Source organism: Nicotiana tabacum, chromosome 13 (genome assembly GCF_000715075.1).
Source record: "Nicotiana tabacum cultivar K326 chromosome 13, ASM71507v2, whole genome shotgun sequence".
Lineage (NCBI taxonomy): Eukaryota > Viridiplantae > Streptophyta > Magnoliopsida > Solanales > Solanaceae > Nicotiana > Nicotiana tabacum.
In genome coordinates, this window is record NC_134092.1 from 76,062,577 (window position 1) to 76,134,665 (window position 72,089).

At 37.8% G+C, this 72,089-nt stretch overlaps 3 protein-coding genes across 4 annotated transcripts; 2 read left to right on the plus strand and 1 right to left on the minus strand.

Annotated features, from left to right (window-relative positions):
• The first annotated feature begins 9,927 nt into the window (after positions 1-9,927).
• Positions 9,928-22,875, plus strand: LOC107828053 (clathrin heavy chain 1-like). 2 transcript variants are annotated; one of them, XM_075228045.1, is made up of 30 exons: positions 9,947-10,318; positions 10,506-10,710; positions 12,009-12,097; positions 12,203-12,281; positions 12,443-12,570; positions 13,174-13,272; positions 13,363-13,471; positions 13,596-13,675; positions 13,776-14,003; positions 14,117-14,182; positions 14,554-14,670; positions 14,798-14,995; positions 15,099-15,215; positions 15,354-15,413; positions 15,727-15,813; positions 15,990-16,073; positions 16,147-16,281; positions 16,356-16,418; positions 16,497-16,601; positions 17,624-17,736; positions 17,844-18,096; positions 18,179-18,315; positions 18,423-18,701; positions 18,791-19,793; positions 19,929-20,414; positions 20,525-20,695; positions 20,782-20,967; positions 21,514-21,636; positions 22,155-22,265; positions 22,413-22,875. In XM_075228045.1, the coding sequence occupies exons 1-30, from the start codon at positions 10,274-10,276 to the stop codon at positions 22,557-22,559; spliced, it is 5,103 nt and encodes a 1,700-aa protein (XP_075084146.1). In that variant the 5' UTR covers positions 9,947-10,273; the 3' UTR covers positions 22,560-22,875. The 2 variants fall into 2 exon arrangements, with proteins under 2 accessions (XP_075084147.1, XP_075084146.1); XM_075228046.1 differs by lacking the exon at positions 12,443-12,570 and having other exon boundaries at positions 9,928-10,318.
• Positions 22,876-28,592: 5,717 nt separating this feature from the next.
• Positions 28,593-29,845, minus strand: LOC107828052 (uncharacterized). The gene is made up of 2 exons (XM_016655298.1): positions 29,642-29,845; positions 28,593-28,976 (listed from the first exon to the last, which is right to left on the minus strand). Exons 1-2 carry the CDS (start codon positions 29,843-29,845, stop codon positions 28,593-28,595), a joined length of 588 nt encoding a protein of 195 aa, XP_016510784.1.
• A 24,997-nt stretch (positions 29,846-54,842) lies between these two features.
• LOC107811060 (uncharacterized) lies at positions 54,843-55,280 on the plus strand. Its single transcript, XM_016635914.1, has one exon. It carries the CDS (start codon positions 54,843-54,845, stop codon positions 55,278-55,280), a length of 438 nt encoding a protein of 145 aa, XP_016491400.1.
• Positions 55,281-72,089: the final 16,809 nt, after the last annotated feature.

Sequence of the window (72,089 nt, forward strand, 5' to 3'; positions counted from 1 at the left end):
AACACTATGGACAGTCTATGAAACGCATAAGTGTATTATATGATATGTGAACACTAAGGACGGTCTAATGAGATGCATTAGTAATACAGACAATAGGTGCCACTTTCATTGTCCTCGTTTGTACATGTTGTTTCAATTACATTATATTATGTGTTCCACGTATAGATCATATGGCTCGGTTGACCCTAAAAGAAGTTTAGAATGATGCAAGTATAATAAGGCTTGATATTTGAACCTACGCGATGTTTTGTAGTCTTTTGATGTACTTTAAATGCCTCTTATTTGAGTTACCATATTTTTAAATGTTGTTCTGTCTGCCTTTCATACGAGTACTATTCCACATGTACTCACGTCCCTTTTTCCGGGGGCGCTGCATCTTTTAATGGATGCAGGTGGTTCCATAGCAGGCGGCATTGATCAGTGATAGCGGTACTCTCTCCTCCCAGCAGACTTGGTGAGCCCCACTCCACTTCGGGGTCATGTATCTTTTGTTTCTCATGTACTTTGTGGTTGAGGTATAGCCGGGGCCTTATGCCGGCATTATCCTAGTACTCTTCTGTATTTATAGAGGCTCCGTAGACATAGTATGGGTTGTATATTGGTGCTGGGGAATTCAAACTAGTTGTGTTGTATTTGAATTACCCATTCCACTTCAGACTATGAAAAATATGTTTGAAATTTGAGACTTTAAAATAAAGTAGCAAATGGTAAGGATTGGTATTGCAAACATGATCACTTTATTGTTTGATTAATGAAAATATGTATTATCTTTATTCATGGATGAGTTTGGGTAGAAGGAAATCCAACAGGCTTGCTCGGCCGGGTTCACTCGCTTGAGCGCCGGTCGCGCTCCCCGAGTTTGGGACGTGACAGCCAGCTACCACCCCACCTGCACAGCCAGCTAGAGGTGGAGTTCGGACTGGTAGAGGTCTCCCTAGAGGGGGAGGCCAGGCCAGATATTACGCCCTTCCTGCTATGAGAGGAAGTTGCATCAGATTCTGTTATCACATGTACTATTCTGGTCTGTCATAGAGATGCATCAGTCTTATTTGATCCAGGATCCACTTATTCCTATGTTTCATCTTATTTTTCTTCGTATTTGGGTATATCCCGTGATTCTCTGAGTTCACTTATTTATGTATCTACACCTGTGGGTGATTCCATTGTTGTTGACCATGTGTATCGGTCGTGTTTGATTGTTCTTAGTGGTTTTAAGACCAGAGCCAATTTATTGTTGCTCAGTATGGTGGATTTCGATGTTATTTTGGGCATGAACTGGTTGTCGCCCTATCACGCTATCCTTGATTGTCATTCCAAGATGGTGACGTTGGCTATGCCAGGTCTACTACGACTAGAGTGGAGAGGTACCTTGGATCATGTTCCTAGCAGGGTTGTTTCATTTCTTAAAGCTTAGCGAATGGTTGAGAAAGGGTATGATGCGTATCTGGCCTATGTGAGAGATGTTAGTGTTGATACTCCTACCATCGAGTCAGTTCCGGTAGTGAGGGATTTTGCAGACGTATTTCCAGTAGATCTCTCGGGCATGCCGCCCTATAGAGATATTGACTTTGGCATTGATTTGTTACCGGGCATTCAGCCTATTTCTATTCCACCTTATCGTATGGCCCCAGCAGAGTTGAAAGAGTTAAAGGAACAGTTGCAAGAGTTGCTCGATAAGGGCTTCATTCGGCTCAGTGTGTCGCCATGGGGTGCTCCCGTCTTGTTTGTGAAGAAGAAGGATGGTTCTATGCAGATTTGTATTGATTATCGCCAGTTGAACAAGGTTACAGTGAAGAACAGGTATCCACTACCACGTATTGATGACCTATTTGACCAGTTTCAGGGTGCCAGAGTGTTCTATAAGATCGACTTGCATTCAGGCTATCATCAGTTGAAGATTCAGGAGCCACATATCCCGAAGACTGCTTTCAGGACTCGGTATGGTCATTACGAGTTCCGTGTGATGTCTTTTGGGCTGACCAACACTCCAGCAATATTCATGCACTTGATGAATAGTGTATTTCAGCCCTATTTTGACTCATTTATCATTGTGTTTATTGACGACATTTTGGTGTACTCCCGGAGTCGGGAGGATCACGAGCAGCACCTGGGGACTGTGCTTTAGACCTTGAGAGAGAAGAAGTTATATGCAAAATTTTCAAAGTGTGAATTCTGGCTAGATTCAGTGGCATTTTTGGGTCATATAGTATCGAGTAAGGGGATCAAGGTAGATCCGAAGAAGATTGAAGCTGTGTAGAGTTGGACCAGACTATCCTCAGCTACGGAGATCCGAAGTTTTTTTGGCTTGCGGGGTATTACTGTCGATTTGTGGAGGGTTTCTCGTCTATTGCATCACCTATGACCAGATTGACCCAGAAGGGTGCTCCCCAGTGTTAGTGTTTCCTACTAGATCGGGGTCCTATACGGTGTATTGTGATGCGTCGCGCATTGGTCTCGGCGCGGTGTTGATACTGGACGGTAGGGTGATTGCCTACGCGTCTAGACATCTGAAGGTTCATGAGAAGAATTATCCTATCCACGATCTCGAGTTAGCAGGTATTGTTCACGCCTTGAAGATTTGGCCGCACTATTCCTTGTGAGGTTTTCACCGGTCACCGGAGTCTACAACATCTGTTTAAACAGAAGAATATTAATTTGTTGCAGCGGAGATGGTTGGAGTTGCTTAAGGATTATGACATTACCATTCTCTATTATCCCGGGAAGGCCAATGTAGTGGCCGATACCTTGAGTTGCAAGGCAGAGAGTTTGGGCAGTTTAGCATACCTACCAGTAGCGGAGAGGCCTTTAGCCTTGGATGTTCAGGCCTTGGCCAACCAGTTTGTCAGATTGGATATTTTTGAGCCGAGTAGAGTTTTGGCTTGTGTGGTTTCTCAGTCTTATCTTTATGATCACATCAGGGAGCGTCAGTATGATTACCCCCATCTACTTGTCCTTAAGGACACGGTTCAGCACGGTGATGCCAAAGGAAGTCACTATTGGAGATGACGGTGTATTACTGATGCAGGGCAGGCTATGTGTACCTAATGTAGATGGTTTGCATGAGTTGATCCTCCAGGAGGCTCACAGTTAGCGATACTCCATTCATCCAGGTGTCACGAAGATGTATCAGGATTTGAGGCAGCACTATTGGTGGAGGCAGATGAAGAAGGACATAGTGGAATATGTAGCTCGTTGCCTAAATTGCTTCAGAAGTTAAAGATTCCATGGAAATGGGAGCGGATCACTATGGATTTCGTTGTTTGTCTCCCACGGACTCAGAGGAAGTTAGATGCAGTTTGGGTGATTGTAGATAGATTGACCAAGTCAACTCATTTCATTCTTGTGGTTACTACTTACTCTTCGGAATAACTGGCTCAGGTTTACATCCGCGAGATTGTCAGGCTTCATGGCGTATCGGTATCTATCATCTCTGACTGGGGTACACAGTTTACATCACGATTCTAGAGAGTCGTACAGTGTGAGTTGGGTACTCGTGTGGAGTTGAGTACAAAATTTCACCCTCAGACGGACAGACAGTCTGAGCGCACTATTTAGATATTGGAGGATATGCTTCGTGCATGTGTGATTGATTTTGGAGGCGCTTGGGATCAGTTCTTGCCACTTGTAGAGTTTGCCTACAACAACAGTTATCAGTCGAACATTCAGATGGCGTCGTATGAGGCTTTGTATGGTAGACGGTGCTGGTCTCCAATAGGTTGGTTCGCGTCGGGCGAGGCCAGGCTATTGGGTACAGACTTGGTTTAGGATGCCTTGGAGAAGGTTAAATTAATTCAGGATCGACTTCGTACAGCCCAGTCCAGGCAGAAGAGTTATGCAAATCGGAAGGTTCGCGACGTTGCATTCATGGTTGGGGAGCGGATATTGCTTCGGATTTCACCCATGAAGGGTGTTATGAGGTTCGGGAAAAAGGGCAAGTTGAGCCCTAGGTATATCGAGCCTTTTGAGATCCTTGAGAGGGTTGGAGAGGTGGCTTACAGACTTGCACTACCACCTAGTCTCTCTGCAGTTCACCAGTGTTCCATGTTTCCATGCTCCGAAAGTATCACGTCGATCCGTCTCATGTGTTAGACTTCAGCTCAGTCCAGTTGGACAAGGATCTATCTTATGTTGAGGAGCCAATGGCCATTTTGGACAGGCAGGTTCGAAAGTTGAGGTCAATGAACATCACATCAGTGAAGGTGCAGTGGAGGGGTCATACGGTCGAGGAGGCAACTTGGGAGACCGAGCATGATATGCGCAGCTGTTATCCTCATCTTTTCACCACTTCAGGTATGTCTCTATACTCGTTTGGGGACGAACGTTTGTTTAAGAGGGGGAGGATGTAACGACCCGGCCGGTTGTTTTGAGAGAATTAGCCCCGAACCCCTATTTATTGCTTCATCTACTTCATTTTGTAGTTATGTTACTTTTCAGGAGAATTTATTTTTGGTTTCAGAGTGAAATAAGACACATAGTTCCTAAAATGGAAGTTTAAGTTGTAGGAATTGACTGTAGTGCGAACTGTGTGAAGACGACTCTGGAATGGAGTTTTGATGGTTCCTATAGCTCCGTAGGGTGTTTTGGTCTTAAGAGCGTGTTCGGATGCTGAATTGGAGGTCCGTAGGTCATTTTAGCGCTAATTGGCGAAAGTTAGAAATGGGATGATTTTTGACAAGTTTGACCGGGAGTGGACTTTTTGATATCGGGGTCGGATTCCGATTCCGGAAGTTGGAATAGGTCTGTAATGTCAACTCTAGTATGGGATGATTTTTGGTAATTCTAGTATGGGTGAACTCGTGGTTGAATGTGTGTTCGTATTTTGTGACTTTTACCCAATTCCGAGACGTGGGCCTAGGTCGACTTTTTGGGGCAATTTTTCGATTTCTTGCTAAAGTCGTAGATTTATGATTTAAATTAGTTTCTTGTAATTGTATTCATGTTATGAAATTGCTTTTGGCTAGATTTGGGCCATTCGGAGTCGGAAAGTCGAGGGAAAGGCATTCTTACCTATTGATTGAGCGATATTTGAGGTAAGTGACTTGTCTAACCTTGTGTGGGGGAAATTCCCTTAGGTTTTGGAGCTGTTGTAACCATGTGATACGTGAGCGCCGTGTGCGCGAGGTGACGAGTGCGTACACGGGCTGATTATGGAAAATTTGGTTCTTGCTGATTTGTCATCTTTTAAAATACATTAACAGAGTTGTTTTCTTTTAAAATACATTAACTGGGTTGCCTTAACGTATGTAGTGATCATGTTTAGCCTAGTATCGCATGCCTACGTGCCTTAATTCTTACTTGCAATTTGTGCAACATGCTTAGTTGAATTACCTGCTTTACTTGATTTGAATTAAATCTTTAAATGTAAGATTCTTGCTAAAAATTTGTGTTTTCCTTCGGTTACCTACTGCATATTTACTTTGGGACTACGAGGTGGTTCCTCGAGAAATCCTCCTGTACTGCATATTTACTTTGGGACTACGAGGCGTTTACTCGGGAGATTCCCTGTACTGCATATTTACTTTGGGACTACGAGACGTTTATTCGGGAGATCCCCTTGTACTGCATATTTACTTTGTGACTACGAGACGGTTCCTCGGGAGATTCTCTGTACTGCATCTTTACATTTGGGACTACGAAGCGGTACCTCGGGAATGCCCCTGCTGTGTACCTCTATTTATTGTGCTGATATTTTCTGAAACTTCTTATTGTTTAAATTCTCAGTCATTTCAAAATATTATTATATCTTGTGCCTTACTTTTCTTTTAAACCAGTAGGGCCCTGACATGACGTTGTCACTATTCTACCGAGATTAGGCTTTGTACTTACTGGGTACCGTTGTGGCGTACTTATACTACACTCTGCACATCTTTTTGGGCAGATCCAGGTTCCTCCCACCAGACCAGATACCAGTGAGCCGGACCGTACGTGGAGACTTCTAGTTATATTTTTCAGCGTCTGCAGACCTCGGAGTCCCCCTCTATCCTTACTATGTTGTTTTTCTTATTTTTCTTTAGACTCTGATGTATAGAGACACTTAGTAATTGCTCTTAGAAGCTTGTGACTTATTTCTACCGGGTTTTGGGAGATGTATTGATTTTGAATCGCAATTTGAATTTTTTTACATGTTTAGATTTGAGCTTCAGTTTTATTATTCAGTTATTCCGTAAATTGTTAGGCTTACCTAGTCTTAGAGACTAGGTGCCATCACGACATCCTACGGAAGGGAAAATGGGGTCGTGACAGGATTATTCTTGAGTTTAAGTTCAATTGTTATGTGCCAAGGACTCAAATTTTCATAGCCAGTACTCCCCGTTAGTTACTTTAGTATTTCTTTTATTTCGATAATTGTAGTTTAAACCAAAACCATACTTGATTTCATTTGGTTAGAGTTAGTGGGTGACAATTCTTTTACTTTCTCAATAGCCCTTGTATTGTTCCTTGTGGGATTCAATCCCCATTCATAGTTGGATAAATTATATTGCATATGATAGTGGACACTTTTTATTTAATAGAAGTGAATTTGGATGTTATCAGACACCGGATGCGAGTCTCCATTTCATCCATAATGCTCCAACACAATATTTGGCATCATTGTCTATATCCCCATTTCCTTGAATTATTGACCCAAAATACTTGAAGCTTCCTCTCTTCGGGATGATTTGTGTACTAATTCTCACTTCCGCATCCATCTCATGTGATGCATCACTAAACTTGCACTCCATGGACTCTGTTTTGGTCCTGCTCAACCTGAAACCTTTAGACTCTAGGCTCTGTCTTCAAATATCTAGTATATCGTTAACTCCGCCACGTGTCTCGTCAATCAATACTATATTATCTGCAAATAACATACACCATGGTACCTCCCCTTGAATGTGCTGCATCAACTCATATATCACCAAGACAAATAAAAATGGGCTACGAATTAATCCCTGATGCAATCTCATCTCGACTAGTAAGTGTTCCGAGTCTCTTTCTACTATCCTCTCTCGGGTCTTGGCTCCATCGTATATGTCCTTAATCACTCTAATGTATGCCACACCTAGACTCCAAACATTTCCATAAAACCTCCATTGAAAAGTTATTATTTAGTATTCTGATTTAGACATAATAGCTTAAATATGAAATATATATTCAAATTTAAATATCTTAATCTTAACAAAAATTAAACGGCGCCAAGTCACATGGTCTATGGAAGTATTATATCCATAATATAAAAAGTATTATATAATACTACAAAATAATACATTTTAAAATGATACTAAGAAAAAATAATTAACAAAGTGTTTATAGTCTGTTTGGCCAAGCTTTTTCTTTTGGGCCAAAAATGCTTTTTCTTTTGGGCCAAAAATACTTTTTTGGCCAAAAGAGCTTTTGGCAAAAAATTAAGGTGTTTGGCCAAGTTTTTAGAAGGAAAAGAGTGCTTTTGAGGAGAAGCAGAAACATATTTTGAGAAGCAGAAAAATGCAACTTCTACCCAAAAATACTTTTCTCAGAAGCACTTTTGAGAAAAATATACACTTAGAAGCAGTTTTCAAAAGCTTGACCAAACACGAATTACTGCTCAAACGTGCTTTTTAAATTAATTAGCCAAACACAAATCGATTCTCACCAAAAGTACTCTTTTGAAAAGCACTTTTAAAAAAAGCACTTATCAAAATAAGTAAATTTTAGAAGCTTAGCCAAACTGGCTATTAGTGTTGAAATTGGAACCTTAATCTGCAAGATTGTTCATTTTAATTTTTCGATCACTGCTATATATGCCTACTACTAATTTGGGGGACTACTATTTATACTACATACTAGTAGCAGTTAGCCCGTGCTAAGCACGGGCCCAATAATTTGAAGCTTAAATATTTAAACTCTCAGAGCTTGTTTGGAAGTATTTATGTAATTGAATTTGAGTGTAGTTTAATGTAATTATACAATTTAACATATTTGTCTGTACATTTAATTACTTAGTCCACATAAAATTATGCATAATTAAAATGAGGTAACTACACTTTGCAATTATCAAAGGCGATAAAGAATTAATGGTAAAAATATAGTATAATTACCATATGATATTTCAAAACTTATTTTTTTCTTTTTAATATATTTTAAAAAAAAAATTCTTTTCCTCCTCAGATTTGTCTCTGAGAGCGTACTTCTTGCTCTTAATTCTAGTCCCGGTGCTCCTTTTACCTTTTTTTCTGCCTACTGCATACTTTCTCATTTTTTAAACCCTTTTTATTGTTTTATCTATAGCCTTCTTGCTGCTAGTGCAATTGCTTGTACTCCTTCTTCCCCTTTTTCCCTTCTTATTGCATATTTTCCTGCTTTTATTTTTCTTACTGCATACATATATTATAGTAATTTGCGATTTATTGTATATTTTTCTTCTTTATTCCTATTTATGACGTCATTATTAATAAATATTGTGCTTTATTATAAATTTAAAATGCTCGTTTTATATGTCTTCTAGATAGACTAATAAATAATGTTCATTTGTCTGATTGCTTGATCATGTAGGATTTTAATAATAAACTAAAAAATACGATATTGACAGACAATATATATGCAATGTAAGAGATAACTCAATAGAATTGATGCAAATAAATTTAATAGGGATTTTTTTAATGAGAAAAACTTTTTAAACAAAAATAAATTATCAACAAAAATAACTACAATTTCACAAGTTACATTAGCTTTAATTAAACTATAAATCTTTTTGTGTAAATTATTGTGAAAGAAAATATTATTTTAGTTTCCAAGAAAGAACCAACAAAGAAGTACACTTTTGAGATAATTAAAGTAAAAAATTCGCATTTAGATATTAAAATTTAAAAAGTATTGTTTTTTTTGAGTAAATAATACTAAATATCACATATTAGTTACTCTGATATAGGGGTGTTCATGGTTCGGTTTGAGTCGGTTTTTCCTTAAAAAGAAACCAAACCAAGTAAGTCGGTTTTTCAAATATTGAAACCAAACCAAACCAATTAAGTCGGTTTTTTATCGATTCGGTTTTCGGTTTTTTCGGTTATTTGTCGATTTTTTCTTAAATATGAGATATATACTACCAAACGCATATTCCGGTGAGTACATTTTCAATGTAACGCTATCAAACTAATTGCTCTTTGAGAAATCTATCATTTACCAAAATATATTTTGATTATAATTGACTCAAATAGTGATGAATAACTTAATTACTCAATTAAAACTCGACTATTTTTAACTCGAAATAAATTCTTGTACTTAATAAAAGAAAACTACCAATCAAACTAGAAGGAAAATAATTAGATTATTATAATAGCAAAGAACTAGACTAAAAATACAAATGACTAATATGTACCATAAAATTTTAGAAACTTTATATAAAAATATACATATATATAGGTGTAATAATAAATTTAAATAGCTACTTTTATAGTTGGTTCGGTTTTTTTTTTATTAAAACCAAAACCAAACCAAATTTGATCGGTTTTTAAAATTTAAAACCAAACCAAACCAAACCTAAAAATATCGGTTTTTTTGGTCGGTTTGGTTTGGTTTTCGGTTTGGGTCGATTTTTCGGATTTTTATGCACCCCTACTCTGATCAATCAACACTGAAACAATATAAATCAAATAAAGAAATGAGAAAGATAAATGGTACTTCTAGGTGCATCACTCAACTATTAGGAAGAAAGTTGGGTGGGGTGGGACGTTGAGGCTCACGTGAGGGATTGGAGTGTAGAAGCGTGGCGATGTTTGATGAAATAAGCCTAGGGGCAATTTAGTCAAATCACTTAAAAGATTAGGTTTAAATTACGGTAAAATAAAGCAATTATATTGCTATATTTTAACTGAAATTACTAAAACGCCCTTTATGTGCCAAGCATGTTGACCGTCGGCTGTTATCCTCTCTTATATATAATAGTAGAAGTAACACCTAACGTCTTTTCATCAATTTCAGATATTTTATTTTATTTTATTTTTCATAGATGCACAGACAGGGACATACTCTAGTTAGAATTCAACAATTTATTTCTCGGCAACCCAAGATTCCACCTTCCCCATCGTTGAACATTATTTTAGACACGCCACTCCTTTAACTATAATACAGAAGCCCAGTGCTTCACCAACGCATTTTCGATTTGAAGAACCCTCTACCCCTCTGTATTCTCTCTCTCTCGCTCTCTCGATCTCCTTCTCCCTTGTACGTTTCGTCTCGGAGGGTTCCCGGGTTTCTTTTTTTAAAATCTCCTCTCCCTTGTACCTAATCGGCCCATTCCTTAGTCTCGCAGATCTCCATCATGGCGGCTGCTAATGCTCCGATCACTATGAAAGAGGCCCTTACAGTAATCAATTCTAATTTCTCTTCCTCGCATTTTTTAATAATTGTATCGTTCTATCTACTCTTTTAGTCTCTGGTATTTAGTTAATTATCAGATCTGGATCTGCGACCTAAATTATGACATTATGTTGAATTTGCTAAGTGTAAAATTTTGGATTGAAATTTGGTTATTATATGACTTGGTGTTGCAGTTGTCAAGTATAGGGGTGAACCCGCAGTTCATCACATTCACAAATGTTACCATGGAATCAGACAAGTATATATGTGTTCGAGAGACGGCACCACAAAATAGTGTGGTGATTGTTGATATGAATATGCCAATGCAGCCTTTGCGCCGCCCTATTACTGCTGACTCTGCTCTTATGAATCCCAATTCCAGAATTTTGGCTCTAAAAGGTATAATTGTATCTTTGCTGAGGAAACTTTTAGATTACTTACTGAATGTTCGTTCTATCATTGGCTAGAGTAATTGATTTGCTTGCAGTTGGGATGCTTGAATTGCTGATGCTATACGAATTAACCGACGGCAGTTTGTTTGGTTATTCATACTAAAAAACTTTTTATTATCAATGTGAAAGAAATTTGAAGCTTCAGTAAAAAAGTCAAACAATATAATTTAACGTGTATATATGAAGTTTTATCTGCAAAATGTCTTTGATTCTTAACATCAGTGTTATCAAAGGCGAAAAGTGCAAAAAAACTCTAAGGACTGTTCAGGCATTAAGCGCAAATCGCAAATACAGCGTGAACTTTAATGAAGAACGGCGCAAATGGAGAAAAACTACAAATATGTATGTGTAGTCCAAGACTAATATCTATAAGCATGAATACCAAATATATGGATAATGAAATTGAAAAAATTTACGATAAAGTAAAATATCAATTGTTTAACGTCGCCTCTTCAGTATTACGCTCATTGGCAAGGAAAAGTATGCCTTAGAGTCTTGATGACAACACTGAAGCGCCCGCTAAGCGAGGGGACGCGCTCAACATGTTTTGAGCCTCGCTTCAGGGCTTAAGCGTGCCTTTGATAACACGGCTTAACATCTAGAGGAAACAATGCGATTATGGAATATGTTTAGGTCTCTGATGACTACTGCATTCAGAGGCAGATGTAGAGTTGACGGTATGGATTCAGCTGACCCAGTAGCTTTGGCCCGAATCCTTAATATGTACACATTATTAATTTAGAACCCATAACTCAAAAGGGCAAGAATCCAATACTCATAAACTTCAAATCGTGTATCCGCCTCTGACTGCATTTAAGTCGAGACAAAGTCAATATGATAGTGGCTATTGCAGTTGTTAGCTTAAGTAGAACATCGAGATCTTTGAATTGAATGTTCATAAAATCTTCATCCAAGACATATATATCTTGTCTAATGGCGCTCTGGGTACGTTGACTTCTAAATGAGGACCAATCCGCTGTAGTTTGGACAAATCACTTTTACCACGTTACTTTGTTTACCTCCATTGCTTAAAGGGTTGGTGGATTTTTTTGTTGTTTTCTTCAAAGAATTTTTTAATTCAATGGCGAAGCATTGAATTACTGGGGATCTTGTTTTCCTTCATCCATATACGTCTTATAAGTGGCAAAGAGGAAATTATAAGCTGATGGGACAGCTCTTCCACTTTGGATTTCGTTAAAATACGTTTCTTGATGAAGCAATTCTGTCTTCTTTCTCCTCTTGAAGCTCAAGTACCAGGAACTACTCAAGATCACTTACAAATTTTTAATATTGAGGCAAAGCAGAAAATGAAGTCACATCAGATGCCCGAGCAGGTAATAAATATCCCCATGAATTCTTTTTTTATTATTTAATATTAGTTTGTTGCATTCTTTGGGGATTTTGATTGTGATATAACTCTCATTGCGTGTTATGTTTAGGTTGTTTTCTGGAAGTGGATTACCCCGAAGATTATAGGAATTGTCACACAAACCTCAGTCTATCATTGGCCAATTGAAGGTGAGACAGTTCCCCTTTCCACTGATAATGTTTACCAATTTTTGTTCCACTTGTTTGAGTGGATAAAGGTCTAATTTTGTGTTCATTACTTTTTATGGCCATTCTTTTGGAATGATGGTTGGTGTTCTCTGTCTTTAAGATGTCCGTATTGTCTTTATCAGGTGATACTGAGCCTGTAAAGATGTTTGATAGAACAGCCAACCTAGCCAATAACCAAATAATCAATTATCGTTGTGATCCTTCAGAGAAATGGTTGGTTTTGATTGGTATTGCCCCAGGTTCACCGGAGGTGTGTAATGTTGTTAACCTGCACTGATAATGATAGTTTTGATGTTTTATTTTGATAGCAGACTTTGTTTTTATCATCTAACCCCTTCCCAAAGTATAATCAACGAGGGAAAAGCCAGGAAAGGTCATATGAGGCTTTAATGTTGTGTTACTTTTTCTCAATCATTTCATTATGTAATGTTTCTGCGTTGCTCCGTCTACCCTAATTCTTTTTTGTTTTATAACTTGCTGATTGTATGTCATTCTCAATCTCTATTACGGTATTGTATGAAAAGGAAACTTGCATGTTAGTGCCTTGGCCATAGTACTGGTATTACACAGTACTTTTGTTGCCTGAATGTTGGATGCTTTCAGCTGCAGCGCAACCTGGCCAAAGGTGGCCCATCTGTTATATGCACTAGACTATGTTGATGAATGGCTGCAAATTATGATATTAACAAGGTTTATTCCACACCAATTTAAAGCTCAAACAACTGGCTTTTTAAACTTTCATTGAAATGTGTTCTAGGTGTAGACATTACTGTTTTGATGATTTCTCCAATTCAGTGTTCAAAGGAGATGCTCTTTCGTCATTTGACTTTACCATTTTCCTCCATATCATTAGAGGCCCCAACTGGTCAAAGGAAATATGCAACTATTTTCAGTTGATCAGCAACGGAGTCAATCCCTCGAGGCACACGCTGCATCATTTGCATCATTCAGAGTGAGAAAAGCTCCTCCATACAATTTGCTAATTCTTTTCCTGGCATTGCTTCCTTGTTTTCCTGTTGTGACCGCTGTGTGCTTTAATCAGGTACCTGAAAGTGATAGGGATTCCATACTCATTTCTTTTGCCACGAGAAGCTTGAATGCTGGACAGGTTGTATCAAAGTTGCATGTCATTGAGCTAGGAGCCCAGCCAGGTTAATATGACGTGTCCTATTTTCCTTTCCCCACTTTCTTAACCTTGACAGTTATTACTAACATTGTGGTGAGAATTGCCTGATATAACTTCCTCCTTTTTTTTAATGTGATAAATATTTGCAGGGAAACCCTCATTTACAAAAAAACAGGCGGATCTTTTCTTCCCTCCAGATTTTGCTGATGATTTCCCAGTTGCCATGCAGGTAACAGTTGCCTTCCCTTTCTGGGGTCTGTCGCTTTGTCTTGTGTTTTTGTATTTTAAATTCAGTTTTTTTGTGACACAATTATCCGTTTCTTTCGCAGATATCTCATAAGTATAGTTTAATTTTTGTCATCACAAAGCTTGGGCTTCTTTTTGTCTATGACCTGGAAACAGCTACTGCAGTTTACAGAAATAGGATTAGCCCAGACCCTATTTTCCTGACAGCTGAAGCTTCGTCAGTTGGTGGGTTTTATGCCGTCAACAGGCGAGGCCAAGTGTTGCTAGCCACAGTAAATGAAACAACTATTATACCTTTTATCAGTGGCCAAGTATGTTTATTTTCTTTGCATTCTGCGACCACACATTTTGTTACAATTTTGTTTCTGGAAGTGTAAATTGAGGATGAATCCTGTAAGCTGTCAAATTCGTACACATGTTGCAGTTGAACAATCTGGAGCTTGCTGTCAATCTTGCTAAAAGAGGAAACCTTCCAGGTGCTGAGAATTTGGTAAGTGGATATATTATTCTCGATATATCATTGTTCTGAAATGATTTTTGCGATGGGAGGGCATTCTGCCCTTTTCTTTAGGTGTAGGGGATCTCTTTCCTGTAGAACTCTCTAACACTGTTAACTAGTTCATTCTACAGCTTGGTTTTTGTTCTTGAAACTCTTCCTTCTCTAAATTGAGAAGTACTAAAATAGATTGTCATTGCGATCATCTGCTAGGACTAGATTTGACGAGGCTAATCCCTTTTTGTTGTCAGCAGTCAGCTTGACAATCTTGTCAGAAGCTGTTGACTCTGATGGAATCAACATGGGGGAATTATGTTGCTGTCTGTTTCTTACAATGGTCTTATATCTATTTATTTCTGTCTCAGGTCGTCCAGCGGTTTCAAGAGTTGTTTGCTCAAACCAAGTACAAAGAGGCTGCTGAGCTTGCTGCTGAATCACCTCAGGGCATACTCCGGACGCCTGATACTATTGCCAAATTTCAGGTAATGATTTTGTTCCCTCAATTTTTATTGCTCATCAAGGTCTAGTTTCAAGAATAAACTGATTGTTCCTCATCTTATTGTGCAAATTATGCACATTGTATTTATGTGTCTTTTCGTCTTGTTGCAGAGTGTTCCTGTTCAACCAGGGCAAACACCTCCTCTTTTGCAGTACTTTGGGACACTTTTGACAAAAGGGAAGCTCAATGCTTTTGAGTCATTAGAACTGTCACGCCTTGTTGTCAACCAAAATAAGAAGAACCTTTTGGAGAACTGGTTAGCTGAGGATAAGTTGGAGTGCAGTGAGGATCTTGGCGACCTTGTGAAGGTTAAACTTTGAATTCAACAAGAATTCAACATAACTAGTGTTTTTCTGTTCACCACTTCAATCGATTAAGGTGCTGACAGCAGCTGCAAACTTTTTTATGTAGACTGTTGATAATGACCTTGCCTTGAAGATATACATCAAAGCAAGAGCAACTCCAAAAGTTGTCGCTGCTTTTGCTGAGCGCAGGGAGTTTGACAAGATTCTGATATATTCCAAACAGGTTAGTGAAGCATTTTTGCTGATGTCATCACGTAAAGTTTTTATTTGGCCTGAGCTGCCATGTATGTTTTACACAGTCCAAGCGTTTCTATGAAGTGTATTTGAGGTTGGTAATTAGAAAAGTTGTTTGTTGATATAGGTTGGATATACACCTGACTATCTGTTCCTCCTGCAAACAATTCTTCGATCTGATCCTCAGGTATGTAGAGAGTGGTTTATCAAAATTAATAAATTGTCAATTTCCCATCTTTCTCTGCAAGCTTCATGCGATTACATAGTTTTCCCATCATTTGGAAGTCAATAGTTTTGAATCTTAGACACTTTCGGATTTCACCTGCCCATAATTTATGGAGAAAACAATTGCTTTGATTGTTTTCATCTTTAGACATCTCTTTGATATTCTGCTCTCATGTTGGTAAAAATGCTTCTTTCTTGAAGCAAAAATCAACACAACTTCTCCAGATGGTGCTTTGTTGGTGGATTAATTTGAATAATTGTGGCTGTATATGCAGGGAGCTGTTAACTTTGCACTCATGATGTCCCAAATGGAGGGAGGTTGTCCAGTTGATTATAATACAATCACTGACCTTTTTCTCCAGGTTAATTGGTTTCTTAATGATGTCAAAATGCTTGTTTACTGTTATGCTGACACAGTTCATTCCAATCTTCTCCCTGTTATGGGCTTTTAAACTAGGTGTTTTAGAATTTTTTTACCATTTTCTACTGGGTGCAACATATAGCTGATGAGGATTCTCTTTTTTTTTCTTGTCATCAGAGGAACTTGATCCGCGAAGCAACAGCATTTTTGTTGGATGTTCTGAAACCTAACCTTCCAGAACATGGTTTTTTGCAGACTAAGGTTTCTTTTCTCTTCTGTAGGACATCTTGCTGTTTTTGCATTTTGTTTAGATTTTAATGTCTCCACTGCACAGGTATTGGAAATCAATCTTGTGACTTTCCCCAATGTAGCAGATGCTATATTAGCAAATGGAATGTTCAGTCACTATGATCGACCTCGAATTGCTCAACTTTGTGAAAAAGCTGGTCTTTATGTGCGGGCTCTGCAGGTTGAATGGTTTTCCGCATTTGCCTTTACTTTCATCTGACTGCAAGTTGGTTAATTGGTGTATTATTTCTGCAGCACTATTCTGAGCTCCCCGATATCAAGCGTGTCATTGTGAACACACATGCGATTGAGCCTCAGGTTGTTATGCTCTATAGATTACATTGACTTGTTCTTTGGAGAGTGTGGACTTTTACTTAACTATATTGTTTGTCTCAGGCTCTGGTTGAGTTCTTTGGGACTCTTTCGCGTGAATGGGCTCTTGAGTGCATGAAAGACCTCCTAGTGATCAATATCAAAGGCAACCTCCAAATAATTGTTCAGGTGCTCATTTTGGTTTGTTATATGTTTTTGCACCGAAGTCTGTGTGCTGGAATTAAATTAGAGATTCCTGAATCATGCGATCAGAGCTTGTTTTTACATTATATGAAATTGTTATTTTCTGGGCTGTGTAACATACCCGTAGACATCGAAATTTTAACGGATCAAGCAAAATCCTAAATTCAAGATACTACGAGAAGACTCCTGCAATTCTAGGAGTCTATTAGGGTTGCTTGGAGGCTACTCTCAAAAACTCTAACTTTGGAGGCTACTCTACCCTAACCCTAGGTTGCTCCTATAAAAAGGGTTACGTATTCCCTTTGAAAGCATCTTGTAAATTGAGGTCATCTCAGAAAATCCCATAAATTCTCAGGATATTCACAAAGGGGTCAAGGCATAAAATAATGTCGTGATCTATAGATGTTCTTCTTGATAATCAAATACTTCAAGAAGAACATCCACACAATGATCGACTATCATGGAGATCAAATAATTCATAGAGGTCCGCATTATCCTACGTTCAAGAATATGCTGATCCAGCCCTCGAACCCTAGGTTCGCATATACTCTACTCTAACCCTAGGTTGCTCCTATAAAAAAGGGTTATGTATTCCCTTTGAAAGCATCTCGCAAATTGAGGTCATCTAAGAAAATCCCATAAATTCTCGGGATATTCACAAAGGGGTCGAGGCATAAAATAATATCGTGATCTATAGATGTTCTTCTTGATAATCAAATACTTCAAGAAGAACATCCACACAATGATCGACTTTCACGGAGATCAAATAATTCATAGAGGTCCGCATTATCCTACGTTCGAGAATATGCTGATGCAGCCCTCGAATCACGAATAACAATCCGGAGGAAGAATCAAGGGATAAACAGAGTTGTAACTCGCAATATTTATCAATAAAATCCTTTTTTTTTCTTTATAGTTGTTTGTGATTGCAGTTTTATTTTTCTGCCCTAATTTGTTACAAACCATACCCATAGCAACATATCTGATTGTGCCATGTGGTATTGCAGGTTGCAAAAGAGTATTGTGAGCAGTTGGGTGTTGATGCCTGCATAAAGCTTTTTGAGCAATTCAAGTCTTATGATGGGTTGTACTTCTTCTTGGGATCATATTTGAGTTCCAGGTACGTATTCTTGGAGAGGACATCTTGACATTTTGCTAACTTTTATCAATCACTTGTTTTGATATTTTGGCTGGCTTGGTCAACCACTCATTTTTTATTTCCTGCAGTGAGGATCCTGATATTCACTTCAAATATATTGAGGCAGCTGCCAGGACCGGACAAATCAAGGAGGTTGAGCGCGTCACAAGAGAATCAAACTTCTATGACCCTGAAAAGACGAAGAACTTCTTGATGGAAGCCAAACTTCCCGATGCTCGGCCTCTTATTAATGTTTGTGACCGCTTTGGTTTTGTTCCTGATCTCACACACTACCTCTATACCAACAATATGCTACGGTACATTGAAGGTTATGTCCAAAAGGTCAGTATGATTTCTGTGTACGACTTGATTTATTGAAGTTTTTGCAAATATGACTTACGAACTTTTATCTGCCGTTGTATAGGTCAACCCAGGAAACGCTCCTTTAGTTGTGGGACAGTTATTGGATGATGAGTGTCCTGAGGATTTTATTAAAGGCTTGATCCTTTCCGTTCGTTCTCTGCTTCCTGTTGAGCCACTTGTGGATGAATGTGAAAAGAGGTTCTTTTTTTTTTAAATTTTTTTTTTATTTTTTATATCTGGTACAGTTATTTTAAAGTTGGTCTCGGTAAACTACAGCATGTTAAGCTTTTGCTCTTGGTTGTCAGGAACCGCCTCCGACTGCTTACTCAGTTTTTGGAACATCTTGTGAGTGAAGGAAGCCAAGATGTGCATGTACACAATGCTCTGGGTAAGATCATCATAGATAGCAACAATAACCCGGAGCACTTCCTGACGACCAATCCATATTATGATTCACATGTTGTGGGTAAATATTGTGAGAAGCGCGATCCTACCCTAGCTGTTGTTGCATATCGGAGAGGGAACTGTGATGATGAACTTATCAATGTAACAAACAAGAACTCTTTGTTCAAACTGCAAGCCAGGTTTGTTATTCGTGTAGTTAGTTGTTCTGTAACTGCTGATTTGTCAGATGTCTAGAGGAGAACAAACCAAATTGTCCTAATCTTTTTAGGTATGTCGTTGAGAGGATGGATGCTGACCTTTGGGAGAAGGTTCTTAACCCTGAAAACGAGTTCAGAAGGCAGCTTATTGATCAAGTTGTCTCCACTGCTCTGTCTGAGAGCAAAAGCCCAGAACAAGTTTCTGCTGCTGTTAAAGCTTTCATGACTGCCGATCTTCCGCATGAACTGATTGAGCTTCTTGAAAAGATTGTGCTCCAGAACTCTGCATTCAGTGGGAACTTTAATCTGCAAAACTTGCTTATCTTGACAGCCATTAAAGCTGATCCTTCAAGAGTTATGGACTATATCAACAGGCTTGATAATTTTGATGGACCTGCAGTAGGGGAGGTAGCTGTAGAAGCCCAACTTTATGAAGAAGCATTTGCAATCTTCAAGAAGTTCAATTTGAATGTCCAGGCTGCCAATGTTCTGCTAGATAATATCCGCGATATAAATCGGGCTGTGGAGTTTGCCTTCCGAGTTGAAGAAGATGCTGTTTGGAGCCAAGTGGCTAAAGCTCAACTGAGAGAAGGATTAATCAGTGATGCTATTGAGTCGTTTATTCGTGCAGATGATACCACCCAATTTTTGGATGTCATTCGTGCTGCAGAGGATGCGGATGTTTACCATGATTTGGTGAAGTATCTGCTGATGGTAAGGCAGAAGTCAAAAGAGCCTAAGGTTGACAGTGAACTAATCTATGCATATGCTAAAATAGATCGATTGAGCGACATTGAAGAGTTCATTCTCATGCCAAATGTTGCTAATCTACCGAATGTTGGTGACCGGTTGTATGATGAAGCCTTATATGAGGCTGCAAAGATCATATTTGCTTTTATTTCTAACTGGGCCAAGTTGGCTAGTACACTTGTGAAGCTAAATCAGTTCCAAGGTGCTGTTGATGCAGCACGTAAAGCAAATAGTGCAAAAACGTGGAAAGAAGTCTGCTTTGCTTGTGTTGACGCTGAAGAGTTCCGCTTAGCTCAGATTTGTGGGCTTAACATTATCGTACAGGTAACTTAGCATTGTGTTTCATAAGTTACTGACCAGGGATCCTTGTTTATATTTCTGTGTCAACATTCTTATTTAAATTGCATTGAGATTACCTGGAATACTGTTGAAAGGTTGTATCTGCTTTTGCTTTGGCAGGTGGATGATCTGGAGGAAGTGAGTGAATATTACCAAAACAGAGGATGTTTCAATGAATTGATCTCCCTTATGGAGAGTGGGCTGGGTTTGGAGCGTGCCCATATGGGTATTTTCACAGAACTTGGCGTCCTTTATGCCAGATACCGTTACGAGAAGCTCATGGAACACATTAAGTTATTTTCCACCCGTCTCAACATTCCCAAGCTTATCCGTGCCTGTGATGAGCATCAACACTGGAAAGAACTTACATATTTGTATATCCAATATGATGAATTTGACAATGCTGCCACTACTGTCATGAATCATTCTCCGGATGCTTGGGATCATATGCAGTTCAAAGATATTGTTGTCAAAGTTGCTAATGTGGAGCTTTATTACAAGGCCGTCCATTTCTATTTGCAAGAGCATCCTGATCTTATCAATGATCTTTTAAATGTTCTTGCACTTAGGGTGGACCACACCCGTGTAGTCGACATAATGAGAAAGGTCTCGCTTTCCTAGAAGCCTTATTTACTTACAAGGATTGTTGGATTAGATTGTTTGATGTTAACCCCTCCTTTTCTCCTTATATCTTTTTCTGTTGTGATGGATAACAGGCTGGTCATCTTCGCCTAGTGAAGCCTTACATGATTGCTGTTCAAAGTAACAATGTTTCTGCTGTCAACGAGGCCCTTAATGAGATTTATGTTGAAGAAGAAGACTATGATAGATTACGTGAATCAGTTGATTTGCATGATAACTTTGACCAGATTGGCCTTGCGCAGAAGGTAAAGGATAGTTTCACCAAGTTGCCTTCCATTGTATCTATCAGATATCTGATAATAATTCCACTTCTCTTTGGCTGAGTGAGCAGATAGAGAAACATGAGCTTCTTGAGATGAGGCGGGTTGCTGCTTATATCTATAAAAGGGCTGGTCGATGGAAGCAATCCAGTGCTTTGTCGAAGAAAGATAATCTTTACAAAGATGCAATGGAGACTGCCTCACAATCCGGGGATCGTGAACTTGCTGAAGATTTGCTTGTTTATTTCATTGAACAGGTAACTGTGGTAAAAATCATCCATACCCCCCCCCTACCCACAACCACCACCATACACACACACACAGACAAAAACAAACCAACAGAAAAGGGTTAGTGAGAATACAGAAAATGGAAAAAGTTAATAGTATTGCTGGCGAAGATGATCTTGACGTATTTGGGGTTTCAATTGTATATAGTGTTGGAGGACACCCAAGAACTCCAACCAATTCGTCAAAAAGAAAATTTCTTAGAACATGAAAGAATCAGCTCATGGTAAGGAAAAGGTAGTGGAGATAAATTTGGGAGTGCCAGATGCATAATGTATTTATTGCTTGGGAAAGATTCAGGAGAATTGGTCATATTTTACTTGGAAGTGTTATTTCTGGTCTGGAAAAGTCTACGTAACTTGGAGAGCATTTATTTTTGCATTGGTTAATGCATGTCTAACTTGTAATAACTGATATCTGAAAATTGTGAGTTTTGGCTATTTGTTTATCTTTAAATATTATACAAAATTGATGGAAAGTGGGTTCAAGCTTCAAATTCTTGTTATATGCTCTTGCAGGGGAAGAAAGAATGCTTTGCATCGTGCCTGTTTGTTTGTTATGATTTGATTAGCCCGGATGTTGCCCTTGAGCTTGCGTGGATGAATAATATGATCGACTTTGCATTCCCGTACCTGTTACAGGTTACACACTGACTCTCTGTCCTAAGCCTGTGTGTATGTGTGTGGCTTGCTTATCTTCTTTCAAGGAGAAAATTCTTATCCATTCATTGTCCTTCTGGACATTTAGCCCTTTAACTCTGATGGATGTGTATGCTAGTGCATCCTTGCAGCCTATCCTTGCCAGGGTTACAAGGATGTCTGGTTCATTCTAGAAAAACCAATCTGTACTTACCAAAAAAATAGAAAAGGGGGGGTTTGTGTTTCCCTTGGGTCTGTTTCACATGATATTCTTATGCATCTCTTCTGGAGCTCTATTCCTGATTATTTCCTGTTTATAGTCGTTCACTATGATGTGGGCAAATATCAGAAATATAAAGATGCCTCGCATGCCATATCATTATTATGTCCTAGCTTATATCATTTGTGGTAATCGTTTTGCTGTCTGCTTCAGTTTACTGATTTTCTATTGCTTGTTGATATCTAGTGTAACCTGCAACTAGTTTCTGATTTGGAGCTCTCTCTCTCTGTCTCTTTTGCAGTTTATTCGCGAATACACTGGCAAGGTTGATGAGCTAATAAAAGATAAAATTGAGGCTCAAAATGAAGCAAAAGCCAAAGAGAATGAAGAGAAGGACGTTATGAAGCAGCAGGTATTCATTGTGTAATCTATATAGCAAGCAATTGCTAGTTTACTGCTTTATGGTCTGGAACATAACCAACATTGCTAAAGCTTTTGATAAGGTCAACATCATGTTGTAAATAAGCCATTGCTAACCTTATTCTCATTTTGGTTGCAGAATATGTATGCACAGCTGCTGCCCCTGGCTTTGCCTGCTCCACCGGGTATGGGAGGAGGCTTTGCTCCACCACCACCACCTCCAATGGGTGGAATGGGAATGCCTCCCATGCCTCCATTTGGTATGCCACCCATGGGTCCCTACTAATATAATGGTGTTTCACATACTGATGTGAATAAACACTACAAGAGAGAAGTAGACAATTCAGGCCCTTTTTTGTTGGAGTTAGGGCTGTTTCCCTTAATTCTTTCAGTTTGCAGTTGTTGATTGCTGAGGGGCACAAATGGAGGCTAGATAAATTGACCATTCTGTTGTGTCATAGGGTGCTAATAACTCCTTGTATTGTTCTTTTAGTAGAGGCATTTTTTGCAGTTAGGCAGAAAATTGAGGATGTTTCATATTATTCCGAACCAACAAGAAGATGCAATATATTGTATTTTGTACTAGTTTCTGGGCATTCAAAGTTTTGTTCTATATTTCCAGGTTCGTCATCTTTTGGATAGTCTTGTTTGAACGCTTTATATATAGTCAACTTCATGGGTATACCTTTTAGCTGTTAATGAGCCCATTTTTTTTTATTAGTTGTTAATAGGGGTGGCAAACGGACGGGTCAGGTCGGATATGGGTGAGGCGGATAATATGGATATCCATATTATCCATGACTTCTTGAATATAATCACTTTTGGGAGAATTTCTAGTCTACCAAACTTAAGGAATCTCAATTTGAGTTTTTACAAGGGAAAATTACCCAAACTGTCACTCTATAAACTTTCCCAACCAAAAATAGCTCATAACAAAATATCTACTAAAAAAGGCCCAAATGTCATTTTGGGCCCAAATAGTTTCAATTAATATCAGTTTTTTTGTATCCATTATTTTTGTAATACAGACACCGTTCTCTTCTCTAAGTTTTCACTCTCTCTCTCTCTCTCTCTCTCTCTCTATATATATATATATATATATATATATATATATATATATATATATATATATATATATATGCGATTTTTTGCTAAATTGAACTAAAATTGCTGAAATTGACGACAAAATAAGATACATTTGCGGTTATTTTCGTCTGCTTCCAAGTAATTTGGAATAGAAAATCTCTTGTTTTGTATATTTTTTTGGATTGCACGTATTTTTGGAGAAGCGATGTTGCTTTTTTTAGGCTTTTTGTGACTAAATTGTTTAGTTAGAGTTCATCGTATGTATCTGTTATAGATGATTTTGTTAGTTTTGGTTGAGTTTTGTATCAATTTCTTCACAAAATTTTGTAACCGTTTGTTCGTATAATTTTTTTTTAATTTTTTTTTCATTGAACCTAGTTTCAATTGTGAAACAGAGCAATATGACAAGACAAACTCGTTTGATGAGTTCATCACCTTATTCAAAGTCGGTTTCAATTGAGAAATCGAGCAACATGAGAAGAGAAACTAGGTCGATGAGTTTATCTCCTCATTCAACCCCAGTTTTAGTTAAGAAATCGATTGATAAACGAAATATGGGAAGACAAAATCGTTCCGACAATGTTAAAGTGTTAGAATCTCGAAAGGATGTTGTTGGACAATCTGAGAAAAAGAAGAGCAAAAGAGTTAGAATGGATGATGTTGAACGTAAGAGAAAACGTGCCGTTGGAGGACAAAGTGAATTTGTGTGTCCAACTAAAAAAAAGTAAGGTTCAAAAGACAGAAAAAGTTATAAGGTACATACAATTTCAGTTATATTTTTTCTATTGTTGAATCTTCTAGCCTTTTCCTGTTACTCATTGGACATCATACACTAATGTGGACATCATATCATTTTTACAGTCAAAGTTGACTAATGTCCAGCTTTGGATGTTTAGGGAAAACTGTTTTGGCTATTTTCTTGATTTACCTCGAGTTGCTATCCAGGCACAACTGATTCGTTCTTTAATGCTTAGAGAGTTGGTTCAAGATAAGTGTGATCAATTTTATGTGAAATTGAATGACGAATGTGTTTTACGTTTTGGTCTTCGGGAATTTAGTGTTGTAAGTGGTTTAAACTGTTGTGGCAATAAACATGTTGAGGGTAACTTCAGTTGACCCAATAGGTTGGTGGATACTTATTTTTCTGGTTTTGAAGCGGTGTCAAAGAAGTCGCTTATTGATTGTTTTGAGAAGAAGAAATGGCAGTCTGATGAAGACGCAATTAAGATTGCAATAATTTATTTTATAAACACATTTATAATGTCCACTCAGGCTCAGAAGACATTTATAAGTAAACGTGATTTTTATCTTGTCGAGAGTGGTGAGTATGTGTCCTTTCCCTGGGGTAAGATTGCGTTTCGAGCTTTAATGAAGTCGGTGAGGGACAAGTTGAGGAGAAAGTCTGAGTTTTATAGGATTGGTGGATTTTCTCTTGCACTACAGGTCTGGTTCCATGAATGTTGCACTATAGTTGATAAAAAGTTTGTTGTTCGTGTTGGAGATCATATACCACGCATATTGAATTGGGAAATGACAGACATGCCAACACGTGAGGACTTCTCTACTGGTTTCTTCAACAACATAGGGAATAAGGTGCCAGCTTTTATGTATTGATGGGTTATACATATATGATACACTGTAATTCATTGTAATACATCAAATATACAATTTTTATACGTCTTTGATACATCTAGGACTGAAGCACTTTTTGTTACATTTGCGGTTTTAAAATATTTCTCCTACAACTGAAGAGCTAAAGAGATTTATTTTGCCTGTTGAAGTTAACGATGAGTATCAGAAATATTTGACATCACGTAACAGGGGAAAACTTCCTATTGATGATAGCGATGGTTTTGTCACGCCACCCCCGAAACAGATTAATGAGCCTGTCCCACCAAAAAAGGCGTCGGGTGTCCAATCTGTTGATTATGACCGTGAGTTGCAGAAGTTGAAAGATGAAATTAAACAGGTTTGTATTGGTTTTTTATATATTTTTTTGAAAGTTTTGTTAAAAATGTATATACAAAGTCTATTATTTTTCTTATTTGTTTCCTTTTGTAGCTCCATAAGCAATTAAAGTCCTTCATGGAATATGTTTCTAATAAATTCAAGGAAGTCTTTGAGTTGATAAATTCCAAGGTATGTGTTTCTTTTCCATTGTGCATTTTCTTTTATTTTTTAGTTAACTTACTGTATCCTTTTTTTAAAAATAGTTTGGTGCAAGCGAAGACAAATATGGTGCACATCCAAAGAAAGACACCAGTGCTCGTCAAGACAATAATAATTTTGTGAGCAATATGGAGTTTGGTGGCAATGAGGATGCTGACATGGATGGTTGTAAGGTGTGTTTAGTTGTGCATTCTGCACTTTTCCCTTTTTTTTTTTTTGTTATTTTTGATAATTCGATTCTTTTTAAAAAAAATAGGTCGGTGGAAGTGAGGCAAAGATGTTCCACATTCTCAAGGAGATACCAGTGCGCATCATCGTAACAATATTGTGCTCGATGCAACATATCAGTTAGGTGTCAATATCATGGAAGAACCTTCTGATGTGAAAGTTAACATGTTTGTTGCTAAAATAACTTTCACACCAGATGTAGCGCATGCTGACGCTATTGGTGAGACTGCAGATGAGGCGGCAGGGGAGTTGGAGGCAGAATCAGAGAAAGAAAAGGTTCCCGAATCTCAGACTGGCGTTGTTTGTGTGACTGCAAGTGTTGATGAGGCGGCAGGGGAGATGCAGGAACAATCTGAGAAAGAGGTTCCTGAATCTCAGATTGTTCTGTACCAACCTGAATTATTTCCTGAAGTTTCGCCGCAAATGGAAAAAAGAAAGAGATGTCCTGCAAAGGCCGTGCAGTCTCCGTTCATTACTGTATTTGATTCGGAATCCAGTACTGGTGTTGTTGCAGCGAAAGAAAAAAAATAAATTTATGCTGTTAAGCATCCTTTTCAAAGCAAAATTGGAACTGGCCTTAACAACTCTTTGTTGAATGTATTTGTGCGTGGGTCAAAGAAGGGAAGTCCAGAAAGAAGTATGTTTCCAACTTCTGAGTTTTGTGTAGTTTTATATTTTAATATATTGTCATTTGTAGCATTATTTTATATTAAATCACTGTATCTCTTTTGTGTATATCTGTTACCAGGAATGTAATTTACCAGAACCATGTTAGTGAACTCAATCCTGCTTATGATCTTGGTGTATATCATGTTGAAGACAAAAAATGGTTTTACACTTTGGCATATAATGGTCAGCCTTTGGATGATTCGGTATGTAAGAAGCTACTTTTACAGTTTATTTTTAAAATTTATTTCCAGTGTACACGTGATCAGTGTTAGAACAAATTATTAATTGCTATCTTGCCTCGCACAAGAGAAGTAGTGAGCATTCATTTTCCTTTGTTTTATGTGAATTTAGTTTGAAAAAGCGTAGCTGCTTAAAGCTTACGAGCCTTCAGTGATTAATTATTTGTTATGTTTTGTTTCAGCACATTGATGTTTTGTTCTATTATTTGAGAAAGAAGGGGACAAAGACCTATATGTAACATTCATCACCACAGATTGGTACTTCGACGAGAAAATTAATGAGTTGTGACAGGTGTTTATTGATACAAATGGAGATAGTGAAGTGTGCAATCTGAAACATGTCATTGCAGAGTATATTTAGGGGTATGTCTTGGATGCCAATGTTCCATGGCACACTGTCGAGCACGACTTAATGCCAATTAATATTGCGGAACAATGGCATTGGATAATGGCTGTGATGTCCTTCAAGGATAGGTGCATATATGTGTATGACTCTATGCACGGTGGAGCTGCTCATCAAGCCAAAGTTCATAACACAATGCACAAGTATTCTGTGTTGCTGCCTCATTTTTTCGTGCATACATATTTCTATTTAAACAAAAAAGATATCAATTGACGCACTAGTGTCTACAAATCAAAGGACTTGATTACCCCTTTTGATGTAAAATTGGTTGAAGGACTGCCTCAACAAGTCGAAGCGTATGAATTTCTTTCAACACAATCTGTTTTGTTTTTAGATTCTGCAGTTTGATAATTGTTGTTATGTCTATTTTTGTAGTGATTGCCGAGTATTTCATTGAGGGCAAGACGCCTCCTAAAATATTCAATGCCTATGCACACCAGCACAGATTTGGTGCTCTCTTGTGGGATTATGCTAGAAAGAAGATGGAATTGAACACGCAAAGTGATGATGAGATTATTGGTCGACAGAATAAGTCGCAGAAGCGGAAGAAGTAGTTACCTTTGTCATTGTTGTAGGATGAACTCAATAATTTTATTTTGTATTGTGTTCTATTATGTTGTCATTATTGTAAGACCATTCAGATTTGTTTGTGTTTGAATTTTATGAATACTTTTAAGATTTGTACGGCAAATGAGATGTCTGTTCTGTTATAAAGGTTTAATGAGTTTTAGTGAAATATTGGAGTGTTGCAGTTTAGTTTATTTTGGTATTTTCTCCTTGATTTTGTGTTGTGAATTCAAGATATGAAAAATATATGGTAGTTTGTGATACACTGTCTCTTCCAGATACACGCATGATACACAGATGATACAGATATGATACACATATGATACACACATGATACATAGATGATACAGTCATTTTGGATTTCTGCACAGTTAGTTTCTTCACAATAAGTTCTGCTGTTTGTTTGGTTTCAAAATATGTATTGGTGAAGCCACACTCTTATTTGCAAATTTCTAAAACTATTTGCACAGTTTTCTAGCTGCTACGACTGTTTTCTATTAGTTAGCTTTGTTATTACACAAATACAGACATGAGTAAGAGCCGATACACAGAGATACATAGGTGATACACAAGAGAAACATAGATGATACAAATATGATGCATAGCTGATACAACTTCTTTTTTAATCAAACAGATGTATAATTTACTAATACACAGAGATACATATGTGATACACAAGAGATACAAATATGATATATAGTTGATACAACCTTTTTTTAATCAACAGATGTATAATTTAAAAAATACACTTGCAACACGATTTTAAATGATAGATCAAATATTTATTTATTTCTAAAATTCAAATGACATTATGCATTGATACAGTTCTTGATATATTGGATTCTTCTAAATCTCTATGATATTTAGTAAAGTAAAATAACAAGTATTCTAAGTTTGACATATTTCATCCTCTCTTTGGATTATTTCTACAAGTTTTTCTGTTGTGATCTTGTTCTCCCTACTGTCCATATGAAATCGACCTTTCTCGTTCCCTTTCAGATATTGGCTTGCACCTCCCCTTCCTTGGCCTTCCTATTGATTTAGTCATGTCTGATGGCAAGACTTTTTCATCTAGAACTTCTACAGGAATTTTCCATGTGCTTTCATCAGGAACCGGATAAATTAGAATTTCATAGGTCTTCAATAGGTACTTTCTGGTGTAGTACACCGAGTAATAATCAATGTGATCAATGTATTTGTATTTTAATACTGTCCAAGCATGTGCACATGGTAGCTCATCCAACTGAAACCTTCTACAGCTGCAAGTTCGATCTTTAAGGAATACCATCCTCTGCTTACCCTTGTCAAGTACTGCATATAAGTAACTCGTCGAAGGGGTCACCTATAAAATTTATCAACTATCATTAGTGGTGACAAAGCAGATGCCCTCAAAACACATTTACTGGAGAGCCCACAAGATTCAAAATAGCTTAATATCATGTCAAACCACCCAATATTTCAGCAGTGGGGTAGGCATAGATGCTACATTAAATTGAAAGCCTTATATACATGCTGGTAGTCGCCTAAAAGTTGAACAATTTGCTTACATAATGACTAATTTCTTGCATGCCCCAGAAGAAACAAATAATAGAGGTAGACCAACCAGCTTTGAAAAGAAACAAAAAACCTGAAGCCTCGGGTAATAGAGATAAGACCCTCCATTACTTGACCACTATAATATTGCTTTTGTGCAAACAATAAATATTAGAAAACGTTAGCTTTAATAAATTTGGTCTCCCTGTGCCGTGCAGGTGGACACTAGTTTAACAGAATCACATAAAAGGTTCAAGATATAACAGATCCATGAATTCGGCATGGTTACATATTATATGAACAAATATCTACAGATTCTAGTCATACCTTCATCCGATGTGACAATTCGAGATTGTCCATCAGCATTGTATCATATTTTTTTCCAAGATCAGTAAATGACTCTATTTTATTCTTTTGGTTTGTAACGTTTCATCGTCCGATCAATTGCCTTATGTACTCCAGCAAAGGCAGTACTGGAAGTTCCCTAGCAGCCTTGAGCGCTGCATTGATCGACTCCGCAATGTTTGAAGTTATTGTCAATGTTCTATTGATAGTGGAATGTGCTCTAGACCATCTTTCATACCCAACGTTGATTAAGTAATCTTTGACCCTCTTATCAATTCTCTCTACCTCTGCCGTATAGTAATCAAACTTCTCAACTGTGTATGCTTTGGCCATAGAAAAGAATATGTCTTTGAGCTACAAATGGTTCTTCTTGTAATTGTTTTTTACATTATTCCATAGATGCCATATGCAGACACAGTGAGGTACTTGTGGATACAATGTTGCCGCTGCATTTCATAGATTCCTCTGTATGTCAATTTAAGAAATGTTCCATCTATAACAACAACCGGTTTGCAATACTGCCATCCTTTTATAGACAGATATAGTGCAACGAAAGCATACATGAACAAGTCTTCCTCTATTTTTTTCAAACTTACCACCAACATAGGATTTGTAAGAACCAGCATATAAAAGTAGCTTGGCAGCTTTTCATATGATTCGCTCGGGTTCCCTCTCAGTAGTTGAACTGCATATTCCTTCGATCTCCATGCTTGCATATATGTCATTTGAAGACCATACTGCTTTTTCATGTCTCCAATTATGTCATTAGGAGTGTATATTATTTTTGGGTCTTTATACTTATCTATCAGAAGACTGTTGATGAGTTTTGCAGTAGCTTGACGTTGTGCGTAAGATCTGTCTTTCAGCGGGCATGAGTGCAGTTTCCAAAAATTTCTGACCTTGAAAATTTTTGCTATTTTCAGGCTCGAAGACTTAAAACACCAATCACAGTTGTTATTGATGCACACTAGGCAGTACCTACGAAAAGGATATAAACTTTTCCATCAATAAACAGAGCGACATGAAATACAATGATATCTAGTGATACACACTGCCATTAACAATACTAGATGAAAAAATACAATGACTATACAGTACTACACGGTGACAACCACAACTTAAAAACTGTACAACCACAGACTTACAAGCAGCAACTTATTTTCTGCATAATTATGCTTCTAACATCAACTACGATATACATTGAAATACATAATTATATAGTAAATATTTTGATACCTGCTTTCACTTGATCTATGCACCTTAAACTGGAATTTTTCCTTTACTACCAAGTGCTTCATGACTTTGACTATCGTAGCCTTATCTTTATAAATTTGACCTTCTATACATCTATGTTATGAGGGTCAATTATTATTGTATTTTCATCAGATTCTGTATCCTATCAGTCTTCTCCATCCCCAAACTCAATCATATTAATTGTATCGCCATTGTATCTCTCCTGTATAACTGAGCTTTGTGCACACTCTGAGGAAATCACAATAGAATTTGAATTGTAGTAGATCATATCCATATCCTTTTCACTCGATGTTATACAAAGGGGATACATTGTAAATTCCGAGCTTCTTTCCAGCTCAAGATATACACATACACCCATATTATTGTGTATCACTATTGGTGGAGAACCGTTTTGGACAGTGTATTTGATTTCAATAACATTCAATGAAGTATCTATCATAAGTTGTTTCGAAATCACGTCTACAAAATCTTCAAAACTTATATTTGGAGTAACTATTACAACATCGGCATTGTAATCTACAATACTGTTGTCCACATTCCATCGGCCACCATACTGAATAAAAATCGATAAATTTGCCATTGAAGTAGCTGAAATTAGGTCAAAACTCACTAATTCCTTGATCAATTTTGATTGTAGTTCTTAGTTCCTTCATAAAAGCTGTATTTATAGAGAAATTGCGAAAGGAAATTGTTGCACTCACGACCCAAATCGATGGGTCGCGACGGGCACCCGATACCTTACTCAACCGAGTACCAACGTAACGTATATGTCGTATCATACTATCATAGGTAAATGAGCCGGAAAGGCTGTCGTGAGATAACTAGAATAAAACATGAGGGAAATACTCTACATAGGACGACCCAATGTGATGTACCGACTTATACATATGACATACGGGCCTATAAGGCCGACATGATCATTTGTATACTCACACCATAGGCCGACAAGGCCATACAAGTATCCATATACATGACATCTGTCTACAAGCCTCTGAGAGTACATAAATGTCATAAAGGTCAGGACAGGGCCCAACCATACCAATCAATACATGTCCAAATCATACTGGCCAAATAGGCAACTCCGGAGCAAATGGAGTGCACCAACACTTTCTACTGAGTTGATAGCCTACTTGGAGGATTCTCAACTTGTCTATCGGCACCTGCGGGCATAAAACACAGCGTCCCCAGGCAAAAGGGACGTCAGTACAAATAAAGTACTGAGTATGTAAGGCATGAAAATCAGTACATAAAAGACATAAAAGAAACGTGGAGTAAAGAATTCCACTTGTAAGTCTAAACAACTTTGTGAATCCTGAAACATTTATAATGTCATGCACGTGCGTATAAATGTGATGTCATGCATATGTATATGCGTACATAACATCATCAAGCCTCTGAGAGTATCCCATCATATCATCTCGGCCACTGTGGGCAAAATCATAAACGTATACTAGCTGATCAGGTGGTGGTGCGTATATAACGCCGTAACCTTTTCCCATATCCCATATACATATAATATACGCGTATATAACGCCATCTGGTCATGAGTCAATGTACATGTATAAATGAATGAAATGCATAAGAAATACGTTAATAAGATTTCTCGGAATATCATAAGATCAATATGCCTTCGGATAAACTTTATCAACTACGTATTTTTATGAGACCCATGAACAGAAGATGTAATAATAAGACACAAGGGGAATCAATAACATAGACACCCCGAGTACTTCTAAGAATAGAGTCATTTATGAAAGTTGTGCGTTTGCTCGTTTCGTTTGTATCGTATGAATTATGCCAAAAAGAAAGAAGGGGTAGCCTTAACATACGTGAGTCGATTCTCTTGACAATCCCTCTAACACACGTCAATCACGACAAAACACGTAACGGCGAGATCGAAATAGGGAAAAATTCGTATGATATTCTTGAGAAAGATTGTACCGTGCACCCTTAAAAGTTTATCTCATGATGCTGTAGCACTAAAAAGGTTCATATGAATTCTCTTTTGAGATTACATCCATTACTTAGCAACATGCATCTCCTTCTTAATGATATAGGAATGTCTCTTTAAATTGTGGGTTGTGGGCCCCATTATTGTGATGACTTAGCCAACAATTGTCCTAAATATGCCACCTAGTCTTTATGAATCAAGGGTCATTGCTTAGTCTTAGCAATTACACCCCTTGCTGCCACGTTGGGGGTATTGTTTCCTCCAAACTTATCCACCAATTTCCAATTACATGGTTAATCTCCCATTAAACAAATAATTAACTAATTACTCATTTAATTAAGATTTATGTCAAATTACTTAAAATACTACTCACTTTTAACACACTTTATACACTTTACTATCATGGTCATGTAGTACCTTATATGGCACTAGTCCATAAATAAGGGGTATTATAGCTTGGACCGTATTTTATCTCAAAATGTCAAACTTCGACGAATTTTCTTCGATTCGCTTACTCTCTCACCTTCACGAATTTACTTATCATTTATTTGAAATAGCATAATACTTATAACCTCAAAATAATCTTGTCCTTGAACTGATGTCAATTATCTTACGACAAATCCAACGTACAATACTACAGGGTGTAACATCGTCGCAATACTGCGGAGTGTAATATCGACGTAATACTGCGGGGTGTAACATCATTCCCCCTTTTGGAAAATTCGTCCTCGAATGTTGAGTGATGCACTTATCGATCTTATAACCGGATAGCTTTACGAATGGTTTTAATACTGTCCTTGCCATCTACGCAACTATTCTGTGAATAAATCCAAAATCCAGAGCATTCCCACCTTTAGGCCTCTTTCTCACACCACGGCCTGTGGTCAGAATTCTTCCAATCTAGTAACTGTTGCTACCTCCTGTCATGCAGCCTGTACGACTTTTTCCTTGTATGTACGCATGTGCGACTCTTCCCTCCAGCTCGTAGCCAATCTCTAGGCCTCATTTTGTGAACATATACAGAACTTGACAAGATGTCCCTCTGGGCATCTATAGGTATACTGAAGTTCTTCACTCGGTATTTTGTCGAGCTTACGAATATTGCTATATTTTATTTCATAGACCCGATTATCTATTCGTATGGCTTTACTGCATCTAGGTAGGTCATACTACCCAACTCTAGGTTACTCTCTTGCTTCTTATCATATATGTATAAATCTAAGTCCTTCACTGCTTCCTTATTATTGTTCATCTAAAGAATGACATCCTTATCTCCTCTCATACGTTGGAACTTTATCCATCTATTGTTGATTCATCTTAATATTGATCCATAATCTACCACTGATAACTTGACCTCTTATGTAACACTGTCGCTAGAGCTCACGTCTCATCGGGAAACATCTGAAGTGATTTGCCTAATCCACCTAGGGGTGATACTATACTTCAATAACCGTTTTTATAGTATTCCAACGTGATTCATCTTATGGGGTGTTTTTTCTTCAAATCAGTACTCAATCGAAGGCCCAAATGTCATCCTTTATCTATCACAATTACACCCTTATTCTACTGCCAGGGCAGCATTCCATCTCTTCTAAATGCTATTAGTCTTAGACTCCTTTGAGTTCATTCAGGCTATACTGAGCTTTCTATAACTTAGAGAAACCATTAGCTCTCTTGTTTTCCTGGGCTTAACCCCGAGGACTTATCCATTCTCGTCACCTCTCACTCGCCTTTCCTTATCCTTACTAATGTCTTCCTAAAACCTTGTCGCTCTACCATACTTTAGCTTGCGATCTACACATATCTATTTACACTACTCGTAACCTTCCTTCAACTTGCTTGCACCATAGATTTCCTTATGTCATTCTGGAACATCAAGCGAGACATCATATCATCACTAACTCTTCTTTACTCTCTTAACTAGACCTCTCAATACCTAGAAACCATAGGCTGGAAGATATGCCACTAATGACACCGCTATCATTCCTAAATACTGAATCCCAGTGCTTCTAGCCCTCTATCTGAAGTATATATTTTTCACAACCTTCCGCACCTGAGTATCTCGTACGTTGTTCACCTTTACCTTACTTACTTTAAAATCTCGCATAACATCTTCTATCTCTTTCATGACCTCCCTTACACATAGGTATAATTCACATCCACAACTTGAAGCTCTATTATAATACTTGGACCTCTGGTGCATACACAATCCGGTAGGAGCTTCATACTGACTTCTTATGAGACTGGTACTCTTCTAACTGGCTTTATTGTAGAGCCATTATAGAATATGGTTGTTGTACTATCTCTCTTGTACCTCTGATATTAAGAGTGATTCTGCAATGTTCTCAATCATGATTTCTATAATTTTCTGGGTCCAATAATTAGACTCCTGATTTACTTGGTTGATGTAACTCTTTAGTTTCCTCTTCCCTCTGATCAACCTTTATGTAGGCTTAAGCTATCTTCCGATCTGCGGCTCATGGTATTAGTTATTACTTTAGCCTTTCATGGACACTATGGAATATTCATGATATAATCTTCTAACAATTCAATCCTTTGTCTATGACCTGGACTCAATTCTTTCTTTTAACTTATACCGGAGTCTTCTACGACTGTATGATTGTCAACATATATGCTTCATGGATAATACTCCAAAATACTAAGTGCGTTCACAACATAACTAACTCTGGATCATTGCTCAAATAATTCCTTTCGTTCCTTCTCATCTTTCTTTAAATGTAAGCAATTACTTTTCCTGGTCGTTCTACCACTTGCTGCATGGATACTTGGCTCATCTTAGTTCCCACACATATTGGAATTCCATACAACCCACATGATCTTGAATATCACCTTTTGATTTATTTTTCTTCTTCCCGTTCATTAGCCACGATAGGTGCCACTTTCTTATGGAGTGCATACAATGTTGTTGTGAGACTGTTGTTATAAGACCATTTCCTCTTTAGGTCATTGTGCTTAGGTTGAAGCCTTCTTCCTTATTTCCTCAGCTAGTCTTTCGTTATAGTACTTAGGTAGGACCCTCTAACTCTTGTAAAGCTGCGGGCTTATCATATCGTATACTCGATTTTTTTTTGATGTTCTTCCTCGCCTATAATTGTTCGTAGTTACTTACCTCCATGCCCTTGTGCTTTTAGGGTTGCTTCTGAGCTGATATTTTGATTGTCTTCCCAATGGCACTCTCTTTTATTTCCGTAACACTCATATGGTACATTTAACTACCCCAACTCCTATCTGAATATTTCTCAAGGGTCACAATGTCATATCTACGAGACTGAATTCCCTATGTTGGGGTTCACTACGTTTATCTTGCATGATATGTTGAATTATTTGTAACCTCCTGTCTAGCCATAACTAGACTCTTCCTAAATCAACTACTAACTGCTCGCTGGTCCATTCTAATATCTATATTCCGCGTAATCTCTATTAGGTTATTTTCTTTGTCTTAACTTACCTTTCGCACTATCTCCTTATGCATCAAAGGTTCATTCACACTAATTTATCAATAACATCCTGGGAAAAACCCTTACTGCCTCTCCAGGCATTGTACTTGCATAATGTGCTGGAGTCGTAACATATCTGTAGGATTTGAATAAGTGCAATCTCATCCCTTTCTCATTTTTATCGCATTCTTCCTTTACCATTCCATAGTTACTAGAACCACTTAACTCTGACTTAATGCCACATCACTCCATATTCCCCCTTTTGGGGAGTACTGAGATTTAGTGCTATGACGATCTACCTATAAATGTTTTACCTCTTCATCTTTGGCATCTTTCTACATCATCGATGACCCTTACTCGCCTTGCGGTAATCCTTCTGTACCAAAGATAATGAAATTCCTTACTCATGAGGGTGATACCTAGTGTAACTGGCACCCATAGTCCCTTAAGCTTAACTTTGCCTACATTGCTTTCTTTAGGGAAGTGTCTTCCTGAATGACCTTTAAAGGTTATTCTTCTGTCGTCCATTTTATTATCACCGGAACGCAATCTTTGAAATTCTCATGATGCCGACTATTATAAAATCACTCAGTCCCTAATTCATGTTTAGTTTATCTTGTTCACCAGCCTATACTGATTTCTATTATTCTGGGGTCTAACTTTTCCTTCTGGTAGTCGTACTAGAATCACGAACTTATTTCTCAAAATGAGGATATGACTTTATGGCCTATACTCTTTTGTTGTCTCAAGGCCTGTCACCTCTCGTCTTTTCCTTCCCTTGACTATAGACTTTGTAATACTGTCATTTTTTTGATCTACCGTTGTTATCCATGCATCACATCTTATCATAATGCTTCATTAACTCTCTTCTTATTTCCCTGCTAACATTGCTGGCTATCACTTTATTCTGAAAACTTCAACAAGACATTCTTTTGCTTTTAGCTCCCCTTGCGCCATCCCCTGGCTCTTCGGATTGCCTAACATTCTCGCTCTACTAGGGACGGGAGCCACACTAAGGTAATATTTATCCTTTCCAGGCTTCCAGTGCCTATCTTTGTAATAATTTTTTTTTTAACATTCTAGTATTCATATCTAGCTGTACTATTCTAGAGTGCACCATCTAGGTGTCTCACTAGGAGATCCATTACCACGTTTGCACTATCCTTCGGAAATGTCAACTAACACTAACAATCCATCCACCATTTTGGGTTACTCTAACCCCAGCCGGATCCTGATATCCCGTCCTTCTCTTAAGCCATATCTGTTAGCTCCCATAGGGCATAACTGAGATCGGTGTGGCCAATTGTACATACATCTGTTACTGTTGAAGGTAACCCAAAATGCTTATATTTCTCTGCCTGAATTGTAATACTGATAATCTTCATTAACTGGGTACCTCGTACCCATCTTTACCTTGCTTCTTTTGCTTGTTGAAACTGTATCTATCTTCAGATTCTCTTATTGCTTTTCACCATATGGGTGGATAAATATTCCTTCCTTAAGGCTCCTTATCAAGAAGCTTACACGTCTTAGTACACATATGTTCTGTTGAAAACCTCACATTTATCCATCATAAGAATGATGCAAAATTGAGTTCCTCTAACTCAACTCTTCCACCACCATATGAAATCTCTTACCAACTGTCCTTTGGATGTAAGTATTGTCTTATTACGAATAAAATAGAAATTAGGAGTTTGAATTCTTACAAGTGAGCTCTCCCACACGATCTAGAGTAAGAAGAAAGAGTGACAGTCCTAAATGCCCTGTAGCCTCCTGCTTATAAGTGTGGTGCACAACACACCTATAAACAAGACTCTACTAGACACGGCTTGTAGACTCCCTAGGACGGAACTGCTCTGATACCACTTTTATCACGACCCAAACCGATGGGCTGCGACGGGCACCCGGTACCTTACTCAATCGAGTACCAACGTAATGCATCTGTCGTATCATACTATCATAGGTAAATGAGCCGGAAAGGCTGTCGTGAGATAACTAGAATAAAACATGAGGGAAATACTCGACATAGGACGACCCAACGTGATATACCGACTTATACATATGATATACGGGCCTATAAGGCTGACATGATCATTTGTATACTCGCACCAAAGGCCGACAAGGCCATATAAGTATCCATATACATGACATCTGTCTACAAGCCTCTAAGAGTACATAAATGTCATAAAGGTCGGGACAGGGCCCCGCCATACCAATCATTACATGTCTAAATCATACTGGCCAAATAGGCAACTCCGGAGCAAATGGAGTGCACCAACACTTTCTACTGAGTTGATAGCCTACTTGGAGGATTCTTAACTTGTCTATCGGCACCTGCGGGCATGAAACGCAGCGTCCCCAGGCAAAAGGGACGTCAGTACAAATAAAGTACTGAGTATGTAAGGCATGAAAATCAGTACATTAAAGACATAAAAGAAACGTGGAGTAAAGAATTCCACTTGTAAGTCTAAACAACTTTGTGAATCCTGAAACATTTATAATGTCATGCACGTGCGTATAAATGTGATGTCATGCATATGTATATGCGTACATAACATCATCAAGCCTCTGAGAGTATCCCATCATATCATCTCGGCCACTGTGGGCAAAATCATAAACGTATACTAGCTGATCAGGTGGTGTTGCGTATATAACGCCGTAACCTTTTCCCATATCCCATATACATATAATATACGCGTATATAATGCCATCTGGTCATGAGTCAATGTACATGTATAAATGAATGAAATGCATAAGAAATACGTTAATAAGATTTCTCGGAATGTCATAAGATCAATATGCCTTCGGATAAACTTTATCAACTATGTATTTTTCTGAGACCCATGAACAGAAGATGTAATAATAAGACACATGGGGAATCAAGAACATAGACACCTCGAGTACTTCTATGAATAAAGTCATTTATGAAAGTTGTGTGTTTGCTCGTTTCGTTTGTATCGTATGAATCATGCTAAAAAGAAAGAAGGGATAGCCTTAACATACCTTAGCCGATTCTCTTCACAATCCCTCTAACACACGTCAATCGTGACGAAACACGTAATGGCGATATCGAAATAGGAAAAAATTTGTATGATATTCTTGAGAAAGATTGTACCGTGCTCCCTTAAATATTCATCTCACGCTGCTGTAGCAATAAAAAGGTTAATATGAATTCTCTTTTGAGACTACATCCGTTACTTAGCAACATACATCTCCTTCTTAATGATATAGTATGGTCTCTTAAAATTATGGGTTGTGGGCCCCACTATTGTGATGACTTAGCCAACAATTGTCCTAAATATGCCACCTAGTCTTATGAACCAAGGGTCATTGCTTAGTTTTAGTAATTGCACCCCTTGCTGTCACACTGGGATGTTGTTTCCTCCAAACTTATCCACCAATTTTCAATTATATGGTTAATCTCTCATTAAACAAATAATTAACTAATTACTCACTTAATTAAGAATTATCTCAAATTACTTAAAATACTACTCACTTTTAAAACACTTTATACACCTTACTATAATGGTCATGTAGTACCTTGTATGACACTAGTCCATAAATACATGGTATTATAGCTTGGACCGTATTTTATCTCAAATTATCAAACTTTGACGAAACTCATTTTCTTCGATTCGCCTACCCTCTCACTTTCACGAATTTACTTATCACTTGTTTGAAATAGTATAATACTTATAACTTCTAAATAATCTTTTCCTTGAACTGATGTCAATTATCTTATGACAAATTCAACGTACAATACTATAGGGTGTAACATCGTTGTAATACTGCAGAGTGTAATATCGACGTAATACTGCGAGGTGTAACAATTGCTTTTACAGTCAAATTGATCAATTTTTGAGTGAAATTTGGAGCTCATTTTGAGAATTGTTTGGGAGAGAATGCCGTGATTTACAGAATGTATGTCTCTCTGAAATTAATACGCTTGAAAAATAGGGAAGAAAGGAAGATCTTTAGCGTGATTCTCGGATGGAAGAATCCCTCCTTGCGTGTATCTCTAATTTTCGGTTACTTTTTGTAAGTGTCTAATTTTGTGCTAGAGGTTGGTAAGTTTGAGTTTAAATTGGCTATTTCAGTACTTTTTCCTTTTTATAAATGTAAAAGTTAAACTCATTAATTATCTATTTTCTAAGTGTATAATATGGTTCTTATCCATATTTGACCCGTTTTTAAAAAGTGGATAATATGGATGGATAAATATTTTTTAATCTATTTTGTCACCACTAGATGTTAATGAGCCCATTTTTTATTTTTCTATTATCTTTGAATCTACCTCTTCCCTTGACTCCTTTTTATGCTCATAAGGATCAATTCTCATTTCACCACCCGAACACAAGGTAGAGAAGTATTTGGAATGAGGTCTAACACGCTCAAATACCTGAACTTCAATATTTTTGACATCCTCAATACCAATCACACTATAGTCAACTAAATTTGTACCATCAATATCCTTGGCTGACTTTAGTATTACTTCTTCAATATCGGCATCCTCAAATTCTAGTTGGATAGATTGTTGGTGTTCTACTCTGACTTCCTCAATTAGCACCTTAATTTCTGCATCGAATTCACGCTCTTTTTGGTTACTATCCATAATATTGGCTTGTTGAGCATTAAACGCTTCAACCAGTTGTCTCACTTGAGCCTCCAAGTTGAGAATAGTTGTGTTTTGCCTTTCTATCTGCAGTTGTTTCTAATCATTTTTTTTCACAAGGCACCTTAGCATATCCTTGATCTCTTTCAGGCTATCATCCCTGGGTTCTTCATTTTTTTTTACAAGGCACCTTAGCATATCCTTGATCTCTTTCAGGCCATCATCTATGAGTTCTTTGTTCCTATTAACTTCACAAGGAAAAGTAGAACTATCATACTAAGGGGTTGGGAGAGGATAAGAAATATAAACACAACCATAAAAGTGACTATCTTAACCACCACACACATCACACATATTCTACAAATAAGATTGAGTTGGTGCACATAATTCACTCTCGGGAACATTTCGATAATTTTTCCACGAGTGATTTCCTTCACAATATGTATGAGGATCAAAAATAGAATCACCAACACCTAAACTACCATAATTCCAAGATGTCATGCTTCTCAAATCAACAAATAGAATAAAATAAAATAAAAAAACAAAATAAAACAAAATAAAAGTTCAAACTTGAAATCTAGCAATATATATAGCTACAACTACACTGTTAAGTCCTCGGCAACACACCAAAATTTGATCACACCCAATTATGTCTCCTAAGAGGTCTAGTGGTTGTTGTAAATATAATCCGGCTTACAAGTCCGTAGTCGAATCTCATAGGGAATTAACCTACTAATCACAATTATTAGTTTCACAAGAATTCAAGTAATCAACCTTTAAAAATATTAAATAATGGTTTGAGTATTTATTAACTAAGGGCAAAGTAATTAAAATACATTAATTTATAACTAACAGAGCAAATGTTGTAGATAAGATTAGAAAAGTCTAGGATTTTAATTTTTTCAATTGTCAGAATCTCCTCCGCTACATTTTTTATAAATTCGCCCAAGTATTGTCTACTGATCATGAGTACTTTGGGTGTCGTAGTTCTCTCTCGAGCAACTATCATAATTTACTAGACATATTCTCTCGAACTATGCTAGTTGACACTAATTTACGGCTCACTACGATCGCACCAAGGTTTCTTTATCTCTAATCCCTCCTTTAAATCCTCCGTATCGATTTCTCAAATACGTTAGGAGTGATATTGTTCAACAACTACCTAAATGCGTACTCTCTTTCCAATAGTTCACACTAAATAGGCATAGTTAATTGAGAGCTCTTCAATCAACAACAACAAAAATATAGTTGAACAAGTAGAGAAAGATCAACGACAAATTTATATTAAACGTAGTGAAAAATCATCCTTCAATAGGTTCCATCAAACCCTAGATGAGAGAATTTAGCCACTCATAAATATATAAACAATCATCATGATGTTCAAAGATATTAAACTACAAGTAAAGAGAAACGGAGGGAAAACTTGTTTGATTCTTGCTCCACAGTGCTCTGTAGCCTTTTTCTTCTCCAAAATAATGTCCAATCCTTTCTTAACTCGTTTAGGGAGTATTTATATGTTAGAGTCGAGGTCCTTGAGTCCAACTCCGGGTCGGAGTCTTTTAATTCACACACTTTTGATCACTGGGCTATAGACCTCGCGAGGCCAGACTTATAGCGTGGTCAGCCTGGCTACAGAGCTGGCTACGCCTGGCCTGTAGCGCGGTCAAGTTGGCTATAGAGCTGGCTATGGTTGGCATATAACATGGTAAAGCTGGCTACAGAGCAGGCTACGCTTGGCTTTTAGCCAGGCTTGGGTACTTAGTATTTTTGTGCTTTTTTTTTTTTTTTTTATATTTTTGTCCTCTTTTCGTGCAACTTTCATTCGACTCTTTCTTCCGATACTCCTACACATAAAATAATATAATTTAGCTCAAATATCGTACAATTAATCACTAAACCAACAAAATATAAGGCGAGTAATGTACTAAAAGTATAACATTTTGCCCAAACATCAAGTGGCAGAAATATTTGCAACGTTCGTCAATAATCACTCAGGTGCTTATCCAAGAACAAGCAAAAATTTCGGCTTTTCCTCCTCAATGAGCGGAGATTGGTTTAAGAGTTGCAACTTGCAAGATATATTACAAGGTTCGTTAAATCAATAAAGAGATGGTCTTTTATGCATGATTTCAGGGCCTAAACTCTAGGTATTCGATTAGATTACCACCGGAGCTTGGTTTAACCAAGGAAAGAGCAAGATGGTAGTTTAGCGGAGATCATCTGCTTGGCAAAAAAAGATAAAGATATTTTTTTTCACCTAAAAGAATATAAATTTGAAGTAGAAGGTGTTATAAAATAATATAAATGCAAGACAAGAGACGTAGTTTATTTCTCTTGAAATTGATGTACAAAATGAAATGTTTTGGCTTCTTATTTATAGAAGAAATGAAGCTGTTGCGAGACTTTTTAGGAAGTTGCTGCAAGACTTTTTTGGAGCTGCATGCATGAACTCTTTGTAAGCTGTCGGCATGAGATACTTTCAAGCTGCTTGCTTTAGGAAGCTATTGCAAGGCTTACATAGAGCTGCTTGCAAGCTACTTGCATAAGCTACTTGCAAGCTGCTTGCTTAGTCACAAACTTCTTTAGAAAGTTGTAGGAGCAATAATAGACATTCACCATATAATGTATTCATAACACTCCTCCTTTGGATATTATTAATACATAAGATGCCTCGTTAAAACCTTATTAGGAAAAATCAGTGGGAAAATATTATAATTAGGGGTGATAATTTGAGCCAAAACCCATTTAATCTGCCCGAGGTTGGACCGGTCATTGACCCGTTCATTTGTTGAACTCAACCCATTTTGACCCAACCCATCTCACCCCATATAAAGTTGGGCTAAGTTTTACCAAATTGATTCATGAGTAACTTTGATAAAATATCTTTAAAATAATTCTTTTTTGTTTTGATATATGACCATAACAAAATAAAAAGTCTTATTTGATAATTAAATAATTCATAAGAAAATAACATACATTTATTAAATCTTGGTAAGAGTTAGGCGGGTTGGGCTATGACCCAAATTTTAGCCCATCTTGACCTAGACCATCTCAGCCTAAGTAACTTTTTGGCGGTCAGGCGGGTCAGTGACCCACCCGTTTATTGATTCAGTCCACTTTGACCCACCTAAAATCAGCGCAACTCGCCTATTTGACACCATTAATCATAAGGAATGAAAAAGAGTACACACATCTACTAATATGCATTACTAGCTGGCTCATTAAAAATCTTGCCAAGAAAACCTAGTGGGATAAAATCTCGGTCAAGAAAAAAAAAGTACAACACATATTTTTCTCCCCTTGATTAAAACATCACTGAATCCTCTGAGATGATGCACTCAGATCTGTATATCAACTTATCAAATGTTGAGATTAACAATGCCATTATGATCAGATTCGCCAAATTTTCTTTTGTACAAACTTATTAAACATCTATATCACCATTCTTTTAATAGAGCTACAATCTTCGTGTTGTTAAATTCCATCCAATACATTTTGACTTGCTTTATACATTGTTGTTATCTTTTCATGATTTGAATAAGTAGCAATAATCGACTGCCTTGTAGAACAACAAGATTTGGCAACGTCCCGATATACAAATAGATAACTTGTCTGGATCATACTTTATGTTGATCAGATGAATATCCAGCATATACATGACTAACAAGACCTAGATAATATTTTTTAGAATAAATAAATTCATATCAATGATTTCTTTTGCGATATGCGGCAGATCTCGTTTTAATATCTCCAAGTAGGAGTAAAAACTATATCGTAATCGCATATTGTTATGCTCACAACTATAGCAAGATATACAAGTGCATCAATTGCACTAATTTATGGTACTTCATGATCAAGTAATTCTCATAAGGTCTAAATAAATTCTTTTTTATGTCAATCGATCACATAATCATCGGAGTATTCAATGAATATGTGTTATCCATATGAAATCGCTTTGAAATCTTCACCGTATATTTAGTTGATGGAAAAGCATTCCATTTGTCAATTATCAGTTTGTAAGCAGAAACAAAATATTTGTACTTTTCAGTTTCTCATTTCAACTTCTTTCAGCAGATGATCTACTGCTTTTAAAAACTATTCAGGATTTCGAACTACGTTCAAGTCATGAATATATACAGTGATATGATAAATTCAGATTCGACCTTTTCTCAATGACATAAGGGTAAGCTATAGCTATTTTGTATCCTTTGTTAATGAATATTCACTAAGGCGATTATATCGCAACTGCCTAGATTGATTTAATCCATACAAGGTTATTGAACAAGTTACTCGAAAACCTTTATATGGTTTAGGTATTTTGAATCCTTCAGAGATTTTTCATATACATTTTCAAAAATAAGCTATATAAATAGGTTGTGACAATATCCATTATCATTTAAATGGCATAATATCTTCTGATATATGGACTATAAGTCCGATAAGCTTTATGCTTACCAAAATTGCATCATTTTACAACCATTTCTACATCAGCATGCCTTAATAGATGTAACTTTTAGATCCTCATAATTTTTTATAATATTGTACTTTATATTATATCAATGATATTGTCGACGATCATTTTATACTAGTTCAAAAGGCTACATAACTTATTGAGATCTCTTAACTTTTATTATTTTAAGGTACCCGAACCTCTCTTGATTTTTCATGAGATGTTATATCGTGGGCTCTTCTAGAGCTCATTGCCTCCTTATTATGATCATTTTGATCATTTGATCCTATCCCTTTTCAAAGATTGTTACTTTTGTCCATGCTTCATGGGTGTCGTAAATATTGTCCTTGAGGGACTTTAATTTAATAGGAGTATTTACATGTGAAGTATGATATTAGTTTTGGGTTAGCAAATGCATTTGACATTTGACTTGAATTATCTTCTTAATGAGGTTCACACTAATGATAATTTATTTCATATGACATATTTTTCAGCTGCTTATTCCTTTTCTATTATATTAAAAATAACATATTGTAATGACCCGACAAGTCGTTTTAAAAAATATTATAGCCCCGTTCTCCTATTTACTATTCATTCTATACTTTATAACTGTTATGTGACTTGCAGGGGTAGTCGGTTCGGGTCCGGAGAGATTTCGAAATGAATTGAGACACTTAGTCTCAAGGTTGAAAGCTTAAGTTGAAAAGGTTGACCGGATGTTGACTTATGTGAAAACGACTCCGGAATATAATTTTGATGATTCCAATAGCTCCGTATGGTGATTCTGGACTTAGGAGCGTGTCCGGAAAATTATTTGGAAGTCTGTTGTGGAATTAGATTTGAAATGACGAAAGTTAAATTTTTGGGAAGTTTGACCGGGGAGTTGACTTTTTGATATCGGGGTCGAAATCCAGTTGTCACGACCCGAAATTTCCCACCGATGGGACCATGATGGCGCCTAACATTTCACTTGCTAGGCAAGCCAACGTTAGAGAATCATTAATCTAATTCCTTATTCCCATTCAGTAATTATCAATAATTAACTAAGATGAAATATAATAAGTGCGGAATATCATAAAACTGTATTAATTACTACCACCCAGATCTGGAGTCACAATTCACGAGTATTCTAGAATTTACTACAAGTAATAGAAATACAACTGTCTGAATGAAAGAAACAGTAGAACAGAAAAGATAGACAGGGACTTCAAGGTCTGTGAACGCCGACAGATCTACCTTGAGTCTCCGGACAGCAGACTAATAGCAAAATCTCGATCAACCCGAGCCGGTATCAAAATCTGTACAGAAAGTGCAGAGTGCAGTATCAGTACAACTGACCCCATGTACTGGTAAGTGTCGAGCCTAACCTCGACGAAGTAGTGATGAGGCTAAGGCAAGGCACTTACAAATCAACTTGTACAATTTAACAGTATATATACAAATAACAGAAATGAAGAACTAAATAGGAAATGTCGGGAGGGGAACATACTGAGGAGGATACAAGATAAAGAACTACAACAGAATGATCACCGGATCAGTCAATATACCATGAATCAACAGGAATAGTGAATACAGTAAGGAAAAATGCACGGCATCACCCTTCGTGCTTTTACTCTCAATCTCACCATAAAATTTATAGAAATGGCACGGCATCACCATTCGTGCATTAACTCTCATATCATGGCACGACATCACCCTTCGTGCTTTTACACTCACAATATGGCACACCATCACCCTTCGTGCATTAACACTCACAATATGGCACAACATTACCCTTCGTGCATTAACACTCACAATATGGCATGACATCACCCTTCGTGCATTAACATTCACAATATGGCACGGCATCACCCTTCGTGCATTAACATTCTCCCTTACCATAATGCAATGCATAAATAATGACATGGAGATAGAATAACAAGTACAAACCTTACTTCAACATTTGGTTCCACAATATAAATCTCAACTTTTAAATGAATACTCGATTATCAACAGAAAATTCGTAACCATGATAATGACGATCAATTTAATAACACTAGTATAAACATGTAACAATTAGGCATAGGAAAGAGACAATATAGGAAAACGGAAGAAACATGGAATACAGGTAAATTGACGGCGCACAAATACTCGTCACCTCACATATACGCCGCTCACATGAATTTCACTTAGTAAAAAATCTAAGATTCCTAGTTCCCTCAAGTCAGGGTTAGACACAATACTTACCTTGCTCCGAAGGCCACTTAATTCTCAATCACAGCTTTTTTTTTTGGAATTCACCTCCAAACCACTCGTATCTATTCAAAAATGACTCAATAATATTAAATATTGCTAAAGAAATCAATTATATTGAATAAATTAAATTTCTCAAATTTTTTTCCAAAAAGTCAAAAAATCGACCCCAGGCCCGCTTGGTCAAAACCCGAGGTTCGGACCAAAATCCATTTACCCATTAACCCCCGAGCCCGAATATATAATTAATTTTGGAATCCGACCTCAAATTGAGGTCTAAATCCCCAAATTTCCGAAATTCCTAGTTTCTACCCTAATCCCTAATTCTACTATAAAAACTCTAGATTTTAGGTTGATAATTCAAGAAATGTAATGGGTAATTGAAAGAAAATGGTTTAGAATCACTTACCAACACTTTGGGGAAGAAAATGACTCTTGAAAATCGCCTCTACCCATTTGGTTCTTGAAAAATATTGAGGAAATGGCTTAAACCCGTGTTTGATTCTGTTTTATGCACTGGGTGACAGTGTGCATCGCGAGGCCACTGTCGCGTTCGCGATTGGTACTGGCTGCCAAGCCTTCGCTTTCGCGAGACCCTGCTCGCGTTATCGATGGTTACTCCCCCTGGCCTTCGCGTTCATGAGACATTGCTCGCGTTCGCGATGAAGGAACGTCCAACCCTCCCCCAGGTGTGCCTAACACTACGCGTTCACGAGGAGCTGGTCGCGTTCGCGAAGGGTAACACCCCCATCGCTTCGCGTTCGCGACTAAGCCTTCGCGTTCGCGAAGAAGAAAACTTCAGCTGCCCAGTTTACTCTTTACGTTCGCGAGAGTACCTTCGCGAACGCGAAGAAGGACTTGCCAGAACACCTGCTGCAGCAAAAATACCAGATTTTCAAAGTCCAAAACATCCCGTGGCCTAACCGAAACTCACCCGAGCCCTCGGGGCTCCAAACTAAACATGCACACAAGTCTAAAAATATCATACGAACTTGCTCGCGCGATCAAATCGCCAAAATAATACCTAGAACTACGAATTTAGCACCAAATCAAATGAAATTCTCAAGAACACTTTTAAAATTCCTATCTTCTCAACTGGACGTCCGAATCACGTCAAATCAACTCCGTTTCTCACCAAATTTCACAGACAAGTCTTAAATATCATAACGAACCTGTACCGGGTTCTGAAACTAAAATACGGACCCGGTACTAACAATGCCAACTATCAATCAATTCTTAAAAATAAATAATTTCCAGACTTTTAATTTTTATCAAAAATTAATAACTCGAGCTAGGGACCTCCGAATTCGATTCCGGGCATACGTCCAGGTCCCATAATTCGATACGGACCCACCGGGACCGTCAAAATATGGATCCAGGCCCGTTTACCAAAAATGTTGACCAAATTCAACTAAAATCAACTTTTAAGGCATAAATTCTTATTTTCATCAATTTTTAACATAAAAGCTTTTCGGAAACATGCCTAGACTGCGCACGCAAATCGAGAAAGATAAAAATAAGATTTTTAAGGTTTAAGAGCACAGATTCGAGTTCTAAAACATAAGATGACCTTTTGGGTCATCACACCAGTTCTAAAAATTTTCATAACTTTGTTATCTCATTTATGACTTGTGTGCAAAATTTGAGGTCAATCGGACTTGATTTGATAGGTTTCGACGTCGAATGTAGAAGTTGAAATTTTTTAGTTTCATTAAGCTTGAATTGGAGTATGATTCATGGTTTTAGCGATGTTTGATGTGATTTGAGGTTTCGACTAAGTTCGTATGATATTTTAGGACTTGCTGGTGTATTTGATTGAGATCGCGAGGGCCTCAGGCGAGTTTCAGATGGTTAATAGATCAAGAATTGAAGTTGGGAGACTGCTGAAGTTGAGTTTGCTGGTTTTTGGCTGATCTGATTTTTTTCCTTCATCTGTCAAAAAACAAGGTCAAATCGAGGTCAAAAATCGAGGGCAGAATTGAGTTAAAAAATCGAGGTAAAAAATCGAGGGCAGAATCGAGGGCAGCGCTTGGACAGAAACTTTAAGTTATAAAAAGGGGGCTTCGTCCCATTTTTATTTTTGACAAATTGGAGCTTGAGGAGAGGCAATTTTGAGAGATTTTTCAAGGAAAAATATCGGGGTAAGTGATTCTAACTCGGATTTAGTCAATATACACGAATATATCATTATTTTCATCATTTAATTAGTGTTTTGAGATGGAAATTTGGGGAAGATGAGGAAGCGTTCTTGGGTTAGAATTTTGAAGTTTTGAATGAGATTTTGTTATCAGATTTGAATAAATTTGATATGGTTAGACTCGTGAGTGAATGAACTTTCGAGTTTTGTGACTTTTGTCGGATTTCGAGACGTGAGCCCAGAGGCCGGGTTTGAGCCGATTTCGAATTTTTGGTTATAATTTTATATTTTCTTGTGGAATTGATTCCTTTAGCCTATATTGATTGTATTGTACTGCTTGTGGCTATATTCAGGATGTTTGGAGATCGATTTGAGAGGCCAAGACATTTTGGAGTAGAGTTTTACTCGGTTTGTGTGGGAGAAATTCCCCTTAGGATTGGTATTGATATGAAAATGTTGATGTATTGAAAGTCATGTACACGAGGTGACGATTGTGTACACGAGCTAAATGTGGAAGATTATATCTTTAAATTGTGTAGAGCACTATTGCATATTAATTAAATTATTTTATTCTGTTATATTCATAATCATTAATATATTTTCGTATTTTAAATTTGCCTGACCTGTTCCTGTTAAGTGTTTTACCTGTTTAGTTGAAACTCTATTTTTTTCTTCTGTGCATTACTTGAAGGAAGGATTTCTTAATTTAAATATTATTAAAAAATAAAGTATTTTACATTTAAAAATTTGATATTTAGACCAGGTGTTAAATTTGTGAAATATTATTTTTGCTAAATATTTTGTGAGATTTTTGTACTCATTGTGATGGAGCCGTGAGCTATTTATTGTGAAAAAGTATTGTTGTTGATTTATTTTGGCAATTTGAAATATTTGGGCATTTGAGGTACAAATTATGATATTAATACGCATGCGGTGGTATAAAGTCTAGGTGTTGAATCGTATGCAGTGAGATAAGGGTGGCTTAATACGCGTGGCTAGTAGAGGAACTACTAGAAGTCATATGGTATGATAAGGGTGGCTAAAACGCGGGATGCTATTTCGGGAAAAAAAATATTTTCTTTAAAATTAAATGTGAAGGCTCCCGCGGTGATATAAGAAAATGAGATATTGTGAATTTATTTATGATCTGGGACTACGAGGCGGTACTTCGGGAGTGCCATTATTGATATTTCTTTATGGCTGCATTTGCCTTTGATTATTGTTGTGATTTTTCTTAAAGTTGTAAATTTCTGTTTTCTTTTCGCGAGGTATTATTTGCCCTTATTCTGTAAAATTTAATGGTGATATACTACTTACTTAATTCATTTTCATTGTTATTTATTGTTATTGACAAGAGTGGGTTGCTTTAGTGGTGAGCACCCTCCACTTTCAACCAAGAGGTTGTGAGTTCGAGTCACCCCAAGAGCAAGGTGGGAGTTCTTGGAGGGAGGGAGGGAGCAGAGGGTCTATCGGAAACAGCCTCTTTACCCCAGGGTAGGGGTAAGGTCTGCGTATACACTACCCTCCCCAGACCCCACTAGTGGGATTATACTAGGTTGTTGTTGTTATTTATTGTTATTATATTATTAAATATTTCACCATGTCTTTTATTATTCCAGTAGGGCCTGACCTGACCTCGTCACTACTTTACCGAGGTTAGGCTTGACACTTACTTGCTACCGCTGTGGTGTACTCATACTACGCTTCTGCACATCTTTTTGTGAAGATCCAGATACTTCTTATCAGACCAGGCATCAATGAATTAGCCGTACAAGGAGACTTCGAGGTATATTAGCCAGCGTTTGCAGACTCCGGAGTCCCCTTCTATCCTTATTATATTGTTTCCTTATTTTCTTTAGACCTTGATGTATAAAGGCATTGAAGATAAATTCTTAGAAACTTGTGACTTATTTCTACCGGGTTTTTGGAGTTAAAATTATGTGAATTTGTAAATTTATTTATTTCAAATTTTTATTGTTATTCAGCATTGATAGGCTTACCTAGTCGTAGAGATTAGGTGCCATCACGATATCCTACGGAGGAAAATTTGGGATCGTGATACATATATTCCCGATCTTCTTTGGGGAATTCATCTTTGTGCACTTTGATTAAGAAATTAATTATATATCACACATAAAAAGTTATTAAATAAAAAATATTCAGTTCCCGACCCTGAACCAATTATGAGGGGAAAGATCTATCATAACTTATTAGCCCGATGCATACAAGTGTGCTATATGCAATATAGAAAATCTCATACCAATACAAAAAACTTTGTTTTCATATATAATAGTTTAACTAATAGTTAAAGGCATTTAATTCTAGACTAGCTTGGATATAAACAAGTATTATCAAGATGAACTGTCTTGATTGCTGAAAATTATGCTCTTAATTGAGTATAGAAATTTTACAAATGTCAAATTGCGGTTTGACAATAAATGCACATGTGACCATCTCATATATGTATCTATTTGAAATCATATAGTACATAAATAGTTCATATGACATGTGAATGTGCCCATCTTTATCTTTTTATATATGTTCTAGAATTCAGAGGACTTAATCCCAACTTTAGCTGATATAACCATTTTTATTATGAGAACAAGTAAGAGAATTCTGGAAGAATCTTCTTAGTTTTCAATGTACGATTATCTGAATTTATAATGAGTGCATCATATTTAGACCAGAATGAAAAAATCGATTATGCCAACCGATAAATTTACTCGTGTCCGTAAACTTCAAGTTACCATGACATGTGCTATTTATTATAGTAAATGTCTGCATAAACTTTTTTATCAATAAGCTTATGGTTATTATGGCGTATAATTTTATCATGCTTATATTTGTGTAATACCAATCAGTACCTTTCATATACATTTTTCTTACTCATAGTAGCTTGAAGATATTTTATCTTCCAAATATAATACTTAATTTTATCAGTATATTTCGGGTTTACTACGATATGTGTTTCAACCATAATAATCTAATATTAATGACATACTTTTATATAAGCTCTTCAGGAACCTTCAATTTATTATCCGCAATCAAATATTGTTCGGACACTTCTGGTGCCATGAGTCTTCTAAACAAACATGCTAGTTGGACACGGCAGGTGTCATGAGTCTTCTACACAAATAGTTAGCTCTTCTAGAGCCCTTGATTAGTATTGCACTATCAAATATTGCTCAGACACTGCCGGTATTATGAAAGAAAATTTAGTTATACACTGTCGGTATCATAAATGAAAACTGTAACCAAATGAACATTTTAAAATAATTTTAAATTCATAAATCACAAAAAGCCTCCCTACTCTCTGGGGTAGGGGCAAGGTCTGCATACACTCTACTCTCCCCATACCCCACTTGTGGGAACTCACTAGGTTGTTGTTGTTGATGACAAAAAGTAACATTAAGTTCTAAACTTCAACATTTCCATTACTAACTTTAAAGTATCTCATTCACGGAGAAAAGGCATTAACATATGAATATTTGTATTAAAGAGGCAATCACATAGTCATTACATCCTTCAAGAAAAGAAACATGAGTTGTTATTTTCTTAAAAAAAATTAATAACAACTAACCATAATATATCAATATAGTTATAATAGAAATTGTTCTACAAGGTATATATTCTTTTGCATTAAAATGATACTTAATAAAATTATCCAAAATATTTAGACGTATGACAGATACGTGCAGCAATAATGTTCATACCACAAAATAACATATATATCCTTTGTTGTTCTATCTTTTCGGGAAGTGGGTTGTGGTATTTCTTCATTCATTTGGGGAAATGAAACATAATCAAACAATATGCTTTATACACATCTTTCAATAGATCATTTATTTTTCTCAAGCACAAGAAGACGCTATTTCAAAGTTTTTCTGCTTTAGAAGAAAATTTTAATATTTTACTACTTTAGGAGAAAATTTAAAGCATAAAATATTGAGGATATTTTCTGTCAATTGTATTACCTCTTTTGGAGTTGAGTTGTGATATCTTCACAACCAAGAGCACGTTCATATTTATAAGCTTTATTAATATTGCCATATTTGCTATAGGGAATGAATCTATATTTATGATATTTATCAAATGTTCTCGTCCTTCAAGGAATTGAACATAATTATCTGAACGTGCATCAACCACATCAAATTGTGATGGCTTAGAACCTCTTTTAAAAAATTTCTACTTCAAGAGAAAATTGAGAAATGCATGTTAATATAGAGAATTTTTCTCTAATATATCTTTAAATGTAAGTCTTTAATCATCGGAGATGGCAGACTTACTTCCATAGACTCTTGAACGAAAAAGGAGACATGAACATTGTGCTTGGTGATTTGGAACTCTCCAAGAGTAGTCGTGACTTAGGTTATTCTAGGCGTATAAACGTTGAGGAGGTCGAGGGCGTTATTTGTAAGATGATCAGGGGTAGAGGGACAAGGCCAAACAATATCCACGTGGCATTTTGGAAGAGCACGACAGGGTGGGCTTGGAGTGGCTCACTAGGTTATTTAGTATAATTTTTAAGACGAAAAAGATGCTCGAAGAGTGAAGGTGGAGTACGATGATCCCTTTGTACAAGAACAAGGGTAATATCTAAAATTGCAATAACTATCAGAGTATCAAGTTGCCGAGCCATACTATGAAAGTCTGGGAGAGAGTGGTGGAGCTGAGAGTGAGGAGGAGTGTGTATTTTCAAAAACCAATTCAGAATAAGGCATTTGACTAAAAAAGCCATTCACCTTGTTAGGAGATTGATGGAGCTATATATGGAGAGGCAGAGAGACTTACAAATGTTGTTCATCGACTTAGAAAAAGCTTACGATAAAGTTTCGAGGGAGGTTTTATGGAGTTATTTGGAGGCTAGAGGTGTACATATTACATACATTAGGGCGAATAAGAATATATATGATGGAGCTAAGACCCGGATGAGGACAGTGGGAAGGAACTTAGACCATTTTTCAGTTATGATGTGGTTACACCAGAGGTCAGCACTCAGCCTTTTTTATTTTCCCTGACGATGGATGCACTAACCTGCCACTATTAAGGGAAGGTTACGTGATTCATGTTATTTTCAAATGACATTGTATTGATTGACGAGACGCAAGGCGATGTTAACGCAAGATTAGAGGTTTGGAGGCAGACCCTGGATTCTAAAAGTTTCGAGTTGAGCAGGGCCTAGGCAAAATACTTGGAGTGCAAGTTTAATGGTGCGACTCAGTAAGCGGACGTGGATATGGGGCTAGATTCACAAGTGATCCCTGAGAGAGGAAGTTTCAAGTACCTTGAGTCAATTATACAGGGGAATGGGAAAATTGACGAGGATATCACACATCGTATTGGTGCAGGATGGATGAGATGGAGGCTCACTTATGATGTTTTATGTGATAAAAAGGTGTCACCAAAGCCTAAAGTAAAGTTCTACAGAGCGGTGGTCAGACCGACTATGTTCTATGGGGATAAGTATTGGCCAGTCAAGAGCTCACATATTCATAAGATGAAGGTAGCAGAAATGAGTATGTTGAAATGGATATGCGGGCATACTAGGATAGATAAAATTAGGAATGAAGTTATTCGGGGCAAGATGGACATACCCTTATGGATGACAAGATGCGGGAAGCGAGACTTAGATGGTTTGGATATGCGAGGAGGAGAGGCAAAGATACCCCAGTAAGGAGGTGTGAGAGGTTGTCCTTGGAGGGCCTAAGGAGAGGTAGATGTAGGCCAAAAAAGTACCGAGGAGAGGTGATTAAGCAATATATGGTGGTGCTTCAGCTTATCGAGGACATGACCCTTGATAGGAAGGTATGGAGGTTGAGGATTAGGGTAGAAGGTCAGACTGCCTAGTGTTTTCCTTAGTAGTAGGAGTGCGTACTCTAGTATTTTATTGGTATTAGGTTTCTATTACTACTTGTTGTGTCTTTCATTTCGGTCATCTTACTATCTTGTGTCATTAATGCTTCTTTTCCATTACTTCTTATTGTTGTTTCTTGCAATTTGTCTTTTTATTACTGTTGTGTTTATTCTTTCCTGAGTCGAGGATCTATTAGAAACAACCTCTCTATCTTCACAAGGTAGGGGTAAGGTCTGAGAATACACTACCCTCCCCAGACCCCACTATGTGAGATTACACTTGGTATGTTGTTGTTCAACTTATAGCAAGTCTACGAAAATATTACAACTACTGGTTATAAGCATGAATAAATATTTATTATCACTTCGTGTGGTAAATAATTTAGTTACAACGAGATGTATGAAACATGTCCACTTCGGGTGGTCGTACTCTGCAAGAGTTCAAGTGAACCATGAAGTTAATTCATAATAAGACTTATAAAATATTGCCAATACTGATGGTTATATAATTTGTCACGACCCAAAATAGAGGGCCGCGACTGGCACCCGGTACCCTACTGTGACGACCCGACCGACCGTTTTGAGTATTTGCATTCAGTAGAGCAGTTTGAGGTCACGAGTAGCTTTGTATGATATATTATGACTTGCGTGTATCGTCGGCATTGGTTTTTGAGTGGTCCGAGATTGATTTAGAAGGATGATTCTCACTTAAGAAGCTTGAAGTTGAAAGAGTTGACCAAGTTTGATTTTTGCGTATTTGACCTCAGATCGGAGTTTTTATGGTTCCAGTAGGTCCGCATGGTGAATTTAGATTTGGGCGTATACCCGGATTTGTATTTGGATATTTTTAGAAGGTTTCAACACTATTCGGCGAAAGTTGATAATTTGAAGGTTTAGAATGTTTATAAGTTGAACAAGGAGTTGACTTTGATGATATCGGGTTTAAATTTTTGTTTCGGGAGTTTAAATAGGTTCATTATGTCATTTAGAACTAGTGTACAAAATATGAGGTCATTCCGAGTTGATTTGATATGGTTCGGCACGAGTTTTGGAGGTTGAAAGTTCAAAGGTTCAATAAGTTTGATTTGAGGTGCGATTCATGGTTTTGATGTTGTTATGCGAAATTTGAGGCTAGGAATAGGTCCGTATTATATTTCTGTACATGTTGATATGTTCGTACGGGTACCCGGGGGGCTCGGGTGAGTTTCAGATGGGTTTCAGACCATTTTAGGCCATGTTAGTTCTGCTGGTTTCTGCTGATTTTTTGGTGCTTGATTTCTTCTTCGCGTTCGCGTCCCTGTCTTTGCGTTCGCGTAGTGTTAGGGCTGGTATTTATCGTGTTTGTATCCAGGTCTACTCGTTCGCGTAGCGTTGAGTTAGGCTGGGCAGTCGTGAGGAATTCTTCTTCGACGTTCGCGTAAGTTTGACCGCGTTCGCGAAGGTCTGGCTGATGTGTTCATCGTGTTCGCGAGGATTATGCTGCGAATGCATAGTGTAAATTATGGTAGTGGGATTTTATGCATCGCGATCGTGAGGGTACAACCACAATCGCGTAGGGTACCATTGGGCAGTGCACATAAGTACTCTATTTCGAACCTTGAGCTCATTTTATCACATTTTGAGTTGTGGAGCACAAACGGATTTGTTCGATTTTGGAGAGGATTCTACATATTTTTGTGCAAAGCCAGTATTAGAGATATCGAACTCGGGCAGAGTTAACTTATTGATCGTGAGGATTCAAGGTATAGCTGCTTGGTTGTCGCAATCCCTTAGAGTCCTTTCCTTTCATTGTACTATCAGCTTGTTATTTGAAGAGTATTGTATTTCGATCTTTGAGATCTTTACATGTATACAACTAGAGTTCGTGACTCCATATTACCTAATCTTGGGAGGTTGTTATGATTATTACCGCGTAGGCTTATTTTGATTTTGTTTCGGTATTCATATTAAACTTTGTTTAAATTATCATTGTTAAAAACTGGCTTAAGTGTTGTAAGTAATCGACATACCTAGTCTTAGAGACTAGGTGATCACGTCGCCTGTGATGAAATTTTGGATCGTGACACAACATGGCGGTGCCCAACCGATATCGAGTACTCAACATTGCATACGAATGAACAGAAGCTATAGGATTCAAGCCAAAATAAAGTCGTACGTTAAGGAATCAAGAAAGGGAAATTTTCCTGAAGCCCTAGAGCCGCTCGCGAATAGATACTGACATTTCTGTACCGATCCACAAGACTCTACTAGGCCTGCTCGTGACTTGGGAGACCCTTAGCACCTAGAGCTCTAATACCAATTTGTCACGACCCAAAATCCCACTAAAGATCATGATGGCGCCTAACGTACTTGCTAGGCAAGCCACCACTCAACAACAATAATAAAGTCTAATTATTAAACAATTAACGGATTCATGATATAATTATCAAAACATAATAAGTCGTAAATCAATAACAAAGGTACATGAATCCCAAACAAGGTCTAAACGCGACAACAACTGTCTAAAAATGCCCAAAATTCGGTGTTATAATGTCCCAAGCATCTAACAAGAGTAATAGTAACAACCGACAATAACATATGTCAGAAAAGGAAATAAGTAGACAGAGCTGACTAAGTACGGAAGGGGAACTCCAAGTGCTATAGATCGAATCAAGTAAGGTATCTCACCACGAAGTCTCTAGAAAACACTTTTACTCAGCTGGATGGGTACCACTAATACCTGTCTTAGAACCTGCACAAAAATGTGTAGAAGTGTTGTATGAGTACATAACCGCGGAACTCAGTAACTATCAAGTCTAGCCTCGAAAAAGTGGTGGCGAGGGGTCGATACTGACACTTACTAACAGTCAAATAATCAGGTAAAAACATGAATAAGATACGAAGTAAAGCATGGTATCATCAAATATATATAAAGGCTAGAGAAAAAGTACACATGGAATATAGGCATGTTTTATAGAGAAAGGGAGATCAAATCAGATATCAAATACCTCAATTCTCGCATAACAACATGATATGTATCAACCGATATTTACATAAAAGCCACTGCATGAGTCAAAAATATGTAGATATGCATACTCAGGATCCATTCTCAATACCTCACATCACAAATTCATGTGCCTTACACAGGCCATGTGTTCAAACCAAACACCAAATTCGGGTGCCTATGCTCACAGGGACCAAAGTAACATGGGCAACCTAATGGTTTGCATAGGAGTGAGGTTGGCAGAAAATTTCTCCAACTTTTGCTCTAAACTTTAGAATATTTAGGTTAAGGAAAACAATCCCAATAAGACTTGGTTTTATTAAATATCTCCAACTTCACAATCATCTTACTTTTATGCAAGTGTTAAATTAATGAATTCTTATTGATCATGAATTTCTTTAACTGCTATAATACTTGTAGTCTACAAAATAAATCCTTCAAGGAATCCTACTTACATTAGGAATCAGTTTATAGCTTCTGATTAGTATACTCCAAGGGACCCGGTTCTTCGACATCTGCTTGACAAATCATATCCTTGTTTATAAGCACAACAAACATCTCAATAGATCTGGTTCTTTATTCATTATTTGTTAATCATCAAAACTAATTTGGAATAAAGCTCGATCCTCTCTCCTCAAGTCGAATCCTTGTGTTTTTGACTGAGTCTGTAATGTCTAGCCCATTCGAAAGAATTTTTAGTTTTATTGTTTCGGTGTCAAATGTTTGTAGTGTTTGGACTGACGTACATTATATATAGCGTTCATTTTTATTTTCAACTTCTTGTGGGGGATACTGCGCCAAGACGATGCCACCAAAAATTTACAACAATTACATAAAGAAGGCAAAATTAATGTAATGTAACATACATGGTAATATTAACGGAGGCGAAGCCGCTTGAAGTTTGTATTTTTGAATTTATCGTCAAAATCGTAGCTCAATTACTGGGTTCAATTATATATTTATACATATTTAATTGATGTTCCAATACAAATACAAAGTTTAAGCTAAAGTTACTAAATTCGTCTGATCTTGTAGCTAATATTATAGTTCTGCCCCTCGTAATATAAGTATTACATAACTTTTTATAAGTAGCCATATGAATAACAACATTTAAAAAAAAATTCAAGATAGTCCATGACGAATCTATTCTTGTAACTAGTAAATATTTAGTTAAAAAAGTGCCGGTTTTAGACGATGGGAAAATTGCAATTGCAGAAAGGTGTCGTGCCTTGGAAAGAAAGAGATGCAAGAGGTCATCTGTCAGACAAACATTTGAAATGAGGAGCAAACCGCAAGTATAGACAGTGGACATTCGATTCAATTGTTGGGGTATAAGAACAAAAGCTTCCGTAGCCTTTACTTTCCTCTAACATAAAGCTAACCATTATTCATTTTCCTATACTTCTTTGACCCTTACATTAATTATTGATTAAGAATCTTAGTTAATGATTTATGATGCATCAACTCTTCCCTCTTCCCCTTTCCTCCCTCACCTTGGGTTGTTGGTGACAATGAGAGCTCATGTAATCATCAATTTATCAGAACTACTTTAGAAGATTACTTACTAGGAATATAATAATCATGACATTCCACCTGCTCCGGCCTCATTCTCTGTTGGCAAATTAATCTATTCATTGGCAAAAGAACAACAAAACTTCTACGTAAAATTAAAAGAAACATTTTTGTGGGTGAAGATTATGGAAAATTGGGGTATTCCGGCAGAGACAAAAACTGACATTTTCCCACATCAATCTATGCTTAAGAGTAGGTATCCCGTGAAATATTTGAGAAGCACTTAAGTTGATTGGCCACTGCCATCATAAGAGTATTAAACCAATGTCATGTATTATCTCGCTTTGTTCAATTAATTTCCTTAGTCTGTTTCACTACTATTGGAATAAGTTCGAGGAATTAAATGATTGAGTTTTCATACCTAGAGTCTGACGTATTTCTATTATAGTAGGTAGACCAATTGCTAACATAATCCGACATGCTAAGTAACATGTTTTAGGTAAGTGTATAACTATCTCTGACTTGAATCTGTATGGTATGGTGGATTATTCTGGTATTTGTAGTTCACTTGCTTCATAAATTAAAAAATGGACAAGCTAAATAACCACATGCATCTTTAATGTCTACAATTCCTTTTTCATTTCAGTTGCTATCAGTTTCGAACATTTTTGTATTTCCAAAGACCTCACCAGGCAGTAGACGTACTTAAAATGAGGTACAAATGGAACAAAAAAATGACTATCTTCAACCCATTGGTGTTTCCATGACTTGTTCAATGTCTTACGTAATCCAAAAAATATTGCAACCAAAATATAGTATATGTATACGGTCAAAATCGAACTCGTGGTGCATCCTAACTTCGGACATAGCAATCCAAGCTCGAGACATGACAATAAAGGACTAAAGATCGACCCCGAGTCCCACCGGGCTAGAGCTCGGAGACAGGACGCCTGCCTTCGAGAATATCGGGGTCATGATCCCGGAGTCGGTCCTAACCTCAAACGATTTTGAAGAAACATTATCACCATAGCCAACGGAAGACCGAAATATTTGCGACCGACCGGGTATTTCGGCGGAAATCTCGGCACATACCGATAAAGAACCAGCAGTCAGTAAATCAAAAGATTTTTACCTTTTATAGAATTGTACCTAAAGTAGGACTTCTCTACTATATAAAGGGTATATGATAATTCATAAAGGACATTGTAACACGCATTCCAAAGCAATATATCATTATTTTTTCTGTTATTAGTTCTTCTGCTTTCGTTCATCAGCGCTTGTTGTTACGAGCCCAGATTGAGGGCAAATATTTCACTAAGGCTTAAATCGTCTTCCTCGTGTGATTTGAGATTACTTTATCCTTATTTATTTAATTTATTTTTATTTACTACTTTGTGTCAAATAAATCCGCGTATCCTCAAAACCACTTACAAATTTAATTATTATCCGATTTTGAGAGTAAACAGTTTGGCGCCCACCATGGGACTGAGGATAATATTGTCTATTTGATATAAATTTCTATAACACAAACTACTTTACACTTGTTCTTTGGAGTATCTCTAATTTCAGGTTAAAGCTCAAAATGTCAAACTCCCAGTCTGCTCCTCTATATGTTGACGATGAGTTCGGTCATCACGGCAAAAATAACAATGTAGTGCCTAGTGGCGAGGTACCACCTGTTGATCCTATCGGAATTCCGGTCGCTGACCCGACTGACGCGAACTCGCATATAGCCATCAATGCAAATCTGCCTACCGACCTCAAGAATAGCGTCCGTGGAGAAGCCCGTTCAACAGCCCGAAACACACAAGACACTGGAGGGGACAAGATCAATTTATGGGAGATTTTCGAAATGTTGCAGGCTCAAAAGGCTGCGATAGCCCAGCTACAGAACCAAAGCCGCGCGCCGAGTAGAATTGAACTCGATCCACCCCGGGAAGTCACCCGGAGAAACGAACCGGTTGCAGAGAGGCCGAATGAAAATGAGTCGGGGACCAACCCTGAGATCATAAAGATGCTCAAGCAACTGACAAAACGTGTGAATCAGGGGAAAAGAAAATCGAAGCTAATGACAAAAAAGGGAAAACCTACAATTCGAGGGTCGACCAAATTCCAGGAGCACCGCCGATATTAAAAGGCCAGGATTTCAAGAAGTTCGTTCAAAAACCTTTTCCTCCGAGCGCGACACCAAAACCGATCCCTAAGAAGTTCTGCATGCCCGAGATTCCTAAGTACAACAGAACGACCGACCCAAATGAGCATATGACCTCCTATACATGTGCTGTCAAAGGGAACTACTTGGAGGATGATGAGATCGATTCTGTCTTGTCGAAAAAGTTCGGGGAGACCCTGTCAAAAGGGGCTATGATATGGTATCACAACTTACCTCCTAATTCTATCGACTCGTTTGCTATGCTTGCAGATTCCTTCTTAAAAGCACATGCCGAGGCTATCAAGGTTGGGGCCAAAAAGTCAGACCTTTTCAAAGTAAAGCATAGGGACAACGAGATGCTCAGTGAATTCGTGTCCCGGTTTCAAATGGAACGGATGGACTTGCCCCCGATTGCGGATGATTGGGCCGTTCAGTCTTTCACCCAAGGACTCAACATTCGAAGCTCGTATTTGCCATCGGACGCATCAAATATACCAAATGACCTCGACCTTTACAGTACGATCCAGCCCAAAGGGATCTAAACTTAATGTGCAAATATCACGGCACTCATGGCCACAGAACAGAAGATTGCCGACAATTAAGGGAAGAAGTGGCTCGGCTGTTCAACAACGGATATCTCCGAGAGTTCCTGAGTGATCGGGCCAAGAAACACTTGAGAAACAGGTATTCTAATAAGCAGACCGAACATGAGGAACCTCACCACGTCATTAACATAATCATCGGCGGGGTCAACATTCCCCAGGGGCCAATGCTGAAGCGCACCAAAGTATCCATCACAAGAGAAAAATGGACTCAGGATTACGTACCGGAAGGAACCTTGTCTTTCAACGATGAGGATGCTGAGGGGATTGTACAACCCACAACGATGCACTGGTAATATCGGTACTTAGAAATAAATCTCGAGTTAAGTGTGTGTTAATTGATCCGGGTAGCTCAGTCAACATTATTAGATCGAGGGTCATGGAACAACTCGTCCTACAAGATCAGATCATACCTATGGTCCGAGTCCTGAACGAGTTCAACATGGCATGTGAGACCACTAAAGGGGATATAACATTACCGGTGAACGTTGCCGGAAGCATTCAGGAAACCAAGTTCTATGTAATCGAAGGAGATATGAGATAGAACGCTTTGTTCGGGAGGCCATAAATTCACAACATGAGAGCAATACCCTCAACACTGCAGCAGGTGCTGAAATTCCCGACACCCGGAGGAATCAAAACAGTTTACGGGGAACAACCGACCGCCAAGGAAATGTTCGCAGTCGATGAGGTGATCCCAGCATCCACACTATCGACATCGAAGGGTCCAAATTCGGTGGCCAAAGACGAGGCCAGATAGCAATTATCGGTGCCATCCTCGATAGAACCAGAGAAACAAGGGATAGACGAGGACGACGACTACGGAGTTCCCAGATCCTTCATAGCCCTCGACGATTACGACGCTACCAAATCAACGGTCGAGGAAATGGAGGAAGTCGTACTAATCGAACACTTGCCCGATCGAAAGGTATACCTGGGAACGGGGTTAAGTCCCGAGCTCAGGAAAAAACTCATTCAATTTCTTATAGCTAACGAAGACTGTTTCGCTTGGTCCCACCTTGATATGACAGGGATTCCGTCGAAAATAACCACTCACAAGCTAAGCCTGGACCCGAAGTTCCATCCAGTCAAGCATAAGAGGAGACCCCAGTCCGAGGTCAAACATGCTTTCATCAAGGATGAGATATCTACACTCTTTAAAATAGGGTCCATTCGGGAGGTTAAATACGCGGATTGGTTACAAACGTAGTGGTAGTCCCTAAAAAAGGGGATACATTAAGAATGTGTGTAGACTATAAAGACTTGAATAAGGCATGTCCTAAGGACTCCTTCCCTCTGCCCAACATCGATCGCATTATCGATGCAACGGCCAGCCACGAGATCCTCAGTTTTCTCGATGCCTATTCCGGGTACAACCAAATACGGATAAACCCGGGCGATTAGGAAAAAACCTCCTTCATCACTACGTACGACACCTACTACTATAACATGATGCCTTTCAGACTAAAAAATGCCGGTGCCACTTACCAACGCCTAGTAAATCGGATGTTCGAGAAACAAATAGAAAAATCGATGGAAGTTTACATTGACGATATGTTGGTTAAGTCCGTGCGAGCAGAGCACCATTTAAAACATTTGCAGGAAACCTTCAACATATTGAAGAAAGACAATATGAAGTTGAATCCGGAGAAGTGTGGATTTGGAGTCGGATCCGGTAAATTCCTCGGATTCATGGTATCCAACCGGGGAATCGAGATCAACCCTGATAAAATCAAAGCCATCGAGGATATCACTGTTGTGGACAAAGTGAAGGCCGTGCAAAGATTAACCGGATGCATAGCCGCCTTGGGGAGATTCATCTCGAGGTCTTCCGACAAGAGTCACCGATTCTTCTCACTGTTGAAAAAGAAGAATAACTTCTCGTGGACCCCGGAGTGCCAACGGGCCTTGGAGGACCTCAAGCGATATCTATCGAGCCCACCATTGCTCCACACGTCGAAGACAGACGAGCAGCTATACCTGTACGTGGCAGTATCGGAGATAGCGGTGAGTGGAGTCCTAGTCCAGGAGGATAAAGCTACGCAATTTCCAATTTACTATGTTAGCACGACTTTGTGAGGCCGAAACTAGATACCTTCACCTAGAAAAATTGGCGCTAGCTTTGCTAAGCGCCTCTAGGAAGCTGAAACCATATTTTTAATGTCACCCCATATGTGTTGTGACTACTTACCTATTGAGGAATGTAATGCATAAACCCGAGCTCACGGGATGGTTGGCCAAATGGGCCGTGGAAATCAGCGGGTACGATAATGAATATCGGCCCCGGACCGCCATTAAGTCTCAAATTTTGGCAGAATTTGTGGCCGACTTTACACCGGCCCTAATACCCAAGGTCGAAATAGAGTTATTGTTGAACTCAGGGACTTCTTCGGGGATCTGGACCCTCTTTATGGACGGCGCCTCGAACGCAAAAGGGACCGGACTTGGCATCGTGTTGAAGCCACCAACATGCAATGTAGTTAGACAATCTATTAGGACTGTAAAATTGACTAACAACGAGGCCGAATATGAGGCCATGCTTGTGTCACGACCCAAATCGGAGGGCCGCGAGGGGCACTCGGTGCCTTACTCAACCAATTTCCAACGTAACATATCTTTCTTATCACACCATCATAGGTAAATAGGCCAGAAGGGCCATCATGAGATTACTGGAATAAAACATAAGGGAATACTAGACATAGGACGACCCAACATGATATATAAACTTATACATGTGACATACAGGCCTATAAGGCCGACATGATTATTTGTACACTCAAAACATAGGCCGATAAAGCCATACAAGTATCCATATACATGACATCTCTCTACAAGCCTCTAAGAGTACATAAAAGTCTTAAAGGTCGGGACAGGGCCCACCCATACCAATCAATACATGTCCAAATCATACTTACCAAATAAGTAACTCCGGGGCAAGTGGAGTGCACCAACACCTTCCGCTGAGCTAATAGCCTACTAGGAGGATTGTCAACCTGTCTATCGGGACCTGCGGGCATGAAACGCAGCGTCCCCAGGCAAAAGGGACGTCAGTACAAATAAAGTACCGAGTATGTAAGGCATGGAAGAAACATGGTGTAAAGAACTCAAAATGTAAGTCTGAACATCTCTGTGAATCGTGAAACATTTATAATGTCATGCATATGCGTGTAAATATCATACCATGCATAGGTATATGCGTACATAACATTATCAAGCCTCTGAGGGCATACCATCATATCATCTCGGCCTCTATGGGCGAAATCATCAACGTATACCAGCTGATCAGGTGGTGGTGCGTATATAACGCTGTAAACTTTTCCCATATCCCATATACGTATAATATAAGTGTATATAACGCCATCTAGTCAGGGGTGAATGTACATGTATAAATGAATGCAATGCATAATGAAGTAAGTCAATAAGATCTCTCGGATAAACTTTATCAACTTACGTATTTTTCTAAGACCCGTGAACAGATGATATAATAATAGGACACATGGGGAATCGAGAACATAGGCACTCCTAGTACTTCTATGAATAGATCCATTTATGAAACTTGTGCGTTTGCTCATTTTGTTTGTATCATATGGATCATGCCAAAAGTAAAGAAGGGATAGCCTTAACATACCTTTGTCATTTACCTAACCACACGACGTTGATTCAGCCCGTTAGTACTTCAATCTACAACAAACAATAAGGATCATTGTTAAGCTTACAGAAGCTATAACTCAACACAAATTAACGACTAGCTCAATTACGAAATTTTGGACAGAACCTCCCCTTATTCTTTTCACTTTCCTCAAATCCACAAACAAGACCAACATGTCCAGAATGTCAACAAACACACACACACACACACACATACATACACATATTCATTACAATACATCACCAAAATAGTCCACATCATCTCACCCAACAACCAAGTTCTAACTTGCATTTTCCAAGCCTTCTCTTCTTCCAAACACATCAACCACAATAGCAATAGTATTCTTAAGCTATTTCTACTAATTTCCAGCCATAAAACATCAAGAATTCAACTCCAAAATAGTCCAGCAACTACAACACTTCAACATGAAGTTCAACCTACTTCACAAGTTCCCTTTATCAAATCAACTAGATATACATAGATGATCCTAAATACATTTAGGAGAAGTTAAACCTTACCTTGGCAGCAAGAGTACTTGTCCAACTAAGCTTTACTTCAAGCTCAAACAAGCTCTTTACCCCAAACAACAAAGTAGAGAGATAACTAGGTGATCTTGATCTTCCAAGAGAGAAATCACCTTACCAACTTGTGGATTTGGTCTTGAACGCTAGGATAACGTTAAGAGAGGTCTTGGGATAATATTTTGGAGCTCCTTCACGTTGCAATAGAGAGAGAGGGATCCTAAAAAATTTTCTAAGTGAAATATCTATGTATATATGGCCCTACTAATGGGCTTGGGCAGATGGGTTGGGCTGCCCATCTCTATCCTTTTCCTTTCCCCTTTTAATTTGGTCCACAAACTCTAAGTAGGTGATGCACCTACTTGTCACCTACTTAATCAAGTAGGTGATACATGTTGGTCCTTTTTTCATTTTGAAACATGTGTCTCATCCTCATTATATAATTTAGACATGAATCGAGTAGCTCAAGCAACTAGGATGAAAAGTAAGTTGGTGAAGCAGGCACGTCGGGTAAGCAAGCAACTTGTTTTTATTTGTCCAAAATCTCCTTTCTCACGTTTAAGTGCATTCGTCTTCAACCTAGTCGTTTGTATGTTGAACGGAAATACGGGATGTAATATCATTAGATCACTTTATATACTTTCAAAGAGAATCTCATTTTTGAGCTTACATCAATTGTCTAACGGTATACTTTCACGTACGAAAATATGGGGTGTAACATCATTCCCCCCTTTGGAACATTCGTCCTCGAATGTTGACTAATGCACTTATCATTCTCATAACCTATAGCTCTTGCAAATACTTTAATACTCTCCTTGCAATCTAGGCCAACTGTTATGTGAATAAATCCAAAGGCTAGGGCATTCCCCCTTTTAGGCCTCTTTCTCACACCACGACTTGTGGTCGGAATTCAGCCAATCTCGTAACTATTGCTACCTTTTATCATGCAGTCTGTATGACTTTGTCCTTGTATGTGCGCCTATGCGACTCTTCTATCATTTTTCATCTAGCTTTTAGCCAATCTCTAGGCCTCATTTTGTGAACATATACAGAATTATGACAAGTTGTCCCTCTGGGCGTCTATGGATTTAATACATCTAAGTAGGTCATACTATACCATAACTCTTATTTCAGTTTATTGTTACTGAGGTCTGCTACCAAACTCCAGGTTACTTTCGTTGTTTATCCTATATGTATAAATCTAAGTCTTTTAATGCTTACTCATTACTATTCATCTTAAGAATGACGGCCTAATCTTATCTCATACTTTGTAACTTTTATCCATCTATTGTTGATTGATCTACAATCTACCACTGATAACATGAAACCTCTTACATAAGACACTATCACTAGGGCTTACGTCACATCGAGGAACATTTGAAGTGATTTTCCTGATCAACTTCAATAACTGTATTTCATAGTATCCCAATGTGATTCATCTTATGGGGGTATTTGAATCTCGTGCAATTCATGAAATCCCTTTTCTTTAGATCATTACTCAATCAAATGTCTAAATGTCATCCTCTTTTCTTTCACAATTACACCCTTATTCTACTACCAGGGCAGCATTCCATCTCTTTTAAATGCTCCTAGTCTTAGACTCCTCTGAGTTCACTCATGCTATACTGAGCTTTCTATAACTTACGGAAACCATCAACTCTCTTGTTTTGATGGGCTTAATCCCAAGGACTTACCTATACTCACTCGCCTTTTCTTATCCTTACTCCTGTCTTCCTAAAACCTTGTCTCTCTACCATACTTTAGCTTGCGACCTACACATATCTATTTATACTACTCGCAACCTCCTCTAACTTGCTTGCACCATAAATTTTCTTATGTTTTTCTGGAACCTCAAGAGAGACATCACATTGTCTCTAACTCTTATTCACTCTCTTAACTAGACCTCTCAGTACCTGGAAACCATAGGTTGGTAGATATGTCACGGACAACATCGCTATCATTTCTTGATACTGAATCCCAGTGCTTCTAGCTCTCTATCTAAAGTACAAACTATTCACAACCTTCTGCACGTGAGTATCTCATACCTTCTTTACCTTTATTTTACATACCTTAAAATCTCGCATCGTATCTTCCATCTCTTTCATAACCTCCCTTCTATATAGGTATAATTCATATCCACAACTTGAAGCTCTACTATAATACTTGCACCTATGGTGCATACACAATCCGATGGAATCTTCATACTGACTTCCTATGAGGCTGGTACTCTTCTAACTGGCTTTATCATAGAGTCGTTATAGAATATGGTTGATGTACTATCTCTCTTGTACCTCTGATATTAAGAGTGATTCTGCAATGGTTTCAATCACGATTTCTATAATTATCTAGGTTCAATAATCAGAATCCTGATTTACTTAGCTGATGTAACTCTTTAGTTTCCTCTTCTCTCTCAGTCTTTATGTTGGCTTAAGCTATCTTCCGATCTGTGGCTTAGGGTATTAGTTATTACTTTAACCTTTCATAGACGCTATGAAATATCCGTGATATACTCTTCTAACAATTCAATCCTTTGTCTATGACCCGAGCTCAATTCTTTCTTTTAACTTATATCAGAGTCTTCTACGGTTGTATGAATGTCAATATATATGATGCATGGATAATACTCCAAAATATTAAATCCGTTTATAACGTAACTAACTCTGGGTCATTGATAAAATACTTCCTTTCGTTCCTTCTCAGCTTTCTTTAAACGTAAGCAATTATGTTTTTTGGTCATTCTTCTACCTGCTGCATGAATAATTGGCTTATCTTAGTGCACACAAATACTAGAATTCCCTGTAACTCATATGATCTCAAATGTCACTTTTGGATTTTTTTTCACTTCTCTTTCATTAGCCACGGTAGGTGCCACTTTCTTATGGAGTGCATACAATGCTGTAGTGAGACTATTTTTACATGACCATTTCTTCTTCAAGTTACTATTCTTAGGTCAGCCTTCTTCCTTATTTCCTCAGCTAGTCTTTCATTGTAGTACTTAGGGAGGACCCTCTAACTCTTGTAAAGATGCGAGCTTATTACATCGTATACTCGACGGAATGTTTTGATGTTCTTCCTCGCCTATAATTATCCTTAATTACTTACCTCCATGCCCTTGTGCTTGTAGGGTTGCTTCTGAACTGATATTTTGACTGTCTTCCCAGTGGCACTCTCTTTTATTTCCGTAACACCAATACGGTACCTTTAACTATCCCAACTCCTATCTGAATATTTCTCAAGGATTCACGATGTCATATATACGAGACTGAATTCCCCATGTTGGGGTTCACTATGTTTATCTTGCATGATCTGTTGATTTGTCTGTATCCTCTTGTCTAGCCATAACTAGGCTCTTCCTGAATCAACTACTAACTACTCGTTGGTCCATTCTCATATCTATATTTCGCGTAATCTCTCTTGGAATATGTCCTTTGTCTTAACTTACCTCTCGCACTGGATCTTTATGTATCAAGTATTCATTCGTACTTATTTATCAATAACATCCTGGTCGGGAACCTTTACTGCCCCTCTCTGCCGCCGTGCTTGCATAATGTTCTGGAGTCGTAACCTATCTGTGGGATTTGAATAAATGCAATCTCATCCCTTTCTCATTTTTATCACATTTTTCCTTTACTATTCCATAGTTCCCTGAACCATATAACTCCTACTTAATACCATATCACACCAGCTTTCCCCCTCTCTTTATCTTTGGCGTCTTTTCACATATTCACTGATTCTTACTCGCCTTGAGGTAATCCTTCTATATCAAGGATAATGAAATTTCTTACTTACGAGGGTGACATCTAGTGTAAGTGGCACACGTAGTCCCTTAAGCTTAACTCTGCTCACAGTGCTTGCTTTAGGGAAGCATCTTCCTGAATGAACTTTAAAGGTTATTCTTTTGTTTTCCATTCTATTATTGACATAACGCTATCTCTGAAATTCTCATCATGCCGACTATTATAAAATCCTCCAGAAATGTCAGCTAATGCTAATAATCCATCCACCATTTTGGTTTACTCTAACCCCACCTGGATCCTGATATCCCGTCCTTCTCTTAAACTATATATGTTGGCTCCCATGGAGCATAACTGAGATGGGTGTGCCAATTGTACATACCTCTGTTACAATTTAAGGTAACTCAAAATACTTATATTTCTCTGCCTGAATTGTAAATACTGATAATCTTCACTAATTAGGTACCTCGTACCCTTCTTCACCTTGCTTCTTTTACTTGTTGAAACTAGTATCTACCTTCTGATTCTCTCGTTGCTTTAAACCATATGGGTGGATAGATATTCATGCCTTAGGGCTCCTTATCAAGAAGCTTACACGTCTTAGTACACACATGATCTACTGAAGACCTCGCATTTACTCATTATAAGTTTGATGCAAAATCGAGTTCCTATGACTCAAGTCTTCCACAACCACAGTCAATCTCTTACCAGTTGTCTTTCTTGATGTAGATATCATTGTATTATGAATAAAATAGAATTTAGGAGTTTGAATTCTTACAACTGAGCTCTACCACTCGATCTAGAGTACGAAGAAAGACTAACAGTCCTAAATGCCATGTAGCCTCCTGCTTATAAGTGTGGTGCACAACACACCTATAAAGAAGACTCTACTAGACACGACTTGCAGACTCCCTAGGACAGAACTGCTCTGATACCACTTTTGTCACGACCCAAATCGGAGGGCTGCGACGGGCACTCGGTGTCTTACTTAACCGAGTACCGACGTAACATATCTTTCTCATCACACCATCATAGGTAAATGGGCCAGAAGGGCCATCATGAGATAACTGGAATAAAACATAAGAGAATACTAGACATAGGACGACCCAACATGATATAGAAACTTATACACGTGACATACAGGCCTATAAGGCCGACATGATCATTTGTACATTCAAAACATAAACCGATAAAGCCATACAAGTATCCATATACATGACATATGTCTACAAGCCTCTAAGTGTACATAAACATCATAAAGGTAGGGACAGGGCCCCGCCATACCAATCAATACATGTCTAAATCATACTGACCAAATAGGCAACTCCGGAGCAAGTGGAGTGCACCAACACCTTCCGCTGAGATGATAGCCTACGAGGAGGATTGTCAACCTGTCTATCAGGACCTGCGGGCATGCAACGCAGCATCCCCAGGCAAAAGGGACGTCAGTACAAATAAAGTACCGAGTATGTAAGGC

Excerpts from the sequence above, each read along its gene's own strand:
- LOC107828053 (XM_075228045.1), top strand. The coding sequence starts at position 10,274 with ATGGCGGCTGCTAATGCTCCGATCACTATGAAAGAGGCCCTTACA. Across the intron at positions 13,472-13,595 it reads TGAGCTAGGAGCCCAGCCAG|GGAAACCCTCATTTACAAAA; the intron begins GTTAATATGACG and ends AAATATTTGCAG. Across the intron at positions 14,996-15,098 it reads ATCTTGGCGACCTTGTGAAG|ACTGTTGATAATGACCTTGC; the intron begins GTTAAACTTTGA and ends TTTTTTATGTAG.
- LOC107828052 (XM_016655298.1), bottom strand. The coding sequence starts at position 29,845 with ATGGCCAAAGCATACACAGTTGAGAAGTTTGATTACTATACGGCAGAG. Across the intron at positions 28,977-29,641 it reads AGGCTGCTAGGGAACTTCCA|GTGACCCCTTCGACGAGTTA; the intron begins GTACTGCCTTTG and ends TAAATTTTATAG.
- LOC107811060 (XM_016635914.1), top strand. The coding sequence starts at position 54,843 with ATGGGGCTAGATTCACAAGTGATCCCTGAGAGAGGAAGTTTCAAGTAC.